Genomic DNA, 72089 nt, shown 5'->3' with positions numbered 1-72089 from the left:
GAAAAAATAATTATTTTTGCATCTCTTTATTCTGAGGACTGTAACTTTTTTATTTTTTCACTGATGAAGTCGTATGGCAGCTCATTTTTTGCAGGACAAGATAATGTTTTCAGTGGTACCATGGTTATTTATATCTGTCTTTTTGATCGCGTGTTATTCCACTTTTTGTTTGGTGGTATGATAATAAAGCGCTGTTTTTTGCCTCGTTTTTTTTTACGGCATTCACTGAAGGGGTTAACTAGTGGGATGGTTTTATAGGTGGGGTCATTACGGACGCGGCTATACTAAATATGTGTACTTTAACCCCTTCAAGTCGCGGCCCTTTTTCATTTTTGCGTTTTCGTTTTTCACTTCCCTCCTTCCCTGAGCCATAACTTTTTTATTTTTCCGTCAATATGGTCATGTGAGGGCTTATTTTTTGCGGGACAAGTTGTACTTTTGAACGACACCATTGGTTTTACCATGTCTTTTACTAGAAAACGGGAAAAAAATTCCAAGTGTGGTGAAATTGCAAAAAAAGTGCAATACCATTATGATTCTCTAGGTCATTACGAGTTCATAGACACCTAACATGACTAGGTTATTTTTTATCTAAGTGGTGAAAAAAAATTCCAAACTTTGCTAAAAAAAAAAAAAAGTGCCATTTTCCGATACCCGTAGCGTCTCCATTTTTTGTGATCTGGGGTCGGGTGAGAGCTTATTTTTTGCGTGCCGAGCTGATGTTTTTAATGATACCATTTTTGCGCAGATACGTTCTTTTGATCGCCCATTATTGCATTTTAATGCAATGTCGCGGCAACCAAAAAAACGTAATTCTGGCGTTTTGGATTTTTTTCTTGCTACGCCGTTTAGCGATCAGGTTAATGCTTTTTTTTAATTGATAGATCGGGCGATTCTGAACACGGCGATACCAAATACGTGTAGGTTTGGGTTTTTTTTATTGTTTTATTTAGGATGGGGCGAAAGGGGGGTGATTTAAACTTTTATATTTTTTATATTTTTTTCATATTTTTAAAAACATTTTTTTTTTACTTGTGCCATGCTTCAATAGCCTCCATGGGAGGCTAGAAGCTGGCATAGCCTGATCGGCTCTGCTACATAGCAGCGATCATCAGATCACTGCTATGTAGCAGAAATGCACGTGTGCTGTGAGCGCCGACCACAGGGGGGCGCTCACAGCAGACCTGCATCAGTAACCATAGAGGTCTCAAGGACCTCTATGGTTACCTTCCTGATGCATCGCCGACCCCCGATCATGTGACGGGGGTCGGCGATGACGTCATATCCGGCCACCCGGCCGGATGCGGTAGTTAAATGCCGCTGTCTGTGTTTGACAGCGGCATTTAACAGGTTAATAGCGGCGGGTGAATAGCGATTTCACCCGCCGCTATTGCGCGCACATGTCAGCTGTACAAAACAGCTGACATGTCGCGACTTTGATGTGGGCTCACCGCCGGAGCCCACATCAAAGGGGGATTCACGACATGTGCAGTACTAGTACGGCGCATGTCGTGAAGGGGTTAATTTGTTTTATTATTTAGATAAAGAAATGTATTTATGGTAGCAATATATTTTTTTATTTAGGATTTTTTTTTATTTTTTATTTTATTTTCTTTACACATATACATTTTTTTTTTAAACTTTATAATGTTGTTCCAGGGGGGGACATCACACTATAGGGTCAGATCACTGATCTGACACTTTGCACAGCACTGTGTCAGATCAGCAATCTGACAAGCAGGGCTGCAGGCTTACCAGCGCCTGCTCTGAGCAGGCGCTTGTAAGCCACCTCCCTGCAAGACCCGGAAGTAGCCCCGCGGCCATTTTAGATCCGGGGCCTGCAGGGAGGAGACGCTCGGTACAAGGTGAGCACATCGCCTTGTACCGAGGGTCTCAGGGAAGCACGCAGGGAGCCCCCTCCCTGCCCGATGCTTCCCTATGCCCCCGGAACGCTGCGATCATGTTTCATCACAGTGTTTCGGGGGTTAATGTGCCAGGAGCTGTCCGTGACGGCTCCTGGCACATAGTGCCGGATGTCAGCTGCGATAGTGAGCTGACACCCGGCCGCGATCGGCTGCGCTCCCCCCGGCCGATTGCATATGATGTACTATCCCGTCACTGGGAATTAAGTCCCAGGTCACCTCGACGGGATAGTACGTCATATGGGATTAAGGGGTTAATATGCTGTAAAAGGCTTTGTGTTGGAATACTGCTTATTATTTTATATATTGCAACAACTACTATTTACTACTGTTTAAAGGGAACCTGCCCCCCGACATTTTTAACTAAAAGATCCACCTTGTGCAGCACTAATGCTGCATTCTGTCAAGGTGGCTCTTTTATTTGGGGTCCCTTCCAACGCTGCAATATTAGTTTTCTTAATTTGCCCACCATACCTGTAGTCTGTCTGGGGGGCATGTCTTTTCCCCCCGGATAGAAATGCCACCCAGCCATCACTCAGGGCCTCCGTGCACCGCCTCCTGTGCCTTCATTAACATCCCCGGCACCAGCGCTGTGAGTTCCCATCATGTGATGTGAGTCGAAGGGCAGCGCAAACTACGCATGCCCGAAAAAGGAACTTACAGCGCAGGCACCGGGGACGTTAAAGGGAACCTGTCACCCCCAAAATAGATGGTGAGCTAAGCCCACCAGCATCAGGGGCTTATCTACAGCATTCTGTAATGCTGTAGATAAGCCCCCGATGTATCCTGAAAGGTAAGAAAAAGAGGTTAGATTATACTCACCCGGGGCTGTCCCGCTGCGGTCCGGTATGATGGGTGTCGCGGTCCGGTCCGGCGCCTTCCATCTTCATCAGATGACGTCCTCTTCTTGTCTTCATGCTGCGGCTCCTGTTGAGGGCAGAGCAAAGTACTGCATTGCGCAGGTGCCGCCAGGCCTCTCTGACCTTTCCCGGCGCCTGCGCACTGCAGTACTTTGCTCTGCCCTCAACAGGGTAGACAAAGTACGCCTGCGCCGCAGCTGCGGCATGAAGACAAGAAGAGGACGTGATCGTAAGAAGATGGGAGGCCCCGGACCAGACCGCGACGCCCATTGGATCGGACCACTCCCCCAGGTGAGTATAATCTAACCTCTTTTTTTTATCTTTCAGGTTACATCGGGGGCTTATCTACAGCATTACAGAATCCTGTAGATAAGCCCCTGATGCCGGAGGGCTTAGTTCACTTTCCATTTTGGGGGTGACAGGTTCCCTTTAATGAAGGCACAGGAGGCGGCTCCCGGTGCACAGAGGGGCCGAGTGATGGCTGGGAAGTGTTTGTGTCCGGGGGGAAAAGTACATATCTTGAAAATGTCTTTTTGATAGAACAAAAAAACTGTTGCTTGTTATATTCTTCTGGGGGGTAAAAAAAAGAGGTGAACAAGTGATAAGAGGGCACAAGTAGATGTACTGTATTCTTTTATGACCCCTCTTCCCTCTTGCTTCCATGTGTGTGGTACTTGTACTACTGGTTCTGGCATTTCAGCCATTCAGCTACTAGTACACGGCTCTGTTAACATCATGATAATATTCTACGTTCTATGTAAACTTCAGGAGAATGCCCCAAATTATAGCTCAGATGGAAGATTGCAAACTATGCCCCGTGTAGAGGCAGCATATCTTCTTTACTGCACTGGGCCTTTGTATGGGATAGCAAAATCCTTATTGCAAAGAAAAAAATCATACAGCCGTATTATGACCAGAATAAGGTGAATAGAGTCCTATATATATGCCTTCTATATACATGCCAATTATAGGCTCCTGACATGGTGTGAACAAAGTCTTACAACCAGGTACGGACTGGGGCTGAAATTCAGCCCTGGCATTTGAAATCACACAGGCCCATGCGGTCTTCGCCCCCAAGCACTAGATGGGAAACATTATTAATATTACTCTGAATAGAGGAAACCAAGATTTACTACAAGAAAAATGATTCTAATGATACCCGTGATCTGCTGGGTTAAGTGACTGAGTGAGCAACTTTGTGCTCCGTCACAACTCTTAACAGTATGGGTGTCTTGAGAACACCAATTTTGCAAACAATGTTGCAGACAAGGCAGCCACAACCAGACAGGCCCTTCTGGCATTTGCCAGAATTGCCAGATGGCCAGTCCGGCCCTGCGTACAACAACATCTATGTTTCACAACCACATCTCCACAACTCACATCACTATTAGCCTGACCGATCGCTCACCTCTAACTTGAACATTTATGGTTATTAATGGTATTGTTCATTTTTGGAGAATTGTTTTATTTCCATAAATGCATGTATTAAGAATTAACAAATGTTGTTGCAATTTTATTTTTTTTAAATATTGCACTATTTGGCTTTTACAAGCTGTTTGTTTACTGGCACATTCATATTTGTTGTGATCAGTGGTCATAAATCAGTAGAGTGGAGCTAAAAAAAAGTTAGAAACTCTCCCATTGGATTGTCAGAATGAGCTCACTGATGGAGTCACAGTTAACTCATTTGCAGCCAGCAATAGACAGCGTAAGGCTGAAGTCACACTTAACGTATGAAAAACCGGTCTGAGTCTCCCTGCCGAGAGTCGCATGAGTGTAGTGCGAGTGTCATGCAAGTACAATCCGATTTTTCACTCCTAGCATCCGATCCGAATGCAGTGCCATTGCTATCTGATTGCAATGCGATTTTAACATGAGCTTTTACATAGAGCAATTCTCTAAAAGTGAAACTCATATATTATATAGAGTCATTACAAACAGAATGGTCTATTTCAAGTGTTTATTTCTGTTAATGTTGATGATGATTATGGCTTACAGCTAGAGTTGAGCGACCTTGACCTTTTTAGAGTCGAGCCGGGTTTCGCGAAACCCGACTATCTCAAAAGTCGGGTCGAGTGAAATCGGCCGATTATGACGTAAAGTCGGGATCGACCGAAACACGAAACCCAATGCAAGTCAATGGGGCAGCATAGTCGGCAGTGAGTGGGGGCCAGGAAAACACCTAGAGTGCCCATTTTAATGTCAAAACCATCCATTCTTCTTAATGAAGCTTGTCAAGCGTAATTTACCTTATAATAATTGGAAGGCATTTGAAATTGGGGGTCATTTGGCTAAAGTTGTGTGAGGTAGGGCTGGTTCAAGTAATTAGTGGGCCCAGGAAATCTGGACCACGTCACGGCAGTGGAGCAGGGAGAGGTAAGTATTTCAACTTTGCAAGTGCTGTGATCCTGAGCAAGCAGGGGGGGCCCACTCGTTGGCATTGGCACTGGCACAGGGCCCCTCAAAGTACAGCGGTGTGTTTGCACGGCGGGGGCGCCTCCCACCGGCAGCAACACTTTTGCGTACTATGAGAGGCCCTGTGCCAGTGACGTCGCCAACTAGTATTCCTCCCCCCACCTGATGAAGGAACCTGCACTTTCATCTGCACCTTCCTCTTTGTCCCCGTGTAAGGTGGTATGGTATGCGGGAAGAGGAACCTGACTTTCAGCAGGGTCACAATCTTGCTGTGTAGCATGCACGGGGAATGTTGCGTTATGGGTCAATGTACCAGCAGACTCATCTATCACTGGCTGGGCAATGGGCACGATGAAGTGGAAACACAGATATAGGCCCAAAGAATAAAGTGGGCTAAATGCAGTTCAAAATTGGTAACACAGGAATAACCAGGGGGCATTGCAGTGGAGGACAACTGGAATGAGAGGCTGACACAGAGAGTAGGGCCAAATCAGTAAGTAGTCGAAATGCAGTTCAAAATTGGCAACCGTAGTAAACAGGCGGCACAGCTTTGTTCAGTGGAGGAGAACAGCAAGGAGTGGCAGACACCGATAGTAGGCCCCAACCAAACTAGTAGGCCAAATGCAGTCTAACATTAACAACTACTTAACGAGAGCCTGAAAATGGAATTTCAGGACAGGAAACCAGGAGAACAGCAAGGAGTGGCAGACACCGATAGTAGGCCCCAAACCAACTAGTACGCCAAATGCAGTTGTTCCATTTAACCACAATTTAATGAGAGCCTGAAGATAGAAGCTCAGGAAAGGCAACCTGGGGAACACCTTGGAGTGTAACACACCATCTCTCTCCACCCCATACCCATTTTGTAGGCCTAATGCAGTGTACTTTTCTACAACTACTAAACGAGAGTCGGAAGACCGAAGCAATGGCAAGGAAACCTGGGGAACACCTTGGAGTGTAACACACCATCTCTCTCCACCCCATACCCAATTTGTAGGCCTAATGCAGTGTAGTTTCCAAGAACTACTAAACGAGAGCCGGAAGATCGAAGCTCAGGAAAGGCAACCTGGGGAACACCTTGGAGTGTAACACACCCTCTCTCTACACCCCATACCCAATTTGAAGGCCTAATGCAGTGTAGTTTCCAAGAACTACTAAATGAGAGCCGGAAGATCGAAGCTCAGGAAAGGCAACCTGGGGAACACCTTGGAGTGTAACACACCCTCTCGCTACACCCCATACCCAATTTGAAGGCCTAATGCAGCGTAGTTTCCAACAACTACTAAACGAGAGCCGGAAGATCGAAGCTCAGGAAAGGCAACCTGGGGAACACCTTGGAGTGTAACAAACCCTCTCTCTACACCCCATACCCAATTTGTAGGCCTAATGCAGCGTAGTTTCCGACAACTACTAAACGAGAGCATGAAGATCGAAGCTCAGGAAAGGCAACCTGGGGAACACCTTGGAGTGTAACACACCCTCTCTCTACACCCCATACCCAATTTGAAGGCCTAATGCAGTGTAGTTTCCAAGAACTACTAAACGAGAGCTGGAAGATCGAAGCTCAGGAAAGGCAACCTGGGGAACACCTTGGAGTGTAACACACCCTCTCGCTACACCCCATACCCAATTTGAAGGCCTAATGCAGCGTAGTTTCCAACAACTACTAAACGAGAGCATGAAGATCGAAGCTCAGGAAAGGCAACCTGGGGAACACCTTGGAGTGTAACACACCCTCTCTCTACACCCCATACCCAATTTGAAGGCCTAATGCAGTGTAGTTTCCAAGAACTACTAAACGAGAGCCGGAAGATCGAAGCTCAGGAAAGGCAACCTGGGGAACACCTTGGAGTGTAACACACCCTCTCGCTACACCCCATACCCAATTTGAAGGCCTAATGCAGCGTAGTTTCCAACAACTACTAAACGAGAGCCGGAAGATCGAAGCTCAGGAAAGGCAACCTGGGGAACACCTTGGAGTGTAACAAACCCTCTCTCTACACCCCATACCCAATTTGAAGGCCTAATGCAGTGTAGTTTCCAAGAACTACTAAACGAGAGCCGGAAGATCGAAGCTCAGGAAAGGCAACCTGGGGAACACCTTGGAGTGGAACACACCATCTCTCTACACCCCATACCCAATTTGAAGGCCTAATGCAGCGTAGTTTCCAACAACTACTAAACGAGAGCCGGAAGATCGAAGCTCAGGAAAGGCAACCTGGGGAACACCTTGGAGTGTAACACACCCTCTCTCTACACCCCATACCCAATTTGAAGGCCTAATGCAGTGTAGTTTCCAAGAACTACTAAACGAGAGCCGGAAGATCGAAGCTCAGGAAAGGCAACCTGGGGAACACCTTGGAGTGGAACACACCATCTCTCTACACCCCATACCCAATTTGAAGGCCTAATGCAGCGTAGTTTCCAACAACTACTAAACGAGAGCCGGAAGATCGAAGCTCAGGAAAGGCAACCTGGGGAACACCTTGGAGTGTAACACAACGTCTCTCTACACCACGGAAGGGCTGATTCTTAGGAAGGAAGGCTGTTGGAAATAAGCATTGCGCGTCCGAGGGTGATTATATTCTTATTAGGTATATACTCACCCTCGGACGCGCCCTGCTTCTTTATTTGGAATGAATGTTTATTTGCAATGTGGTGTTGACTTTCTCTATTATTTTGGTAATTAATGATTTTATTATTTTCATTGTTTTGAATCTTCTCGGCAATAATATAAAGAAGACGCGACAGGACAACACTCGGTGGATGCCATATGTGTGTTTTCAATTTAAAAAACCTTTCAGTTAACTACTTGCAGGAGAAAGTAATTGTAGCTGGTGGCCATTTTTAGTACTGTACCAGATTTTAGTTGTGTGTTTGTTTTTAATGTTAAAATGTCTGCATTTGATATCTCTCCAGTATTTTCTTTTTTGTAAGCAAAATACTTATTTTTATATTTTCTGATGTTGGTTCCAGGGGTACACGGGCAGCAGTGACCTGGTCAGTGTAGTAGTAGTTGAAAGAATGGACCGCAGACAGGCATCGAAGGCCTAAAATAAAAAAATTGGGCTGGCTGTAGGCAATTTTAAATTGGTTCCAGGGGTACACGGGCAGCAGTGGTGTGGTCAGTGGAGGCCTAGTGGAAGGAGTGACCGCAGACAGGCATCGAAGGCCTAAAATAATAACACATGGCTGTAGGCAATTTTAAATTGGTTCCAGGGGTACACGGGCAGCAGTGGTGTGGTCAGTGGAGGCCTAGTGGAAGGAGTGACCGCAGACAGGCATCGAAGGCCTAAAATAATAACACATGGCTGTAGGCAATTTTAAATTGGTTCCAGGGGTACACGGGCAGCAGTGGTGTGGTCAGTGGAGGCCTAGTGGAAGGAGTGACCACAGACAGGCATCGAAGGCCTAACATAACAAAAATGTCAATACAATGGTATTGTCAGTGGCAGGCATTGAAGGATGTCAGCGCATAGACTAAACATTGGTGGAGCTGTGAGATAATTTTGCAAGTGGTAGAGCACTGTTTGAGCTGGGGTGGGGGGAAACTGTCTTGTGGCCGACGGTACAGGCCCAGGGCCCCTCATATTACAATGGTGTGTCTGACGTTGGGTGCGCACCACCACCGCCAGAGACACTTTATTGTACTAGGAGGGACCCAGTGGCAGTGCCGTCGACCAAAAGCGGGCTCACCCACCTCTTCAGACAAACTGCACTCTCACGGGTGCTGTCGCCAAGTGTCGATACCACGGCCCCGTGTGGGGAGTTTGGCCATTTAGTGAGGTGTAAACATGTCGTATGCTGGACAATCAGGTGCTGAAAATTACGAGATTGGAAAAGGCATTCAGAATAGTCCACAGGCAAGACCTTTTCATAGGAAAGCTAGGTGTCAGCCGGGCAAGGTGGGGCAAAAGATTTCGAAATCCAGTTGTGGTTCATTTTAATGAAGGTTAGATCATCTACATTTTGGGTAGCCAGACGAGTCCTTTTTTCTGTTAGTATTGAACCTGCAGCACTGAATACTCTTTCTGATAGGACACTAGCTGCCGGGCAAGCAAGCTCCTGCAATGCATATTCTGCCAATTCTGGCCAGGTGTCTAATTTTGATGCCCAGTAATCAAATGGGAATGACGGTTGAGGGAGAACATCGATAAGGGATGAAAAATAGTTTGTAACCATACTGGACAAATGTTGTCTCCTGTCACTTTGAATTGATGCTGCAGTACCTGTCCTGTCTGCGGTCATAGCAAAATCACTCCACAACCTGGTCAGAAAACCCCTCTGGCCAACGCCACTTCTGATTTCTGCCCCTCTAACTCCTCTGGTCTGCTGGCCCCTGCAGCTCGTGTGAGAACGATCACGGGCGCTGTGTGCAGGGAATGCCAGAAGCAAACGGTCAACAAGAGTTGATTGTTTGGTTGCTAATATTAGTTCCAAGTTCTCATGTGGCATTATATTTTGCAATTTGCCTTTATAGCGAGGATCAAGGAGGCAGGCCAACTAGTAATCGTCATCATTCATCATTTTAGTTATGCGTGTGTCCCTTTTGAGGATACGTAAGGCATAATCCGCCATGTGGGCCAAAGTTCCAGTTCTCAAATCTGCGGTTGTGCTTGGTTGAGGGGCAGTTTCAGGCAAATCCACGTCACTTGTGTCCCTCCAAAAACCAGAACCCGGCCTTGCCGCGCCACCAATTTCCAGTGGCCCCGGAAAAGCTTCCTCATTAAAAATATAATCATCCCCATCATCCTCCTCGTCCTCCTCCTCCTCTTCGCCCGCTACCTCGTCCTGTACACTGCCCTGGCCAGACAATGGCTGACTGTCATCAAGGCTTTCCTCTTCCTCAGCTGCAGACGCCTGATCCTTTATGTGCGTCAAACTTTGCATCAGCAGACGCATTAGGGTGATGCTCATGCTTATTATGGCGTTGTCTGCACTAACCAGCCGTGTGCATTCCTCAAAACACTGAAGGACTTGACACATGTCTTGAATCTTCGACCACTGCACACCTGACAACTCCATGTCTGCCATCCTACTGCCTGCCCGTGTATGTGTATCCTCCCACAAAAACATAACAGCCCGCCTCTGTTCACACAGTCTCTGAAGCATGTGCAGTGTTGAGTTCCACCTTGTTGCAACGTCTATGATTAGGCGATGCTGGGGAAGGTTCAAAGAACGCTGATAGGTCTGCATACGGCTGGAGTGTACGGGCGAACGGCGGATATGTGAGCAAAGTCCACGCACTTTGAGGAGCAGGTCGGATAACCCCGGATAACTTTTCAGGAAGCACTGCACCACCAGGTTTAAGGTGTGAGCCAGGCAAGGAATGTGTTTCAGTTGGGAAAGGGAGATGGCAGCCATGAAATTCCTTCCGTTATCACTCACTACCTTGCCTGCCTCAAGATCTACAGTGCCCAGCCACGACTGCGTTTCTTTCTGCAAGAACTCGGACAGAACTTCCGCGGTGTGTCTGTTGTCGTCCAAACACTTCATAGCCAATACAGCCTGCTGACGTTTGCCAGTAGCTGCCCCATAATGGGAGACCTGGTGTGCAACAGTGGCAGCTGCGGATGGAGTGGTTGTGCGACTGTGGTCTGTGGACGAGCTCTCGCTTCTGCAGGAGGACGAAGAGGAGGAGGAGGGGGTGCGAACGGCTACAGCCAATTGTTTCCTAGACCGTGGGCTAGGCAGAACTGTCCCAAACTTGCTGTCCCCTGTGGACCCTGCATCCACCACATTTAACCAGTGTGCCGTGATGGACACGTAACGTCCCTGGCCATGCCTACTGGTCCATGCATCTGTTGTCAGGTGCACCTTTGTGCTCACAGATTGCCTGAGTGCATGGACGATGCGCTCTTTAACATGCTGGTGGAGGGCTGGGATGGCTTTTCTGGAAAAAAAGTGTCGACTGGGTAGCTCGTAGCGTGGTACAGCGTAGTCCATCAGGGCTTTGAAAGCTTCGCTTTCAACTAACCGGTAGGGCATCATCTCTAACGAGATTAGTCTAGCTATGTGTGCGTTCAAACCCTGTGTATGCGGATGCGAGGCTAAGTACTTCCTTTTTCTAACCATAGTCTCATGTAGGGTGAGCTGGACTGGAGAGCTGGAGATCGTGGAACTAGCGGGGGTGCCGGTGGACATGGCAGACTGAGAGACGGTGGGAGATGGTATTGTTGCCACCGGTGCCCTAGATGCAGTGTTTCCTACTACGAAACTGGTGATTCCCTGACCCTGACGGCTTTGGCCTGGCAAAGAAACCTGCACAGATACTGCAGGTGGTGCGGAAAATGGTGGCCCTACACTGCCGGAAGGGATGTTGCGTTGCTGACTAGCTTCATTGGCCGAGGGTGCTACAACCTTAAGGGACGTTTGGTAGTTAGTCCAGGCTTGCAAATGCATGGTGGTTAAATGTCTATGCATGCAACTTGTATTGAGACTTTTCAGATTCTGTCCTCTGCTTAAGGTAGTTGAACATTTTTGACAGATGACTTTGCGCTGATCAATTGGATGTTGTTTAAAAAAATGCCAGACTGCACTCTTTCTAGCATCGGATACCTTTTCAGGCATTGCAGACTGAGCTTTAACCGGATGGCCACGCTGTCCTCCAACAGGTTTTAGCTTTGCCACGCGTTTTGGGCAAGATACGGGCCCGGCAGATGGAACCTGTTGCGATGTTGATGCCTGCTGCGGCCCCTCCTCCTCCGCTTCAGAACTGCTGCCGCCTGCACCCTGTTCCCCCAATGGCTGCCAATCGGGGTCAAGAACTGGGTCATCTATTACCTCTTCTTGTAGCTCGTGTGCAACTTCGTCTGTGTCACCGTGGCGGTCGGTGGTATAGCGTTCGTGATGGGGCAACATAGTCTCATCAGGGTCTGATTCTTGATCAGCACCCTGCGATGGCAATGTTGTGGTCTGAGTCAAAGGACCAGGATAGTAGTCTGGCTGTGGCTGTGCATCAGTGCACTCCATGTCAGATTCAACTTGTAATGGGCATGGACTGTTAACTGCTTCACTTTCTAAGCCAGGGACGGTATGTGTAAAGAGCTCCATGGAGTAACCCGTTGTGTCGCCTGCTGCATTCTTCTCTGTTGTTGTTTTTGCTGAAGAGGACAAGGAAGCGACTTGTCCCTGACCGTGAACATCCACTAACGACGCGCTGCTTTGACATTTACCAGTTTCACGAGAGGAGGCAAAAGAGCTAGAGGCTGAGTCAGCAAGATAAGCCAAAACTTGCTCTTGCTGCTCCGGCTTTAAAAGCGGTTTTCCTACTCCCAGAAAAGGGAGCGTTCGAGGCCTTGTGTAGCCAGACGACGAACCTGGCTCCACAGCTCCAGACTTAGGTGCAATATTTTTTTCCCCACGACCAGCTGATGCTCCACCACTACCACTACCATCATTACCAGCTGACAATGAACGCCCCCGGCCACGACCTCTTCCACCAGACTTCCTCATTGTTTTAAAAACGTTAACAAACGAACGGTATTTGTTGCTGTCATACAACTTACACAGTGAGCTATAACTTCAGTATGATTTAGCTACCCCTTTTCAGGTGGGTGAGACCACAACGAAAATCAGCCACAATGTTACACACTCTGTTGTTGTTGGCAACAAATGAGATGGCACACACGCAGGACTGTCACTGAAGCGCAAATGTAAATATTTATCTCCCACTGATTTGTGTTTGTTTTTTTTAAAAGGGAGACTTCAGAAAAAAAAAAATTTAAAAAAAAATTATTTTTTACAGAAGAATTTATAAAACAAATAAAATGAAATGATTGTTTCAGGGAGAATTTAGGAAAAAAAAAAAAGGCTTTGTAGGGCCCACTGAGTGAGAGATGACGCACACAGGAGTCAGGAGTGGCACACAAGCCCAGAGGCCAATATTAATCTCCCACCGATTGATTTAGTTATTTTTTTTGGTAGATTTTGGAACCCAAATCAAGCAAAAAAATTAATAGGCTTTCTATGGCCCACAATTGGGGAGAGAGAGAGAGATGGCACACCCAGGAGTCAAGACTGGCACACAAGCAGAAGGGGCAATATGAATCTCCCACAGATTTTTTTTTTTTTTTTTTTTTCAGGGAGACTTGAGAGAAAAAAAAATACCAAAATAATGATTTTTTTCAGGAATAATTTAGAAACCAAAGAAAATAAAATGATTGTTTCAGGGAGAATTTAGAAAACAAATAAAACAAAAAATAGGCTTTCTAGGGCCCACTGAGTGACAGATGACGCACACAGGAGTCAGGAGTGGCACACAAGCCCAGAGGCCAATGTTAATCTCCCACCGATTGATTTAGTTATTTTTTTTGGTAGATTTTGGAACCCAAATCAAGCAAAAAAATTAATAGGCTTTCTATGGCCCACAATTGGGGAGAGAGAGAGAGATGGCACACCCAGGAGTCAAGACTGGCACACAAGCAGAAGGGGCAATATGAATCTCCCACAGATTTTTTTTTTTTTTTTTTTTTCAGGGAGACTTGAGAGAAAAAAAAATACAAAAAAAATGATTTTTTTCAGGAATAATTTAGAAACCAAAGAAAATAAAATGATTGTTTCAGGGAGAATTTAGAAAACAAATAAAACCAAAAATAGGCTTTCTAGGGCCCACTGAGTGACAGATGACGCACACAGGAGTCAGGAGTGGCACACAAGCCCAGAGGCCAATATTAATCTCCCACTGATTGATTTAGTGATTTTTTTCAGGTAGATTTTGGAACCCAAATCAAGCAAAAAAATTAATAGGCTTTCTATGGCCCACAATTGGGGAGAGAGAGAGAGATGGCACACCCAGGAGTCAAGACTGGCACACAAGCAGAAGGGGCAATATGAATCTCCCACAGATTTTTTTTTTTTTTTTTTTTTCAGGGAGACTTGAGAGAAAAAAAAATACAAAAAAAATGATTTTTTTCAGGAATAATTTAGAAACCAAAGAAAAGAAAATGATTGTTTCAGGGAGAATTTAGAAAACAAATAAAACAAAAAATAGGCTTTCTAGGGCCCACTGAGTGACAGATGACGCACACAGGAGTCAGGAGTGGCACACAAGCCCAGAGGCCAATATTAATCTCCCACTGATTGATTTAGTGATTTGTTTCAGGTAGATTTTGGAACCCAAATCAAGCCAAAAAATTAATAGGCTTTCTATGGCCCACTGAGTGAGAGATGGCACACACAGGAGTAAGGAGTGGCACACAAGCCCTGAGGCCAATATTTTTCTCCCACTGATTGATTGATTGATTTTTTCAGGTAGAATTAGGAACCCAAATCAACCCAAAAAATAAATAGGCTTTCTATGGCCCACTTTTTGTGAGAGAGATGGCACGCTCAGGACTGGCACACAAGCCCAGAGGCCAATATTAATCTCCCACTTTTTTTTTTTTTCCAGGGAAAATTTATAAACCCAATAAAAAAAATAATAATAAATAGGCTTTCTATGGCCCACTATCTGAGAGAGAGAGATGGCACGCTTAGGACTGGCACACAAGCCCAAAGGCCAATATTAATCTCCCACTGATTGATTGATTGATTTTTTCAGGTAGAATTATGAACCCAAATCAACCAAAAAAATAAATAGGCTTTCTATGGCCCACTATTTGTGAGAGAGATGGCACGCTCAGGACTGGCACACAAGCCCAGAGGCCAATATTAATCTCCCACTTTTTTTTTTTTTCCAGGGAAAATTTATAAACCCAATAAAATAATAAAAAAATAGGCTTTCTATGGCCCACTATCTGAGAGAGAGAGAGATGGCACGCTTAGGACTGGCACACAAGCCCAAAGGCCAATATTAATCTCCCACTGATTGATTTATTGATTTTTTCAGGTAGAATTTAGAACCCAAATCAAGCAAAAAAATTAATAGGCTTTCTATGGCCCACTGACTGAGAGATGGCACACACAGGAGTAAGGAGTGGCACACAAGCCCTGAGGCCAATATTTTTCTCCCACTGATTGATGTTGTGATTTTTTCTGGTAGATTTTGGAACCCAAATCAAGCAAAAAAATAAATAGGCTTTCTATGGCCCACTGAGTGAGAGATGACACAGACAGAGATGCCACTCTAGCAGAAATGTCAATCTTAATCTCCCACAAAAAAAAAAAAAAAAAAAAAAAGGAACTGTCCTTCAATTACTATCTCCCTGCAGTAATCTCAGCCAGGTATGGCAGGCAGCAATAAGGAGTGGACTGATGCACAAATTAAATAAAAAGTGTGGACAAACAAACAAGATAGCTGTGCAGAAAGGAGGAACAAGAGAATTTGTGCTTTGAAAAAAGCAGTTGGTTTGCACAGCGGCGTACACACAGCAATGCAGCTATCAGGGAGCCTTCTAGGGCAGCCCAATGAGCTACAGCGCTGAGGGGGAAAAAAAAAAAAAGGAGCTTCCACTGTCCCTGCACACTGAAGGTGGTGTTGGGCAGTGGAAATCGCTACAGCACAAGCGGTTTTGTGGTTAATGGACCCTGCCTAACGCTATCCCTGCTTCTGACGAAGCGGCAGCAACCTCTCCCTAAGCTCAGATCAGCAGCAGTAACATGGCGGTCGGCGGGAACTCCCCTTTATAGCCCCTGTGACGCCGCAGACAGCAAGCCAATCACTGCAATGCCCTTCTCTAAGATGGTGGGGACCAGGACCTATGTCATCACGCTGCCCACACTCTGCGTTTACCTTCATTGGCTGAGAAATGGCGCTTTTCGCGTCATTGAAACGCGACTTTGGCGCGAAAGTCGCGTACCGCATGGCCGACCACGCATAGGGGTCGGATCGGGTTTCATGAAACTCGACTTCGCCAAAAGTCGGCGACTTTTGAAAATGTTCGACCCGTTTCGCTCAATCCTACTTACAGCCAATAAAAATCCAAAAGTCATTATGTCATTAATTAGAATAATTAACAAAATCACCTGCAAAGGCTTCCTAAGTGTTTAAAAAGGTCCCTTAGTCTGTTTCAGTAGGCTCCACAATCATGGGAAAGACTGCTGACTTGACAGATTCCCAGAAGGCAGTCATTGACACACTCCACAAGGGGGGTAAGCAACAAAAGGTCATTGCTAAAGAAGCTGGCTGTTCACAGAGTGCTGTATCCAAGCGTATTAATGGAAAGTTGAGTGGAAGGAAAAAGTGTGGTAGAAAAAGGTGAACAAGCAAGCGGGATAACGGCAGCCATGAAAGGATTGTGAAGAAAAGGCCATTCAAAAATTTGGGGGAGATTCACAAGGAGTGGACTGCTGCTGTAGTCATTGCTTCAAGAGCCACCACACACAGACTTATCAAGAACATGGGCTACAAGTGTCGCATTCCTTGTGTCAAGCCACTCATGACCAATAGGCAACACCAGAAGCATCTTACCTGGGCCAAGGAGAAAAAGAACTAGACTGTTGCTTAGAGGTCCAAGCAAGTATTATTTTCACATGAAAGTAAATTTTGTATTTCATTTGGAAATCAAGGTCCCAGAGTCTGGAGGAAGAGTGGAGAGGCCACAATCCAAGCTGCTTGAGGTCTAGTGTGAAGTTTCCACAATCAGTGATGGTTTGGGAGCCACGTCATCTGCTGGTGTAGGTCCACTGTGTTCTATCAAGACCAAAGTCAGCGCAGTCGTCTACCAGGAAATTTTAGAGCACTTCATGCTTCCCTCTGCCGACAAGCTTTTTGGAGATGGAAATTTCATTCTCCAGCAGGACTTGGCACCTGTCCACACTGCCAAAAGTACCAATACCTGGTTTAAAAATAACAGTATCAATGTGCTTGCTTGGCCAGCAAACTCGCCTGACTTTAAACCCATAGAGAATCTATAGGGAGATGAAGATGAGAGACACCAGACCCAACAATGCAGACGAACACCTCAGCAGTGCCACAGGCTGATCGCCTCCATGCCACATGGCATTGATGCAGTAATTGATGCAAAAGGAGCCCCGACCAAGTATTGAGTGCATTTACTGAACATACATCTCTGTAGGCCAACATTTCGCATTTTAAAATCATTTTTCAAGCTGGTGTTATAAAGTATTCTAATTTACTGAGATAATGACTTTGTATTGTCAGCTGAGGTTAGTAATGGAGAGGCGTCAATAATAGTAATGGTCGTGATAAAGGGAGCTTAGTCCCCAGAAACGTGTTGAGATTCACACCCACATGGTTTGTGCTGAAGTTTGTATCCTCTATGATACTAGTTTGTGAATATTGAAATTTTATCTTCACCGATTCGGTGTAGCTGGATATTCTTCTTTTTTTGGTCAATAAGACGCCCCCATTACTAACCCCATAGTCACATTGTATGAAAACACGGACACAGATATCCCACAGATATACAATAATGGATGAAAGTTGTCTGATGTTGTGTCTGAAAATCACCCGATTTTGAATACGCTCTTCTGAACTGGGCCTAAGCGGTACCTGTCTGCGGGAGTCCGGTTCTTGCTACCCATGAATCAGATGACGCCATTAGGCTCGGCTCACACACTGCACAATTGCTGGGAGCTTCATGAACGTAAAATTCGCAGCATTTTACAGTAAAATGGAGGAGGACGATTCATCACCCGCGTGTTTTTTTAAGTCCATTTCCTTTTTTTGTCTTGTGCTATTTGTTAGAGTTTTTCCGCCAATCTCCTCAGTGTGGCACATTTGGTTCATGAACTTTGCTCAAATTCAAAACTCGTCTTTTTTTTGTTCTTTAATTGTATTTGCTACTTTTTAGCGCAAAAATGTTGCATGTTTTGCAAAATGTGGCAATAATTGCTGCCGCACATAGAATCCCTACAGGAGAGGGCTGGCCTGGAGCACATTTACAACAAATTTTTTGACTTTTTCAAAAATTGACAAATTATCAGGTGAAAACATCTACAAAAAACAGACAAAACATCAAAAAAGGTGCAAATGGCCGACGCAAAACAAGAGAAACTACAAAAAAACAGAAGCGAGAAAGGATCGGGCCTCAAGAGATGTCACATAATCTAATCCACATGTTACAAAATCTGAAGGAGCGTTCAATATATATCATGTACATGTTGCTGAAAATCTGCGCATGGACAGTGACCTGCGGTGCGGAGTTTCAGATCTACACACTCTAGAACTATGGAAAAGGTAAGATCTGCCCCTTATCTGCAAGGAATCCGCAATGTGTGAACACATCCTAAACCCGCAGGTTGAATCGCTGGCCTGGTATTGTTTTGTTTCATGTTTTGTTATCTTTCTGTAGCAAAAAAAATGCACTTGAAAACACAAAGGTGCAGAAAATATTTATCAGGTTTTAGATTCAGAAATCACAATTTCCTGGACTTGTTTAGTTCCTACAGAAATTACACCCTGATCTGACTGGGAACTTCTCACTCAAGACTTCACACATTTAGAAAAGGAAATATAGAACAACCGTTAAACTGTGCAGGTGAGACGAACCACAAGTACACGAATGCTCAACCTTGGTGTCGCTCAGTTCAGGAGGGTCCCGGCAGAGGGCAGCACTGAGCAGAGCTGTGTGGAGCAGGAGGCCAGCCCTGCCCTGCTTCCTGTGTACAGGCTGGAGAGCAGCAGGAAGCGGCGGGAGACGAGCATTGTCCGGCCTGGTAAGCACGGACGGTCATAGTGTGACAGGGCCGCGGCCTCCTCACTGCCCAGCTGCCACCATGGCATGTATGTGTGGAGCGGGAAGCAGGTGGCTGTGGGCACAAGTGCCCGGGTTACAGGCGAGGTAAACAACATGTACATCTGCATCCTGTGCTGTGGTCAGACTACTACTCCCAACATGTCCTGGAGCTGCTGCCTCCTATAGGAGCTGTAGTCCATGTACAGAGCAGTAATGAGCATGATGACCAGTCTGCATCCTGTGCTGTGGTCAGACTACTACTCCCAACATGTCCTGGAGCTGCTGCCTCCTATAGGAGCTGTAGTCCATGTACAGAGCAGTAATGTGCATGATGACCAGTCTGCATCCTGTGCTGTGGTCAGACTACTACTCCCAACATGTCCTGGAGCTGCTGCCTCCTGTACGAGCTGTAGTCCATGTACAGAGCAGTAATGTGCATGATGACCAGTCTGCATCCTGTGCTGTGGTCAGACTACTACTCCCAACATGTCCTGGAGCTGCTGCCTCCTATAGGAGCTGTAGTCCATGTACAGAGCAGTAATGTGCATGATGACCAGGCTGCATCCTGTGCTGTGGTCAGACTACTACTCCCAACATGTCATGGAGCTGCTGCCTCCTATAGGAGCTGTAGTCCATGTACAGAGCAGTAATGTGCATGATGACCAGTCTGCATCCTGTGCTGTGGTCAGACTACTACTCCCAACATGTCCTGGAGCTGCTGCCTCCTATAGGAGCTATAGTCCATGTACAGAGCAGTAATGTGCATGATGACCAGTCTGCATCCTGTGCTGTGGTCAGACTACTACTCCCAACATGTCCTGGAGCTGCTGCCTCCTATAGGAGCTATAGTCCATGTACAGAGCAGTAATGTGCATGATGACCAGTCTGCATCCTGTGCTGTGGTCAGACTACTACTCCCAACATGTCCTGGAGCTGCTGCCTCCTATAGCAGCTGTAGTCCATGTACAGAGCAGTAATGAGCATGATGACCAGGCTGCATCCTGTGCTGTGGTCAGACTACTACTCCCAACATGTCCTGGAGCTGCTGCCTCCTATAGGAGCTGTAGTCCATGTACAGAGCAGTAATGAGCATGATGACCAGGCTGCATCCTGTGCTGTGGTCAGACTACTACTCCCAACATGTCCTGGAGCTGCTGCCTCCTATAGGAGCTGTAGTCCATGTACAGAGCAGTAATGAGCATGATGACCAGGCTGCATCCTGTGCTGTGGTCAGACTACTACTCCCAACATGTCCTGGAGCTGCTGCCTCCTATAGGAGCTATAGTCCATGTACAGAGCAGTAATGTGCATGATGACCAGTCTGCATCCTGTGCTGTGGTCAGACTACTACTCCCAACATGTCCTGGAGCTGCTGCCTCCTATAGCAGCTGTAGTCCATGTACAGAGCAGTAATGAGCATGATGACCAGGCTGCATCCTGTGCTGTGGTCAGACTACTACTCCCAACATGTCCTGGAGCTGCTGCCTCCTATAGGAGCTGTAGTCCATGTACAGAGCAGTAATGAGCATGATGACCAGGCTGCATCCTGTGCTGTGGTCAGACTACTACTCCCAACATGTCCTGGAGCTGCTGCCTCCTGTACGAGCTGTAGTCCATGTACAGAGCAGTAATGTGCATGATGACCAGTCTGCATCCTGTGCTGTGGTCAGACTACTACTCCCAACATGTCCTGGAGCTGCTGCCTCCTATAGCAGCTGTAGTCCATGTACAGAGCAGTAATGAGCATGATGACCAGGCTGCATCCTGTGCTGTGGTCAGACTACTACTCCCAACATGTCCTGGAGCTGCTGCCTCCTATAGGAGCTGTAGTCCATGTACAGAGCAGTAATGAGCATGATGACCAGGCTGCATCCTGTGCTGTGGTCAGACTACTACTCCCAACATGTCCTGGAGCTGCTGCCTCCTATAGGAGCTGTAGTCCATGTACAGAGCAGTAATGAGCATGATGACCAGGCTGCATCCTGTGCTGTGGTCAGACTACTACTCCCAACATGTCCTGGAGCTGCTGCCTCCTATAGGAGCTATAGTCCATGTACAGAGCAGTAATGTGCATGATGACCAGTCTGCATCCTGTGCTGTGGTCAGACTACTACTCCCAACATGTCCTGGAGCTGCTGCCTCCTATAGCAGCTGTAGTCCATGTACAGAGCAGTAATGAGCATGATGACCAGGCTGCATCCTGTGCTGTGGTCAGACTACTACTCCCAACATGTCCTGGAGCTGCTGCCTCCTATAGGAGCTGTAGTCCATGTACAGAGCAGTAATGAGCATGATGACCAGGCTGCATCCTGTGCTGTGGTCAGACTACTACTCCCAACATGTCCTGGAGCTGCTGCCTCCTGTACGAGCTGTAGTCCATGTACAGAGCAGTAATGTGCATGATGACCAGTCTGCATCCTGTGCTGTGGTCAGACTACTACTCCCAACATGTCCTGGAGCTGCTGCCTCCTATAGGAGCTGTAGTCCATGTACAGAGCAGTAATGTGCATGATGACCAGGCTGCATCCTGTGCTGTGGTCAGACTACTACTCCCAACATGTCATGGAGCTGCTGCCTCCTATAGGAGCTGTAGTCCATGTACAGAGCAGTAATGTGCATGATGACCAGTCTGCATCCTGTGCTGTGGTCAGACTACTACTCCCAACATGTCCTGGAGCTGCTGCCTCCTATAGGAGCTATAGTCCATGTACAGAGCAGTAATGTGCATGATGACCAGTCTGCATCCTGTGCTGTGGTCAGACTACTACTCCCAACATGTCCTGGAGCTGCTGCCTCCTATAGGAGCTATAGTCCATGTACAGAGCAGTAATGTGCATGATGACCAGTCTGCATCCTGTGCTGTGGTCAGACTACTACTCCCAACATGTCCTGGAGCTGCTGCCTCCTATAGCAGCTGTAGTCCATGTACAGAGCAGTAATGAGCATGATGACCAGGCTGCATCCTGTGCTGTGGTCAGACTACTACTCCCAACATGTCCTGGAGCTGCTGCCTCCTATAGGAGCTGTAGTCCATGTACAGAGCAGTAATGAGCATGATGACCAGTCTGCATCCTGTGCTGTGGTCAGACTACTACTCCCAACATGTCCTGGAGCTGCTGCCTCCTATAGGAGCTGTAGTCCATGTACAGAGCAGTAATGTGCATGATGACCAGTCTGCATCCTGTGCTGTGGTCAGACTACTACTCCCAACATGCCCTGGAGCTTCTGCCTCCTATAGGAGCTGTAGTCCATGTACAGAGCAGTAATGAGCATGATGACCAGGCTGCATCCTGTGCTGTGGTCAGACTACTACTCCCAACATGTCCTGGAGCTGCTGCCTCCTATAGGAGCTGTAGTCCATGTACAGAGCAGTAATGTGCATGATGACCAGGCTGCATCCTGTGCTGTGGTCAGACTACTACTCCCAACATGCCCTGGAGCTGCTGCCTCCTGTAGGAGCTGTAGTCCATGTACAGAGCAGTAATGTGCATGATGACCAGGCTGCATCCTGTGCTGTGGTCAGACTACTACTCCCAACATGTCCTGGAGCTGCTGCCTCCTATAGGAGCTGTAGTCCATGTACAGAGCAGTAATGTGCATGATGACCAGGCTGCATCCTGTGCTGTGGTCAGACTACTACTCCCAACATGTCCTGGAGCTGCTGCCTCCTATAGGAGCTGTAGTCCATGTACAGAGCAGTAATGTGCATGATGACCGGGCTGCATCCTGTGCTGTGGTCAGACTACTACTCCCAACATGTCCTGGAGCTGCTGCCTCCTGTACGAGCTGTAGTCCATGTACAGAGCAGTAATGTGCATGATGACCAGGCTGCATCCTGTGCTGTGGTCAGACTACTACTCCCAACATGTCCTGGAGCTGCTGCCTCCTATAGGAGCTGTAGTCCATGTACAGAGCAGTAATGTGCATGATGACCAGTCTGCATCCTGTGCTGTGGTCAGACTACTCCCAACATGTCCTGGAGCTGCTGCCTCCTATAGGAGCTGTAGTCCATGTACAGAGCAGTAATGTGCATGATGACCAGGCTGCATCCTGTGCTGTGGTCAGACTACTACTCCCAACATGTCCTGGAGCTGCTGCCTCCTATAGGAGCTATAGTCCATGTACAGAGCAGTAATGTGCATGATGACCAGTCTGCATCCTGTGCTGTGGTCAGACTACTACTCCCAACATGTCCTGGAGCTGCTGCCTCCTATAGGAGCTATAGTCCATGTACAGAGCAGTAATGTGCATGATGACCAGTCTGCATCCTGTGCTGTGGTCAGACTACTACTCCCAACATGTCCTGGAGCTGCTGCCTCCTATAGGAGCTGTAGTCCATGTACAGAGCAGTAATGAGCATGATGACCAGTCTGCATCCTGTGCTGTGGTCAGACTACTACTCCCAACATGTCCTGGAGCTGCTGCCTCCTATAGGAGCTGTAGTCCATGTACAGAGCAGTAATGAGCATGATGACCAGTCTGCATCCTGTGCTGTGGTCAGACTACTACTCCCAACATGTCCTGGAGCTGCTGCCTCCTATAGGAGCTATAGTCCATGTACAGAGCAGTAATGTGCATGATGACCAGGCTGCAGCCTGTGCTGTGGTCAGACTACTACTCCCAACATGTCCAGGAGCTGCTGCCTCCTATAGGAGCTGTAGTCCATGTACTGAGCAGTAATGAGCATGATGACCAGGCTGCATCCTGTGCTGTGGTCAGACTACTACTCCCAACATGTCCTGGAGCTGCTGCCTCCTATAGGAGCTATAGTCCATGTACAGAGCAGTAATGTGCATGATGACCAGTCTGCATCCTGTGCTGTGGTCAGACTACTACTCCCAACATGTCCTGGAGCTGCTGCCTCCTATAGGAGCTGTAGTCCATGTACAGAGCAGTAATGTGCATGATGACCAGGCTGCATCCTGTGCTGTGGTCAGACTACTACTCCCAACATGTCCTGGAGCTGCTGCCTCCTATAGGAGCTGTAGTCCATGTACAGAGCAGTAATGTGCATGATGACCAGTCTGCATCCTGTGCTGTGGTCAGACTACTACTCCCAACATGTCCTGGAGCTGCTGCCTCCTATAGGAGCTGTAGTCCATGTACAGAGCAGTAATGAGCATGATGACCAGGCTGCATCCTGTGCTGTGGTCAGACTACTACTCCCAACATGTCATGGAGCTTCTGCCTCCTATAGGAGCTGTAGTCCATGTACAGAGCAGTAATGTGCATGATGACCAGTCTGCATCCTGTGCTGTGGTCAGACTGCTACTCCCAACATGTCATGGAGCTGCTGCCTCCTATAGGAGCTGTAGTCCATGTACAGAGCAGTAATGAGCATGATGACCAGGCTGCATCCTGTGCTGTGGTCAGACTGCTACTCCCAACATGTCATGGAGCTGCTGCCTCCTATAGGAGCTGTAGTCCATGTACAGAGCAGTAATGAGCATGATGACCAGGCTGCATCCTGTGCTGTGGTCAGACTACTACTCCCAACATGTCCTGGAGCTTCTGCCTCCTATAGGAGCTGTAGTCCATGTACAGAGCAGTAATGTGCATGATGACCAGTCTGCATCCTGTGCTGTGGTCAGACTGCTACTCCCAACATGCCCTGGAGCTTCTGCCTCCTATAGGAGCTGTAGTCCATGTACAGAGCAGTAATGAGCATGATGACCAGGCTGCATCCTGTGCTGTGGTCAGACTGCTACTCCCAACATGTCCTGGAGCTGCTGCCTCCTATAGGAGCTGTAGTCCATGTACAGAGCAGTAATGTGCATGATGACCAGGCTGCATCCTGTGCTGTGGTCAGACTACTACTCCCAACATGTCCTGGAGCTGCTGCCTCCTATAGGAGCTGTAGTCCATGTACAGAGCAGTAATGAGCATGATGACCAGGCTGCATCCTGTGCTGTGGTCAGACTGCTACTCCCAACATGTCCTGGAGCTTCTGCCTCCTATAGGAGCTGTAGTCCATGTACAGAGCAGTAATGTGCATGATGACCAGTCTGCATCCTGTGCTGTGGTCAGACTGCTACTCCCAACATGTCCTGGAGCTGCTGCCTCCTGTAGGAGCTGTAGTCCATGTACAGAGCAGTAATGTGCATGATTACCGGGCTGCATCCTGTGCTGTGGTCAGACTACTACTCCCAACATGTCCTGGAGCTGCTGCCTCCTGTACGAGCTGTAGTCCATGTACAGAGCAGTAATGAGCATGATGACCAGGCTGCATCCTGTGCTGTGGTCAGACTACTACTCCCAACATGCCCTGGAGCTGCTGCCTCCTATAGGAGCTGTAGTCCATGTACAGAGCAGTAATGTGCATGATGACCAGGCTGCAGCCTGTGCTGTGGTCAGACTACTACTCCCAACATGTCCTGGAGCTGCTGCCTCCTATAGGAGCTGTAGTCCATGTACAGAGCAGTAATGTGCATGATGACCAGTCTGCATCCTGTGCTGTGGTCAGACTACTACTCCCAACATGCCCTGGAGCTGCTGCCTCCTATAGGAGCTGTAGTCCATGTACTGAGCAGTAATGAGCATGATGACGAGTCTGCAGCCTGTGCTGTGGTCAGACTACTACTCCCAACATGTCCTGGAGCTGCTGCCTCCTGTACGAGCTGTAGTCCATGTACAGAGCAGTAATGTGCATGATGACCAGGCTGCATCCTGTGCTGTGGTCAGACTACTACTCCCAACATGTCCTGGAGCTGCTGCCTCCTATAGGAGCTGTAGTCCATGTACAGAGCAGTAATGAGCATGATGACCAGGCTGCATCCTGTGCTGTGGTCAGACTACTACTCCCAACATGTCCTGGAGCTGCTGCCTCCTATAGCAGCTGTAGTCCATGTACAGAGCAGTAATGAGCATGATGACCAGGCTGCATCCTGTGCTGTGGTCAGACTACTACTCCCAACATGTCCTGGAGCTGCTGCCTCCTATAGGAGCTGTAGTCCATGTACTGAGCAGTAATGAGCATGATGACCAGTCTGCATCCTGTGCTGTGGTCAGACTACTACTCCCAACATGTCCTGGAGCTGCTGCCTCCTATAGGAGCTGTAGTCCATGTACAGAGCAGTAATGTGCATGATGACCAGGCTGCATCCTGTGCTGTGGTCAGACTACTACTCCCAACATGTCCTGGAGCTGCTGCCTCCTATAGGAGCTGTAGTCCATGTACAGAGCAGTAATGAGCATGATGACCAGTCTGCATCCTGTGCTGTGGTCAGACTACTACTCCCAACATGTCCTGGAACTGCTGCCTCCTATAGGAGCTGTAGTCCATGTACAGAGCAGTATTGAGCATGATTACCGGGCTGCAGCCTGTGCTGTGGTGAGACTACTACTCCCAACATGTCCTGACAGCTGCTGCCTCCTGTACGAGCTGTAGTCCATGTACAGAGCAGTAATGTGCATGATGACCAGGCTGCATCCTGTGCTGTGGTCAGACTACTACTCCCAACATGTCCTGGAGCTGCTGCCTCCTGTAGGAGCTATAGTCCATGTACAGAGCAGTAATGAGCATGATGACCAGGCTGCATCCTGTGCTGTGGTCAGACTACTACTCCCAACATGTCCTGGAGCTGCTGCCTCCTATAGGAGCTGTAGTCCATGTACAGAGCAGTAATGTGCATGATGACCAGTCTGCATCCTGTGCTGTGGTCAGACTACTACTCCCAACATGCCCTGGAGCTGCTGCCTCCTATAGGAGCTGTAGTCCATGTACAGAGCAGTAATGTGCATGATGACGAGTCTGCATCCTGTGCTGTGGTCAGACTACTACTCCCAACATGTCCTGGAGCTGCTGCCTCCTATAGGAGCTGTAGTCCATGTACAGAGCAGTAATGAGCATGATTACCGGGCTGCATCCTGTGCTGTGGTCAGACTACTACTCCCAACATGTCCTGGAGCTGCTGCCTCCTATAGGAGCTGTAGTCCATGTACAGAGCAGTAATGTGCATGATGACCAGGCTGCATCCTGTGCTGTGGTCAGACTACTACTCCCAACATGTCCTGGAGCTGCTGCCTCCTATAGGAGCTGTAGTCCATGTACAGAGCAGTAATGAGCATGATGACCAGTCTGCATCCTGTACTGTGGTCAGACTACTACTCCCAACATGTCCTGGAGCTTCTGCCTCCTATAGGAGCTGTAGTCCATGTACAGAGCAGTAATGTGCATGATGACCAGTCTGCATCCTGTGCTGTGGTCAGACTACTACTCCCAACATGCCCTGGAGCTGCTGCCTCCTATAGGAGCTGTAGTCCATGTACAGAGCAGTAATGTGCATGATGACCAGGCTGCAGCCTGTGCTGTGGTCAGACTACTACTCCCAACAAGTCCTGGAGCTGCTGCCTCCTGTAGGAGCTGTAGTCCATGTACAGAGCAGTAATGTGCATGATGACCAGGCTGCATCCTGTGCTGTGGTCAGACTACTACTCCCAACATGCCCTGGAGCTGCTGCCTCCTATAGGAGCTGTAGTCCATGTACAGAGCAGTAATGTGCATGATGACCAGGCTGCATCCTGTGCTGTGGTCAGACTACTACTCCCAACGTGCCCTGGAGCAGCTGCCTCCTATAGGAGCTGTAGTCCATGTACAGAGCAGTAATGTGCATGATGACCAGGCTGCAGCCTGTGCTGTGGTCAGACTACTACTCCCAACATGCCCTGGAGCTGCTGCCTCCTATAGGAGCTGTAGTCCATGTACAGAGCAGTAATGAGCATGATGACCAGGCTGCATCCTGTGCTGTGGTCAGACTACTACTCCCAACATGCCCTGGAGCTGCTGCCTCCTATAGGAGCTGTAGTCCATGTACAGAGCAGTAATGAGCATGATGATCAGGCTGCATCCTGTGCTGTGGTCAGACTACTACTCCCAACATGCCCTGGAGCTGCTGCCTCCTATAGGAGCTGTAGTCCATGTACAGAGCAGTAATGAGCATGATGACCAGGCTGCATCCTGTGTTGTGGTCTGACTACTACTCCCAACATGTCCTGGAGCTGCTGCCTCCTATAGGAGCTGTAGTCCATGTACAGAGCAGTAATGAGCATGATGACCAGGCTGCATCCTGTGCTGTGGTCAGACTACTACTCCCAACATGTCCTGGAGCTGCTGCCTCCTATAGGAGCTGTAGTCCATGTACAGAGCAGTAATGAGCATGATGACCAGGCTGCATCCTGTGCTGTGGTCAGACTACTACTCCCAACATGCCCTGGAGCTGCTGCCTCCTATAGGAGCTGTAGTCCATGTACAGAGCAGTAATGAGCATGATGACCAGGCTGCATCCTGTGTTGTGGTCTGACTACTACTCCCAACATGTCCTGGAGCTGCTGCCTCCTATAGGAGCTGTAGTCCATGTACAGAGCAGTAATGAGCATGATGACCAGGCTGCATCCTGTGCTGTGGTCAGACTACTACTCCCAACATGTCCTGGAGCTGCTGCCTCCTATAGGAGCTGTAGTCCATGTACAGAGCAGTAATGAGCATGATGACCCGGCTGCAGCCAGTGCTGTGGTCAGACTACTACTCCCAACATGTCCTGGAGCTGCTGCCTCCTATAGGAGCTGTAGTCCATGTACAGAGCAGTAATGAGCATGATGACCAGTTTGCATCCTGTGCTGTGGTCAGACTACTACTCCCAACATGTCCTGGAGCTGCTGCCTCCTATAGGAGCTGTAGTCCATGTACAGAGCAGTAATGAGCATGATGACCAGTCTGCATCCTGTGCTGTGGTCAGACTACTACTCCCAACATGTCCTGGAGCTGCTGCCTCCTATAGGAGCTGTAGTCCATGTACTGAGCAGTAATGAGCATGATGACCAGTCTGCATCCTGTGCTGTGGTCAGACTACTACTCCCAACATGTCCTGGAGCTGCTGCCTCCTATAGGAGCTGTAGTCCATGTACAGAGCAGTAATGTGCATGATGACCAGTCTGCATCCTGTGCTGTGGTCAGACTACTACTCCCAACATGCCCTGGAGCTGCTGCCTCCTATAGGAGCTGTAGTCCATGTACAGAGCAGTAATGAGCATGATGACCAGGCTGCATCCTGTGCTGTGGTCAGACTACTACTCCCAACATGTCCTGGAGCTGCTGCCTCCTATAGGAGCTGTAGTCCATGTACAGAGCAGTAATGTGCATGATGACCAGTCTGCATCCTGTGCTGTGGTCAGACTACTACTCCCAACATGCCCTGGAGCTGCTGCCTCCTATAGGAGCTGTAGTCCATGTACAGAGCAGTAATGAGCATGATGACCAGTCTGCATCCTGTGCTGTGGTCAGACTACTACTCCCAACATGTCCTGGAGCTGCTGCCTCCTATAGGAGCTGTAGTCCATGTACTGAGCAGTAATGTGCATGATGACCAGTTTGCATCCTGTGCTGTGGTCAGACTACTACTCCCAACATGCCCTGGAGCTGCTGCCTCCTATAGGAGCTGTAGTCCATGTACTGAGCAGTAATGTGCATGATGACCAGTTTGCATCCTGTGCTGTGGTCAGACTACTACTCCCAACATGTCCTGGAGCTGCTGCCTCCTATAGGAGCTGTAGTCCATGTACAGAGCAGTAATGAGCATGATGACCAGTCTGCATCCTGTGCTGTGGTCAGACTACTACTCCCAACATGTCCTGGAGCTGCTGCCTCCTATAGGAGCTGTAGTCCATGTACAGAGCAGTAATGTGCATGATGACCAGTCTGCATCCTGTGCTGTGGTCAGACTACTACTCCCAACATGCCCTGGAGCTGCTGCCTCCTATAGGAGCTGTAGTCCATGTACAGAGCAGTAATGAGCATGATGACCAGGCTGCATCCTGTGCTGTGGTCAGACTACTACTCCCAACATGTCCTGGAGCTGCTGCCTCCTATAGGAGCTGTAGTCCATGTACAGAGCAGTAATGTGCATGATGACCAGTCTGCATCCTGTGCTGTGGTCAGACTACTACTCCCAACATGTCCTGGAGCTGCTGCCTCCTATAGGAGCTGTAGTCCATGTACAGAGCAGTAATGAGCATGATGACCAGGCTGCATCCTGTGCTGTGGTCAGACTACTACTCCCAACATGTCCTGGAGCTGCTGCCTCCTATAGGAGCTGTAGTCCATGTACAGAGCAGTAATGTGCATGATTACCGGGCTGCAGCCTGTGCTGTGGTCAGACTACTACTCCCAACATGCCCTGGAGCTGCTGCCTCCTATAGGAGCTGTAGTCCATGTACAGAGCAGTAATGTGCATGATGACCAGTCTGCATCCTGTGCTGTGGTCAGACTACTACTCCCAACATGCCCTGGAGCTGCTGCCTCCTATAGGAGCTGTAGTCCATGTACAGAGCAGTAATGAGCATGATGACCAGGCTGCATCCTGTGCTGTGGTCAGACTACTACTCCCAACATGTCCTGGAGCTGCTGCCTCCTATAGGAGCTGTAGTCCATGTACAGAGCAGTAATGTGCATGATGACCAGTCTGCATCCTGTGCTGTGGTCAGACTACTACTCCCAACATGCCCTGGAGCTGCTGCCTCCTATAGGAGCTGTAGTCCATGTACAGAGCAGTAATGAGCATGATGACCAGTCTGCAGCCTGTGCTGTGGTCAGACTACTACTCCCAACATGTCCTGGAGCTGCTGCCTCCTATAGGAGCTGTAGTCCATGTACAGAGCAGTAATGTGCATGATGACCAGTCTGCATCCTGTGCTGTGGTCAGACTACTACTCCCAACATGCCCTGGAGCTGCTGCCTCCTATAGGAGCTGTAGTCCATGTACAGAGCAGTAATGAGCATGATGACCAGGCTGCATCCTGTGCTGTGGTCAGACTACTACTCCCAACATGTCCTGGAGCTGCTGCCTCCTATAGGAGCTGTAGTCCATGTACAGAGCAGTAATGTGCATGATGACCAGTCTGCATCCTGTGCTGTGGTCAGACTACTACTCCCAACATGCCCTGGAGCTGCTGCCTCCTATAGGAGCTGTAGTCCATGTACAGAGCAGTAATGAGCATGATGACCAGTCTGCATCCTGTGCTGTGGTCAGACTACTACTCCCAACATGTCCTGGAGCTGCTGCCTCCTATAGGAGCTGTAGTCCATGTACAGAGCAGTAATGAGCATGATGACCAGGCTGCATCCTGTGCTGTGGTCAGACTACTACTCCCAACATGTCCTGGAGCTGCTGCCTCCTATAGGAGCTGTAGTCCATGTACAGAGCAGTAATGTGCATGATTACCGGGCTGCAGCCTGTGCTGTGGTCAGACTACTACTCCCAACATGCCCTGGAGCTGCTGCCTCCTGTAGGAGCTGTGGTCCATGTACAGAGCAGTAATGTGCATGATGACCAGGCTGCATCCTGTGCTGTGGTCAGACTACTACTCCCAACATGCCCTGGAGCTGCTGCCTCCTGTAGGAGCTGTAGTCCATGTACAGAGCAGTAATGTGCATGATGACCAGTCTGCATCCTGTGCTGTGGTCAGACTACTACTCCCAACATGTCCTGGAGCTGCTGCCTCCTGTACGAGCTGTAGTCCATGTACAGAGCAGTAATGAGCATGATGACCGGGCTGCATCCTGTGCTGTGGTCAGACTACTACTCCCAACATGTCCTGGAGCTGCTGCCTCCTGTACGAGCTGTAGTCCATGTACAGAGCAGTAATGAGCATGATGACCAGGCTGCAGCCTGTGCTGTGGTCAGACTACTACTCCCAACATGTCCTGGAGCTGCTGCCTCCTATAGGAGCTGTAGTCCATGTACAGAGCAGTAATGAGCATGATGACCAGTCTGCATCCTGTACTGTGGTCAGACTACTACTCCCAACATGCCCTGGAGCTGCTGCCTCCTATAGGAGTTGTAGTCCATGTACTGAGCAGTAATGAGCATGATGACGAGTCTGCAGCCTGTGCTGTGGTCAGACTACTACTCCCAACATGTCCTGGAGCTGCTGCCTCCTGTACGAGCTGTAGTCCATGTACAGAGCAGTAATGTGCATGATGACCAGGCTGCATCCTGTGCTGTGGTCAGACTACTACTCCCAACATGTCCTGGAGCTGCTGCCTCCTATAGCAGCTGTAGTCCATGTACAGAGCAGTAATGTGCATGATGACCAGTCTGCATCCTGTGCTGTGGTCAGACTACTACTCCCAACATGTCCTGGAGCTGCTGCCTCCTATAGGAGCTGTAGTCCATGTACAGAGCAGTAATGAGCATGATGACCAGGCTGCAGCCTGTACTGTGGTCAGACTACTACTCCCAACATGTCCTGACAGCTGCTGCCTCCTATAGGAGCTGTAGTCCATGTACAGAGCAGTAATGTGCATGATGACCAGTCTGCATCCTGTGCTGTGGTCAGACTACTACTCCCAACATGTCCTGGAGCTGCTGCCTCCTATAGGAGCTGTAGTCCATGTACAGAGCAGTAATGTGCATGATGACCAGGCTGCATCCTGTGCTGTGGTCAGACTACTACTCCCAACATGTCCTGGAGCTGCTGCCTCCTATAGCAGCTGTAGTCCATGTACAGAGCAGTAATGTGCATGATGACCAGTCTGCATCCTGTGCTGTGGTCAGACTACTACTCCCAACATGTCCTGGAGCTGCTGCCTCCTATAGGAGCTGTAGTCCATGTACAGAGCAGTAATGAGCATGATGACCAGGCTGCAGCCTGTACTGTGGTCAGACTACTACTCCCAACATGTCCTGACAGCTGCTGCCTCCTATAGGAGCTGTAGTCCATGTACAGAGCAGTAATGTGCATGATGACCAGTCTGCATCCTGTGCTGTGGTCAGACTACTACTCCCAACATGTCCTGGAGCTGCTGCCTCCTATAGGAGCTGTAGTCCATGTACAGAGCAGTAATGTGCATGATGACCAGTCTGCATCCTGTGCTGTGGTCAGACTACTACTCCCAACATGTCCTTGAGCTGCTGCCTCCTATAGGAGCTGTAGTCCATGTACAGAGCAGTAATGTGCATGATGACCAGTCTGCATCCTGTGCTGTGGTCAGACTACTACTCCCAACATGTCCTGACAGCTGCTGCCTCCTATAGGAGCTGTAGTCCATGTACAGAGCAGTAATGTGCATGAGGACCAGTCTGCATCCTGTGTTGTGGTCAGACTACTACTCCCAACATGTCCTGACAGCTGCTGCCTCCTATAGGAGCTGTAGTCCATGTACAGAGCAGTAATGTGCATGAGGACCAGTCTGCATCCTGTGCTGTGGTCAGACTACTACTCCCAACATGTCCTGGAGCTGCTGCCTCCTATAGGAGCTATAGTCCATGTACTGAGCAGTAATGTGCATGATGACCAGTCTGCATCCTGTGCTGTGGTCAGACTACTACTCCCAACATGTCCTGGAGCTGCTGCCTCCTATAGGAGCTGTAGTCCATGTACAGAGCAGTAATGAGCATGATGACCAGTCTGCATCCTGTGCTGTGGTCAGACTACTACTCCCAACATGTCCTGGAGCTGCTGCCTCCTGTAGGAGCTGTAGTCCATGTACAGAGCAGTAATGTGCATGATGACGAGTCTGCAGCCTGTGCTGTGGTCAGACTACTACTCCCAACATGTCCTGGAGCTGCTGCCTCCTATAGGAGCTGTAGTCCATGTACAGAGCAGTATTGAGCATGATTACCGGGCTGCAGCCTGTGCTGTGGTCAGACTACTACTCCCAACATGTCCTGACAGCTGCTGCCTCCTGTACGAGCTGTAGTCCATGTACAGAGCAGTAATGTGCATGATGACCAGGCTGCATCCTGTGCTGTGGTCAGACTACTACTCCCAACATGTCCTGGAGCTGCTGCCTCCTATAGGAGCTGTAGTCCATGTACAGAGCAGTAATGTGCATGATGACCAGGCTGCATCCTGTGCTGTGGTCAGACTACTACTCCCAACAAGTCCTGGAGCTGCTGCCTCCTATAGGAGCTGTAGTCCATGTACAGAGCAGTAATGTGCATGATGACCAGGCTGCATCCTGTGCTGTGGTCAGACTACTACTCCCAACATGCCCTGGAGCTGCTGCCTCCTATAGGAGCTGTAGTCCATGTACAGAGCAGTAATGTGCATGATGACCAGGCTGCATCCTGTGCTGTGGTCAGACTACTACTCCCAACATGCCCTGGAGCTGCTGCCTCCTATAGGAGCTGTAGTCCATGTACAGAGCAGTAATGTGCATGATGACCAGTCTGCATCCTGTGCTGTGGTCAGACTACTACTCCCAACATGCCCTGGAGCTGCTGCCTCCTATAGGAGCTGTAGTCCATGTACAGAGCAGTAATGAGCATGATGACCAGGCTGCATCCTGTGCTGTGGTCAGACTACTACTCCCAACATGCCCTGGAGCTGCTGCCTCCTATAGGAGCTGTAGTCCATGTACAGAGCAGTAATGAGCATGATGACCAGGCTGCATCCTGTGCTGTGGTCAGACTACTACTCCCAACATGCCCTGGAGCTGCTGCCTCCTATAGGAGCTGTAGTCCATGTACAGAGCAGTAATGAGCATGATGACCAGGCTGCATCCTGTGTTGTGGTCTGACTACTACTCCCAACATGTCCTGGAGCTGCTGCCTCCTATAGGAGCTGTAGTCCATGTACAGAGCAGTAATGAGCATGATGACCAGGCTGCAGCCAGTGCTGTGGTCAGACTACTACTCCCAACATGTCCTGGAGCTGCTGCCTCCTATAGGAGCTGTAGTCCATGTACAGAGCAGTAATGAGCATGATGACCAGGCTGCATCCTGTGCTGTGGTCAGACTACTACTCCCAACATGTCCTGGAGCTGCTGCCTCCTATAGGAGCTGTAGTCCATGTACAGAGCAGTAATGAGCATGATGACCCGGCTGCAGCCAGTGCTGTGGTCAGACTACTACTCCCAACATGTCCTGGAGCTGCTGCCTCCTATAGGAGCTATAGTCCATGTACAGAGCAGTAATGTGCATGATGACCAGGCTGCATCCTGTGCTGTGGTCAGACTACTACTCCCAACATGTCCTGGAGCTGCTGCCTCCTATAGGAGCTGTAGTCCATGTACAGAGCAGTAATGAGCATGATGACCAGGCTGCATCCTGTGCTGTGGTCAGACTACTACTCCCAACATGTCCTGGAGCTGCTGCCTCCTATAGGAGCTGTAGTCCATGTACAGAGCAGTAATGTGCATGATGACCAGTCTGCATCCTGTGCTGTGGTCAGACTACTACTCCCAACATGTCCTGGAGCTGCTGCCTCCTATAGGAGCTGTAGTCCATGTACAGAGCAGTAATGTGCATGATGACCAGTCTGCATCCTGTGCTGTGGTCAGACTACTACTCCCAACATGTCCTGGAGCTGCTGCCTCCTATAGGAGCTGTAGTCCATGTACAGAGCAGTAATGAGCATGATGACCAGTCTGCATCCTGTGCTGTGGTCAGACTACTACTCCCAACATGCCCTGGAGCTGCTGCCTCCTATAGGAGCTGTAGTCCATGTACAGAGCAGTAATGAGCATGATGACCAGGCTGCATCCTGTGCTGTGGTCAGACTACTACTCCCAACATGTCCTGGAGCTGCTGCCTCCTATAGGAGCTGTAGTCCATGTACAGAGCAGTAATGTGCATGATTACCGGGCTGCAGCCTGTGCTGTGGTCAGACTACTACTCCCAACATGCCCTGGAGCTGCTGCCTCCTATAGGAGCTGTAGTCCATGTACAGAGCAGTAATGTGCATGATGACCAGTCTGCATCCTGTGCTGTGGTCAGACTACTACTCCCAACATGTCCTGGAGCTGCTGCCTCCTATAGGAGCTGTAGTCCATGTACAGAGCAGTAATGAGCATGATTACCGGGCTGCAGCCTGTGCTGTGGTCAGACTACTACTCCCAACATGCCCTGGAGCTGCTGCCTCCTGTAGGAGCTGTAGTCCATGTACAGAGCAGTAATGTGCATGATGACCAGTCTGCATCCTGTGCTGTGGTCAGACTACTACTCCCAACATGTCCTGGAGCTGCTGCCTCCTATAGGAGCTGTAGTCCATGTACAGAGCAGTAATGAGCATGATGACCGGGCTGCATCCTGTGCTGTGGTCAGACTACTACTCCCAACATGTCCTGGAGCTGCTGCCTCCTGTACGAGCTGTAGTCCATGTACAGAGCAGTAATGAGCATGATGACCAGGCTGCAGCCTGTGCTGTGGTCAGACTACTACTCCCAACATGTCCTGGAGCTGCTGCCTCCTATAGGAGCTGTAGTCCATGTACAGAGCAGTAATGAGCATGATGACCAGTCTGCATCCTGTACTGTGGTCAGACTACTACTCCCAACATGCCCTGGAGCTGCTGCCTCCTATAGGAGTTGTAGTCCATGTACTGAGCAGTAATGAGCATGATGACGAGTCTGCAGCCTGTGCTGTGGTCAGACTACTACTCCCAACATGTCCTGGAGCTGCTGCCTCCTGTACGAGCTGTAGTCCATGTACAGAGCAGTAATGTGCATGATGACCAGGCTGCATCCTGTGCTGTGGTCAGACTACTACTCCCAACATGTCCTGGAGCTGCTGCCTCCTATAGCAGCTGTAGTCCATGTACAGAGCAGTAATGTGCATGATGACCAGTCTGCATCCTGTGCTGTGGTCAGACTACTACTCCCAACATGTCCTGGAGCTGCTGCCTCCTATAGGAGCTGTAGTCCATGTACAGAGCAGTAATGAGCATGATGACCAGGCTGCAGCCTGTACTGTGGTCAGACTACTACTCCCAACATGTCCTGACAGCTGCTGCCTCCTATAGGAGCTGTAGTCCATGTACAGAGCAGTAATGTGCATGATGACCAGTCTGCATCCTGTGCTGTGGTCAGACTACTACTCCCAACATGTCCTGGAGCTGCTGCCTCCTATAGGAGCTGTAGTCCATGTACAGAGCAGTAATGTGCATGATGACCAGGCTGCATCCTGTGCTGTGGTCAGACTACTACTCCCAACATGTCCTGGAGCTGCTGCCTCCTATAGCAGCTGTAGTCCATGTACAGAGCAGTAATGTGCATGATGACCAGTCTGCATCCTGTGCTGTGGTCAGACTACTACTCCCAACATGTCCTGGAGCTGCTGCCTCCTATAGGAGCTGTAGTCCATGTACAGAGCAGTAATGAGCATGATGACCAGGCTGCAGCCTGTACTGTGGTCAGACTACTACTCCCAACATGTCCTGACAGCTGCTGCCTCCTATAGGAGCTGTAGTCCATGTACAGAGCAGTAATGTGCATGATGACCAGTCTGCATCCTGTGCTGTGGTCAGACTACTACTCCCAACATGTCCTGGAGCTGCTGCCTCCTATAGGAGCTGTAGTCCATGTACAGAGCAGTAATGTGCATGATGACCAGTCTGCATCCTGTGCTGTGGTCAGACTACTACTCCCAACATGTCCTTGAGCTGCTGCCTCCTATAGGAGCTGTAGTCCATGTACAGAGCAGTAATGTGCATGATGACCAGTCTGCATCCTGTGCTGTGGTCAGACTACTACTCCCAACATGTCCTGACAGCTGCTGCCTCCTATAGGAGCTGTAGTCCATGTACAGAGCAGTAATGTGCATGAGGACCAGTCTGCATCCTGTGTTGTGGTCAGACTACTACTCCCAACATGTCCTGACAGCTGCTGCCTCCTATAGGAGCTGTAGTCCATGTACAGAGCAGTAATGTGCATGAGGACCAGTCTGCATCCTGTGCTGTGGTCAGACTACTACTCCCAACATGTCCTGGAGCTGCTGCCTCCTATAGGAGCTATAGTCCATGTACTGAGCAGTAATGTGCATGATGACCAGTCTGCATCCTGTGCTGTGGTCAGACTACTACTCCCAACATGTCCTGGAGCTGCTGCCTCCTATAGGAGCTGTAGTCCATGTACAGAGCAGTAATGAGCATGATGACCAGTCTGCATCCTGTGCTGTGGTCAGACTACTACTCCCAACATGTCCTGGAGCTGCTGCCTCCTGTAGGAGCTGTAGTCCATGTACAGAGCAGTAATGTGCATGATGACGAGTCTGCAGCCTGTGCTGTGGTCAGACTACTACTCCCAACATGTCCTGGAGCTGCTGCCTCCTATAGGAGCTGTAGTCCATGTACAGAGCAGTATTGAGCATGATTACCGGGCTGCAGCCTGTGCTGTGGTCAGACTACTACTCCCAACATGTCCTGACAGCTGCTGCCTCCTGTACGAGCTGTAGTCCATGTACAGAGCAGTAATGTGCATGATGACCAGGCTGCATCCTGTGCTGTGGTCAGACTACTACTCCCAACATGTCCTGGAGCTGCTGCCTCCTATAGGAGCTGTAGTCCATGTACAGAGCAGTAATGTGCATGATGACCAGGCTGCATCCTGTGCTGTGGTCAGACTACTACTCCCAACAAGTCCTGGAGCTGCTGCCTCCTATAGGAGCTGTAGTCCATGTACAGAGCAGTAATGTGCATGATGACCAGGCTGCATCCTGTGCTGTGGTCAGACTACTACTCCCAACATGCCCTGGAGCTGCTGCCTCCTATAGGAGCTGTAGTCCATGTACAGAGCAGTAATGTGCATGATGACCAGGCTGCATCCTGTGCTGTGGTCAGACTACTACTCCCAACATGCCCTGGAGCTGCTGCCTCCTATAGGAGCTGTAGTCCATGTACAGAGCAGTAATGTGCATGATGACCAGTCTGCATCCTGTGCTGTGGTCAGACTACTACTCCCAACATGCCCTGGAGCTGCTGCCTCCTATAGGAGCTGTAGTCCATGTACAGAGCAGTAATGAGCATGATGACCAGGCTGCATCCTGTGCTGTGGTCAGACTACTACTCCCAACATGCCCTGGAGCTGCTGCCTCCTATAGGAGCTGTAGTCCATGTACAGAGCAGTAATGAGCATGATGACCAGGCTGCATCCTGTGCTGTGGTCAGACTACTACTCCCAACATGCCCTGGAGCTGCTGCCTCCTATAGGAGCTGTAGTCCATGTACAGAGCAGTAATGAGCATGATGACCAGGCTGCATCCTGTGTTGTGGTCTGACTACTACTCCCAACATGTCCTGGAGCTGCTGCCTCCTATAGGAGCTGTAGTCCATGTACAGAGCAGTAATGAGCATGATGACCAGGCTGCAGCCAGTGCTGTGGTCAGACTACTACTCCCAACATGTCCTGGAGCTGCTGCCTCCTATAGGAGCTGTAGTCCATGTACAGAGCAGTAATGAGCATGATGACCAGGCTGCATCCTGTGCTGTGGTCAGACTACTACTCCCAACATGTCCTGGAGCTGCTGCCTCCTATAGGAGCTGTAGTCCATGTACAGAGCAGTAATGAGCATGATGACCCGGCTGCAGCCAGTGCTGTGGTCAGACTACTACTCCCAACATGTCCTGGAGCTGCTGCCTCCTATAGGAGCTATAGTCCATGTACAGAGCAGTAATGTGCATGATGACCAGGCTGCATCCTGTGCTGTGGTCAGACTACTACTCCCAACATGTCCTGGAGCTGCTGCCTCCTATAGGAGCTGTAGTCCATGTACAGAGCAGTAATGAGCATGATGACCAGGCTGCATCCTGTGCTGTGGTCAGACTACTACTCCCAACATGTCCTGGAGCTGCTGCCTCCTATAGGAGCTGTAGTCCATGTACAGAGCAGTAATGTGCATGATGACCAGTCTGCATCCTGTGCTGTGGTCAGACTACTACTCCCAACATGTCCTGGAGCTGCTGCCTCCTATAGGAGCTGTAGTCCATGTACAGAGCAGTAATGTGCATGATGACCAGTCTGCATCCTGTGCTGTGGTCAGACTACTACTCCCAACATGTCCTGGAGCTGCTGCCTCCTATAGGAGCTGTAGTCCATGTACAGAGCAGTAATGAGCATGATGACCAGTCTGCATCCTGTGCTGTGGTCAGACTACTACTCCCAACATGCCCTGGAGCTGCTGCCTCCTATAGGAGCTGTAGTCCATGTACAGAGCAGTAATGAGCATGATGACCAGGCTGCATCCTGTGCTGTGGTCAGACTACTACTCCCAACATGTCCTGGAGCTGCTGCCTCCTATAGGAGCTGTAGTCCATGTACAGAGCAGTAATGTGCATGATTACCGGGCTGCAGCCTGTGCTGTGGTCAGACTACTACTCCCAACATGCCCTGGAGCTGCTGCCTCCTATAGGAGCTGTAGTCCATGTACAGAGCAGTAATGTGCATGATGACCAGTCTGCATCCTGTGCTGTGGTCAGACTACTACTCCCAACATGTCCTGGAGCTGCTGCCTCCTATAGGAGCTGTAGTCCATGTACAGAGCAGTAATGAGCATGATTACCGGGCTGCAGCCTGTGCTGTGGTCAGACTACTACTCCCAACATGCCCTGGAGCTGCTGCCTCCTGTAGGAGCTGTAGTCCATGTACAGAGCAGTAATGTGCATGATGACCAGTCTGCATCCTGTGCTGTGGTCAGACTACTACTCCCAACATGTCCTGGAGCTGCTGCCTCCTATAGGAGCTGTAGTCCATGTACAGAGCAGTAATGAGCATGATGACCGGGCTGCATCCTGTGCTGTGGTCAGACTACTACTCCCAACATGTCCTGGAGCTGCTGCCTCCTGTACGAGCTGTAGTCCATGTACAGAGCAGTAATGAGCATGATGACCAGGCTGCAGCCTGTGCTGTGGTCAGACTACTACTCCCAACATGTCCTGGAGCTGCTGCCTCCTATAGGAGCTGTAGTCCATGTACAGAGCAGTGATGTGCATGATGACCAGTCTGCATCCTGTACTGTGGTCAGACTACTACTCCCAACATGCCCTGGAGCTGCTGCCTCCTATAGGAGTTGTAGTCCATGTACTGAGCAGTAATGAGCATGATGACGAGTCTGCAGCCTGTGCTGTGGTCAGACTACTACTCCCAACATGTCCTGGAGCTGCTGCCTCCTGTACGAGCTGTAGTCCATGTACAGAGCAGTAATGTGCATGATGACCAGGCTGCATCCTGTGCTGTGGTCAGACTACTACTCCCAACATGTCCTGGAGCTGCTGCCTCCTATAGCAGCTGTAGTCCATGTACAGAGCAGTAATGTGCATGATGACCGGGCTGCATCCTGTGCTGTGGTCAGACTACTACTCCCAACATGTCCTGGAGCTGCTGCCTCCTATAGGAGCTGTAGTCCATGTACTGAGCAGTAATGAGCATGATGACCAGTCTGCATCCTGTGCTGTGGTCAGACTACTACTCCCAACATGTCCTGGAGCTGCTGCCTCCTATAGGAGCTGTAGTCCATGTACAGAGCAGTAATGAGCATGATGACCAGGCTGCAGCCTGTACTGTGGTCAGACTACTACTCCCAACATGTCCTGACAGCTGCTGCCTCCTATAGGAGCTGTAGTCCATGTACAGAGCAGTAATGTGCATGATGACCAGTCTGCATCCTGTGCTGTGGTCAGACTACTACTCCCAACATGTCCTTGAGCTGCTGCCTCCTATAGGAGCTGTAGTCCATGTACAGAGCAGTAATGTGCATGATGACCAGTCTGCATCCTGTGCTGTGGTCAGACTACTACTCCCAACATGTCCTGACAGCTGCTGCCTCCTATAGGAGCTGTAGTCCATGTACAGAGCAGTAATGTGCATGAGGACCAGTCTGCATCCTGTGTTGTGGTCAGACTACTACTCCCAACATGTCCTGACAGCTGCTGCCTCCTGTAGGAGCTGTAGTCCATGTACTGAGCAGTAATGAGCATGATGACCAGTCTGCATCCTGTGCTGTGGTCAGACTACTACTCCCAACATGTCCTGGAGCTGCTGCCTCCTATAGGAGCTGTAGTCCATGTACAGAGCAGTAATGTGCATGATGACCAGGCTGCATCCTGTGCTGTGGTCAGACTACTACTCCCAACATGTCCTGGAGCTGCTGCCTCCTATAGGAGCTATAGTCCATGTACTGAGCAGTAATGTGCATGATGACCAGTTTGCATCCTGTGCTGTGGTCAGACTACTACTCCCAACATGTCCTGGAGCTGCTGCCTCCTATAGGAGCTGTAGTCCATGTACAGAGCAGTAATGTGCATGATGACCAGGCTGCATCCTGTGCTGTGGTCAGACTACTACTCCCAACATGTCCTGGAGCTGCTGCCTCCTGTAGGAGCTGTAGTCCATGTACAGAGCAGTAATGAGCATGATGACCAGTCTGCATCCTGTGCTGTGGTCAGACTACTACTCCCAACATGTCCTGGAGCTGCTGCCTCCTATAGGAGCTGTAGTCCATGTACAGAGCAGTAATGTGCATGATGACGAGTCTGCAGCCTGTGCTGTGGTCAGACTACTACTCCCAACATGTCCTGGAGCTGCTGCCTCCTATAGGAGCTGTAGTCCATGTACAGAGCAGTATTGAGCATGATTACCGGGCTGCAGCCTGTGCTGTGGTGAGACTACTACTCCCAACATGTCCTGACAGCTGCTGCCTCCTATAGGAGCTGTAGTCCATGTACAGAGCAGTAATGTGCATGATGACCAGTCTGCATCCTGTGCTGTGGTCAGACTACTACTCCCAACATGTCCTGGAGCTGCTGCCTCCTGTAGGAGCTGTAGTCCATGTACAGAGCAGTAATGTGCATGATGACCAGTCTGCATCCTGTGCTGTGGTCAGACTACTACTCCCAACATGTCCTGGAGCTGCTGCCTCCTATAGGAGCTGTAGTCCATGTACAGAGCAGTAATGAGCATGATGACCAGTCTGCATCCTGTACTGTGGTCAGACTACTACTCCCAACATGTCCTGGAGCTTCTGCCTCCTGTAGGAGCTGTAGTCCATGTACAGAGCAGTAATGTGCATGATGACCAGGCTGCATCCTGTGCTGTGGTCAGACTACTACTCCCAACATGTCCTGGAGCTGCTGCCTCCTGTAGGAGCTGTAGTCCATGTACAGAGCAGTAATGTGCATGATGACGAGTCTGCACCCTGTGCTGTGGTCAGACTACTACTCCCAACATGTCCTGGAGCTGCTGCCTCCTATAGGAGCTGTAGTCCATGTACAGAGCAGTATTGAGCATGATTACCGGGCTGCAGCCTGTGCTGTGGTCAGACTACTACTCCCAACATGTCCTGGAGCTGCTGCCTCCTATAGGAGCTGTAGTCCATGTACAGAGCAGTAATGTGCATGATGACCAGTCTGCATCCTGTGCTGTGGTCAGACTACTACTCCCAACATGTCCTGGAGCTGCTGCCTCCTATAGGAGCTGTAGTCCATGTACAGAGCAGTAATGAGCATGATGACCAGTCTGCATCCTGTACTGTGGTCAGACTACTACTCCCAACATGTCCTGGAGCTTCTGCCTCCTATAGGAGCTGTAGTCCATGTACAGAGCAGTAATGTGCATGATGACCAGTCTGCATCCTGTGCTGTGGTCAGACTACTACTCCCAACATGTCCTGGAGCTGCTGCCTCCTATAGGAACTGTAGTCCATGTACAGAGCAGTAATGTGCATGATGACCAGTCTGCATCCTGTGCTGTGGTCAGACTACTACTCCCAACATGTCCTGGAGCTGCTGCCTCCTATAGGAGCTGTAGTCCATGTACTGAGCAGTAATGAGCATGATGACCAGGCTGCATCCTGTGCTGTGGTCAGACTACTACTCCCAACGTGCCCTGGAGCTGCTGCCTCCTATAGGAGCTGTAGTCCATGTACAGAGCAGTAATGTGCATGATGACCAGGCTGCAGCCTGTGCTGTGGTCAGACTACTACTCCCAACATGCCCTGGAGCTGCTGCCTCCTATAGGAGCTGTAGTCCATGTACAGAGCAGTAATGAGCATGATGACCAGGCTGCATCCTGTGCTGTGGTCAGACTACTACTCCCAACATGCCCTGGAGCTGCTGCCTCCTATAGGAGCTGTAGTCCATGTACAGAGCAGTAATGAGCATGATGACCAGGCTGCATCCTGTGCTGTGGTCAGACTACTACTCCCAACATGCCCTGGAGCTGCTGCCTCCTATAGGAGCTGTAGTCCATGTACAGAGCAGTAATGAGCATGATGACCAGGCTGCATCCTGTGTTGTGGTCTGACTACTACTCCCAACATGTCCTGGAGCTGCTGCCTCCTATAGGAGCTGTAGTCCATGTACAGAGCAGTAATGAGCATGATGACCAGGCTGCAGCCAGTGCTGTGGTCAGACTACTACTCCCAACATGTCCTGGAGCTGCTGCCTCCTATAGGAGCTGTAGTCCATGTACAGAGCAGTAATGAGCATGATGACCAGGCTGCATCCTGTGCTGTGGTCAGACTACTACTCCCAACATGTCCTGGAGCTGCTGCCTCCTATAGGAGCTGTAGTCCATGTACAGAGCAGTAATGAGCATGATGACCCGGCTGCAGCCAGTGCTGTGGTCAGACTACTACTCCCAACATGTCCTGGAGCTGCTGCCTCCTATAGGAGCTATAGTCCATGTACAGAGCAGTAATGTGCATGATGACCAGGCTGCATCCTGTGCTGTGGTCAGACTACTACTCCCAACATGCCCTGGAGCTGCTGCCTCCTATAGGAGCTGTAGTCCATGTACAGAGCAGTAATGAGCATGATGACCAGTCTGCATCCTGTGCTGTGGTCAGACTACTACTCCCAACATGTCCTGGAGCTGCTGCCTCCTATAGGAGCTGTAGTCCATGTACAGAGCAGTAATGTGCATGATGACCAGTCTGCATCCTGTGCTGTGGTCAGACTACTACTCCCAACATGTCCTGGAGCTGCTGCCTCCTATAGGAACTGTAGTCCATGTACAGAGCAGTAATGAGCATGATGACCAGTCTGCATCCTGTGCTGTGGTCAGACTACTACTCCCAACATGCCCTGGAGCTGCTGCCTCCTATAGGAGCTGTAGTCCATGTACAGAGCAGTAATGAGCATGATGACCAGGCTGCATCCTGTGCTGTGGTCAGACTACTACTCCCAACATGTCCTGGAACTGCTGCCTCCTATAGGAGCTGTAGTCCATGTACAGAGCAGTAATGAGCATGATGACCAGTCTGCATCCTGTGCTGTGGTCAGACTACTACTCCCAACATGTCCTGGAGCTGCTGCCTCCTATAGGAACTGTAGTCCATGTACAGAGCAGTAATGAGCATGATGACCAGTCTGCATCCTGTGCTGTGGTCAGACTACTACTCCCAACATGCCCTGGAGCTGCTGCCTCCTATAGGAGCTGTAGTCCATGTACAGAGCAGTAATGAGCATGATGACCAGGCTGCATCCTGTGCTGTGGTCAGACTACTACTCCCAACATGTCCTGGAGCTGCTGCCTCCTATAGGAGCTGTAGTCCATGTACAGAGCAGTAATGTGCATGATGACCAGTCTGCATCCTGTGCTGTGGTCAGACTACTACTCCCAACATGTCCTGGAGCTGCTGCCTCCTATAGGAGCTGTAGTCCATGTACAGAGCAGTAATGTGCATGATTACCGGGCTGCAGCCTGTGCTGTGGTCAGACTACTACTCCCAACATGCCCTGGAGCTGCTGCCTCCTATAGGAGCTGTAGTCCATGTACAGAGCAGTAATGTGCATGATGACCAGTCTGCATCCTGTGCTGTGGTCAGACTACTACTCCCAACAAGTCCTGGAGCTGCTGCCTCCTGTAGGAGCTGTAGTCCATGTACAGAGCAGTAATGTGCATGAGGACCAGTCTGCATCCTGTGTTGTGGTCAGACTACTACTCCCAACATGTCCTGGAGCTGCTGCCTCCTATAGGAGCTGTAGTCCATGTACAGAGCAGTAATGTGCATGATGACCAGTCTGCATCCTGTGCTGTGGTCAGACTACTACTCCTGACAGCTGCTGCCTCCTATTGACAGAAGCTTCTAAGAGGTTTATGTTTTGTGATCGGATCTAGCTCTGAGCAGTTATACGCGGGTGACTTGGTTGATGAAAAACATGTATAAGTATAGTGAGTCTTTGTCGTAAATAATATAGCAAATTTTATGTATATCCGACACCACGAAACACAGATAATGTCCAATGTTTTGACCAACCAGGCTACTCACCTATGCCTTAATACCCAGCGATATCTTACTAAATGTTGAATATTATTTACGATAAATACTCTATACCTTTATCTCCGTCAGTGCTGAGGTTTTTGTCAAATATATTATAGGATCATTATCCTTTCCTCAAGCACAACCAACTGCACAGCAGTAGTGGGGTCTTCGACCCACCTGTGTCTATACTCGGGTGACAACAATAACACAGGCCGCACCGCTTGGTACATGGAGCGGATTCAACCCCAGAGCACACTACATATCTGCAATGGTACCTCTGTCATACATGAGCGGTGGAAGTCGTCAATTGAAACCTGGACATAATGAGCCTCGGCAGCCTCCCGTGTGTGACCAGTCCTGACCTCAGCTCTAATCTCCACAACTACAGGACAATACAATGCATGAAGAACAATCATCCTTGAATATTATGGTCAGATAGAGTAATCTGTGAAGTTAAGGAGATAAGCCTCCAGACACCACCAACCACACATCCCGTTTACACCAAGGATCAGACAAGAGGAGATGATAGCTGATATGATATGACCCCCGTGGCCAGATCAGAGAGCCTCTGGATATGAGAGTGAGGGAGTACTCAAGACTTTTAGATTTCTAATTGTCCATAGATCGTCAAAGTCTAGCACCATTTGTCTGCGTGCTGGGTGAAGCTTACTTGTTTTGGGCATTATAAGCTCGGTTTCTGCTATGGGTAAGAGCCTGTTGAGCTCAAAATACCGGAGTCTCACGCAGTATGCTGATGCTATTTTTAATTTGATTACATGGAGGAGTGGTTTTAACATATGGTGATGGACTTTGTTGAACTCATGAAATGTTTGCAAAACGATCTGAATAAGATGTCTGAATGGGCAAACACTTGGCAAATGAGGTTTAATGTAGATAAATGTAGAGTAATTCACCTGGGATTGAGTAATCCTATGGCTGCATATACATTAAATGGGAGTGTACTCTGGACTACAGAACAGGAGAAGGATTTGGGTATTCTCGTTACAAGTAAGCTGAGCAGCATTAATCAATGTCAGGCAGCAGTTGCAAAAGCGAACAAGATTTTAGGATGTATAAAAAGATAAAGTCCCACAATCCCAACGTATTATTACCACTTTATAAATCACTTGTGAGGCCACATCTAGTATATGATTTCCAGTTTTGGGCTCCACACCTTAAAAAGGATATTCAGAAATTAGAGTCAATTCAACGACGTGCAACTAGATTATTACGAGGGATGGAAGACCTCTCATAAGATGAATGGTTGGAAAAGTTGGGCTTGTTTAGCTTACAAAAAAAGACGCCTTAGAGGAGATCTCATTTACATGTATAAATACAGGTTCTTCTCACAGAATTAAAATATCATCAAAAAGTTAATTTTTCAGTTTTTCAAAACAAAAAGTGAAACTCGTGTGTTAAACTTCTCAAAAAAATAAAAGGACCACTTAAATCCCACATCCTAGATATCACTGAATGAAACATTCCAGTTGTAAATCTTTATTCGTTACATAGTGGAATGTGTTGAGTGTATTGAATGGAAACGGAGGCACAGAAGTTGAAGTTCACAGTCGTTTTTATTAGGATTTAACGTGGAACATTGGGACCACGCTCCGGGGGATCTCCGAAGGGGGCGTAACTACGTGAGCCCCAGACACCTGGGGTAAGTCCCCTCGAACAGGGTCAGAATGGAATGCCTGGGGACACGGGTGCTACCTCCAGTTAGACCCCGAACTCGTAGCAGCTGTCCCAGTGGGATAAACAGACAAACAGGGTTAGCAGGAGACGTGGCGCTAACCAGGTGATACCAGGTGGACAGGTAGAAGCAGGTTCCAGCGGTACTGGCTTTGTCCGGAGATGAGGATGGCAGATTGGCGGAACAAGACGGATCTGGCGTAGACAGAGCGAACGTCGTCCCAGATAGCCGGGTAACCGGTAGCTGATGATCTCTGGAGACAGAGAGTATAAGCAGAACACTGGCAGAGAACTTCAGAAGCACATGCTGACAGGAACTGGAAGAAGCAACAGTGGATACTTGTTGCTCCGGCACCCTCCCTATGGTGGAGGAGCTAGAAATAGCAATGAACAACATGCCATTGGCCAGAAGCATCTTTTCTAAAAATGCGCGCTGTCTCTTTAAAGGGAACCTGTCACCCCGTTTTTTGAGATATAAATACTGTTAAATAGGGCCTGCGCTGTGTGTTACTATAGTGTATGTAGTGTACCCCGATTCCCCACCTATGCTGAGAAATACATTACCAAAGTCGCCGTTTTCGCCTGTCAATCAGGCTGGTCAGGTCGGGTGGGCGTGGTGACATCGCTCTTTTCTTCCCCAGCTTTCCGTTGGTGGCGTAGTGGTGTGCGCATGTCCAGAGTTCCGAATCCCCTGCGCGCACGTGAAGCAAAAGCGCGCGTTCTGCGCTATTGCCCCTGTCATCGGTGGGGGCGGCCATCTTCCTGGGGCCGCGCGTGCGCAGATCGAGTGCTCTGCTGCACGGGGCTTCAGGAAAATGGCCGCGGGATGCCGCGCGTGCGCATTAGAGATCGCGGCGGCCATTTTCCCAAAGCCGGGTTTGCATCTCGGCTTTGGGAAAATGGCCGCCGCGATCTCTAATGCGCACGCGCGGCATCCCGCGGCCATTTTCCTGAAGCCCCGTGCAGCAGAGCACTCGATCTGCGCACGCGCGGCCCCAGGAAGATGGCCGCCCCCACCGATGACAGGGGCAATAGCGCAGAATGCGCGCTTTTGCTTCACGTGCGCGCAGGGGATTCGGAACTCTGGACATGCGCACACCACTACGCCACCAACGGAAAGCTGGGGAAGAAAAGAGCGATGTCACCACGCCCACCCGACCTGACCAGCCTGATTGACAGGCGAAAACGGCGACTTTGGTAATGTATTTCTCAGCATAGGTGGGGAATCGGGGTACACTACATACACTATAGTAACACACAGCGCAGGCCCTATTTAACAGTATTTATATCTCAATCTCAAAAAACAGGGTGACAGGTTCCCTTTAAGAGACCGGGACTGAGCGCGCGCGTGATCTAAGCACTCTGCCTGAGAACCTGCTGGCAGTGCGCCAGGAAGCAGGAGAGCAGAGAGAGGCAAAGGCTGCATCCTCACAGCGTGAAGCCAGCACAGAGCGGGAGTTCCGACGGGGACCCTGCAAAGGTACAGAAACCGAACCGGGTGTAACATTGAGAACAATAAAACCTAAAAATGATCAACGTAAATCACAACTAATATCCCACTGAGGTCTGGAGTTGGAATGATGCTCAAAATCAAAGTGGAAAATGAAGTTACAGGCTGATCCAACTTCAGTAGAAATGCCTCAAGACAAGGAAATGATGCTCAGTAGTATGTGTGGCCTCCACTTGCCTGTATGACCTCCCTACAATGCCTGGGCATGCTCCTGATGAGGCGGCGGATGGTCTCCTGACGGACCTCCTTTCAGACCTGGACTAAAACGTCCGCAAACTCCTGGACAGTCTGTGGTGCAACGTGACATTGGTGGATGGTGCGAGACATGATGTCCCAGATGTGTTCAATCGGATTCAGGTCTGGGGAATCTTGCAGGAACTGCTGACATATTCCAGCCACATGAGGTCTGGCATTGTCCTGCATTAGGAGGAATCCAGGTCCAACTGCACCAGCATATGGTCTCACAAGGGGTCTGAGGATCTCATCTCGGTACCCAATGGCAGTCAGGCTACCTCTGGCGAGCACATGGAGGGCTGTGCGTCCCTCAAAAGAAATGGCACCCCACACCATTAATGGCCCACTGCCAATCCGGTCATGCTGAAGGATGTTGCAGGCAGCAGATCACTCTCCACGGCGTCTCCAGACTCTGTCACATGTGCTCAGTGTGAACCTGCTTTCATCCGTGAAGAGCACAGGGCGCCAGTGGTGAATTTGCCAAACCTGGTGTTCTGTGGCAAATGCCAAGCATCCTGCACAGTGTTAGCCTGTGAGCACAACCCCATCTGTGGACGTCGGGTACTCTGGACACTACGCTGACAGACACAGCAAACCTTCTTGCCACAGCAAACCTTCTTGCCACAGCTCGCATTGATGTGCTATCCTGGATGAGCTGCACTACCTGAGCCACTTGTGTGAGTTGTAGAGTCTGTCTCATGCTACCACGAGTGTGAAAGCACAACCAATATTCAAAAGTGACCAAAACATCAGCCAGAAAGCATTGATACTGAGATGTGGTCTGTTGTCCCCATTTGCAGAACCACTCCTTTATTGAGTGTGTCTTGATAATTGCCAATAATTTCCATCTGTTGTCTATTCCATTTGCACAACAGCATGTGAAATTGATTGTCAGTGTTGCTTCCTAAGTGGACAGTTTGATTTCACAGAAGTTTGATTTACTTGAATATCTATTCTGTTGTTTAAGAGTATGTGTCCACGTTAAGGATTGCATCAGGATTTGCTCAGGATTTGACGCAGGTAAAATCTGCACCAAATCTGCACCTGAGGTCACTGGAATGCCTGACATCCAGACATAGCAGAGCTTTTAGATGATCGCTGGAGATAACTCTCCAGCGATCACCTACATTCTAGCACTCACGGTCAGCTGACCTTGAGAACCAGCCTAGTGTGACCGGAGATAACCCCCGGTTACGTGCACGGCAGTTCTTGGTAAGCTGTTATCGCAAGAACTTAACTTACCGTGAGAACTGCAGTGGACGCGGGGCTCCCGGCGGCGGGACAGGTAAGCCGGCATGTGACATGCATAGTAAGCTGCATTAACCCAGTTTCTACGCATTTGACTAATCATTAGATGCGGTTTTACCGCATCTAATGATTATGGGAAATTTACGGCGCCGCGACGGAGCGTTGCTGCACTGTAAACAGACATGCTGCATTCTGAAAAGACACGCCGCGTGTGTTTACGCAGGTCTGCCGCCTGCGTGTTTTACTGCATAGTGGAGACGGGATTTCATGAAATCCCCTCCACAATGCTGTAACATCTGGACGCTGCGTGTTTGACGCTGTGGCTCTACGCAGCGTCAAACACGCAGCGTTTCCTGAACGTGGACACAATACCCTAAGTGTTCCCTTTATTTTTTTGAGCAGTGTAATAGTCAATACAAACAGAATGATCTATTTCAAGTGTTTATTTCTGTTAATTGGTACTGACTAGTGTTGAGCATTCCGATACCGCAAGTATCGGGTATCGGCCGATACTTGCGGTATCGGAATTCCGATACCGAGATCCGATATTTTTGTGATATCGGGTATCGGTATCGGAAGTGTAAAATAAAGAATTAAAATAAAAAATATTGTTATATTCACCTCTCCGGCGGCCCCTGGACATCAGCGGGAGGATCCGGCGTCCGGCACGGCTTCTTTCTTCAAAATGCGCGCCTTCAGGACCTGTGGAATGACGTCCCGGCTTCTGATTGGTCGCGTGCCGCCCATGTGACCGCCACGCGACCAATCAGAAGCCGCGACGTCATTCCTCAGCTAAAGTCCTAGAATGAGCGCCTTCTAGGACCTGAGGAATGACGTCGCGGCTTCTGATTGGTCGCGTGGCGGTCACATGGGCGGCACGCGACCAATCAGAAGCCGGGACGTCATTCCACAGGTCCTGAAGGCGCGCATTTTGAAGAAAGAAGCCGTGCCGGACGCCGGATCCTCCCGCTGATGTCCAGGGGCCGCCGGAGAGGTGAATATAACAATATTTTTTATTTTAATTCTTTATTTTACACTTTAATATGGATCCCAGGGCCTGAAGGAGAGTTTCCTCTCCTTCAGACCCTGGGATCCATGAGGATACCTTCCGATACTTGGTGTCCCATTGACTTGTATTGGTATCGGATATCGGTATCGGCGATATCCGATATTTTTCGGGTATCGGCCGATACTATCCGATACCGATACTTTCAAGTATCGGACGGTATCGCTCAACACTAGTACTGACAACCAGGGCATTCACATTGGGGTAACACGGAAAATGACAGGTATTTGTTTGCTTTTTAAAACTTTGTACAGGTAGTTTAATTGCTTCAACATTTATAATATATAATGAAATTACCAACCAAAAATTTTTGCTGGTATTTATGGTCAATAATAGTGCTAAACTATACAATTAATTCTTGGGGCCAACAATTAGTGAACAAGGCTTTGGGTCTCATTCAGACGTCAGTGTATCATGGCCCAATTCTGTAATTCTGATGTGTGCACACAGACCCGCTGCCTGTGTGTACACATCAGTCCGTATGTGGACAGTGTTTTCTATGTCTGAACTTGGCCTTAATGTTAATGAACTTTTTATAAGAATTGTCCCATGAGGAGAACATTTCCATATGCTTTTTTTAGCCATGTGATCTGATCCTAGTAGTTGGTGGGAGCTTACAGAACATAGGGGATATTATTGCTGGAAAGGTGCCAGATACGATTAATTTACTTATCAGAATCCATCTATAGAATATATATACCTATCTTATAGTGTCTTCTATAATATGTGCCTTCTGATGTCTTATTGTCTTATACCTACCGTACCTGTTTTTCCATTAGATTCTGTTACTTTTAAAGAACATGGTGCGAATTTTAGCAAATGGTGATATTGTTCAAGATGATGACCCTCGAATCAGAGCAAACAGCCAGCGCAGCAGTTCTCGCCAGGTAAGAGCTTGTTAGATCACCATTTTGGCTAAGGCTACATTCACACAACCGTACTTTGGTCCAAGTGCTGTCCATGCAAATAACTGACCTCACACGGACCACTATGACCAATGTAGGGTTGTTCAGATGAGGTTTTTTTACATGGACTGTTGAGATAAAAAATTATCTTTTTTTTCTGGATGAAAAACAGAATAATTTTTTAGACTCTTAATTGAACTTAGCCTAATATACAGTGCGTTCCATTAGGCAATTTTTTTTCTGAATTTCCAAAATGGTCGATGCAGATAAGTCAGTATAATGTTCAAATCATCAACCATTTGAGTATAAATCAAATTGTATTGGACACACCTCCCAGTGATAGCAGTATTTTTTTTTCTTCTGAAAACCGAGAAAATACGTCAAAATGCACTCTTCCAAATTATTATGCACAACAGAGTTTTCAAACATTGCTTAGGTTGAAAAGAATTAAAATAGTCATTTGTTGAATTTGCAGCAATAAGAGGTGACATTTACTGAAATCAAAAGCTATTTCAATCAAAAACATCTTAACAGTCCAAGTTACGGGATCTGTCACTGTGAAAATGCAGTCTAATCTACAGGCATCATCTTATAAATCAGGAGGAGCTGATCAGATTGATATTTAGTTTTCTGAAAAAATGGTCAGTATAACTTGTGCTTTATCATTTTAGTCTTCTTCTTTTTCTGAGATTTCCATGACCTGGATTTGAGCAATATTGCCTTAGTGATATTTATGCATATGTGTATAGATCACATGCGACTCCAGTCACTATGATTAAATGGCTTAGTGGCCCTATTAATGAAACTAATCACCCTATACCCACTGTCCAGTTATATTGATGTGCACTTTATATGGTAACTTGTGCCCCTGCAATCTAGTGCTCAGCAGCCTTTTTATGTTCTACTATATCTATTTTATGTAATATATTTGAATACAATTTTGATTTTATGGATTATACTCTGTGGTGGTGGTTTATCCTCTCCTTTAAATGTTCACACTTGTAGGCGTGTTCTTTACATGAACTGATGCAAACCCTCAAATACAAAACCATGAAATTCCAGGTTCGGAGGTAGCAAAAGACCCGAAAAATGCTGGGGTGGGGTGCTGAATACTTTTGCAAGCCACTGTGGGACCTCTTTGATATCACCTTCACAATTCTTGTATCCATTGAATTTGTTAGTTTTTGGATTGTTTCTGCTTGATTTTTTTTTTGCATTATGTCAGAATAGCCTCCCATAGCTGCTGTTTTGATGTGCACTACCTCCCACCCTCATAGATCTTTTTCTTGAGGATACTCCAGAGGTTCTCAGTAGGGTTGAGGTCATGGTAGGTTGGTGGAAACGCCATGTGTTTTTCCTCCTTATATCCCAATAGCAGCCAATGACTCAAAGGTATTCTTTGCAACATGAAATGCTGCTTTGCCATGCATGAATATAGCTTTGCTATAGATGTTACAGTTCTTCCATTTTTTTTTGTTACCATGGAAGAAAGTGGTATAGTCAGAAACTTGGTATACTTCGCCGAGGTAATTTTAACAAATTCAGGGACCTTAAAGGAGTTTATCAGCTCTCTCCCCATGATTCTGGCCCAAAACATGACTCCGCCAACTCCTTGTTGATGTTGCAGCCTTCTTGTGACATGATCGCCCTCCACTACTCCATCCATCTGGACCATCCAGGGTTGTACGGCACTCATCAGTAAGTAAGACTGTTTTACAAATAGTCTTTATGTATGTCTGGGCCCTCTGCAACAGTTTCATATAATGAGCACTGTGTAGGGGTGGCCAACTAGTAGGTTTATGCACAACTGCAAGCCTCTCTAGGATCCTGAGGTTCACAGGATTCCAAACACACCAAAAGCTTCAAATCCCCGTTTTCTGCTTTGTTAATGGTATTTTAATCTAATGAATTTGTCTTGCAGAAACCTTCCTCATCCTTAACCTGTCTGTGCTGTCCAAGCCATTGCACTATTTGAGATTTTTCAGCAGCCAAGAGATCCTTTTTATTTCCCATATTGCTTGAAACGTGTGGATGCTTAATAATGTTGAATGTCCTTAAGGGTATGTTCAAAAGGTCAGTAAACGCTGCGGGTTGGACGCTGCGTACATCTGTAGCGTCAAACCCGCAGCGTCCAGATGTTACAGCATAGTGGATGGGATTTCAGGAAATCCCATGCCCACTATGCGTGTGTAAGGGTCAGACAGGGTGGTAGCCGTGGCTGAGGTAAAAGTCCCTTGCACACCCTGACCTCCCCTCACGTACACTCCACGACTTTCAGTCAGCATACCTGCTGCTCCTTTATTTCTGGGGCTTTCTGTAGTGCACTGCACGTTCTCCTCAGCCGAAGCAGAGTAAACAGTGTCACAGTCCCATTGAACGCTTGAACAATCAACTTTACTAAAGACGGGCGCATAACGGTTCTTTTCAGCATTTACAGCAGGCTTTACATTACACAATTTCCTTGCTGTCCCTGTCTCTTCTCTGACTTTGTCAGCATTTATATCTGGCTTCGTTTTACACAGCGTCTACGCTTTCTCTGCCTTTCCTTCATCTTTACTAAGCTTGCTTCCGGAACGGACCGTGCCTATCTGTTCTCCAACATCCTCTGTGCCCAGTTTTACTTTAGCAGGGATTCCTCTGAACCATTTCACCCTGTTCCGAGTACATCCATCCACTTAGCAAGCCGCCACATTGCGAGTGACCTGTCTGTACTGCCTAGTTCTTTTCTCCCTGTCAGCCACAGTCCCACTTATACTGCACTGTCAGTGGCTCTATCACTGCCCTTCTTCTCTCTCGTGGCCTTCCTGGCCCTGATGCTGCCTGACTGGACCTTGGACTTCTGCAGAGCTGACTGCTCTGACAGAGCGCTCCCACCCAACTGATTCAAATTCTCAGCTGTTCTGAACCCTGTCACTAGCTCCTCCCACATTAACAATCTACAGGTTAAGTCTCTTTATCCCCATCTAGTGGGCAAACTGGAGAACTACGCTCTCCCGAATATCTGGAAACAATACACCATTTAAGAGAATAAATAAACATCATACATAACATGTTCATGGCAACCCCCTTATATGTGCACAGACGCCTCCGGCTTCCCTGCGGAGACAGACATGTGGCGCGTCTTTCCTGACCGCTGCATGTCAATTTATGTAGCGGAGACGCTCAGTCTTCGCTGCGCAAATTACCCATTCACTATCATTAGATGCGGTAAAACTGCATTATCTTCCTAGTCACATGCGTATTAAGTACGAGAACGTCTGGAAAGATGCGCAGCATGTCCGTCTCTGGGTGAGCCACGCATCGGTGCATGCATAGTGTGCATGGGATTTCTTGAAATCCCATCAACTATGCTGTAACATCTGGCCGCTGCAGATTGGAAGCTGCGGATATACGTAAAAAAAACAAAAAAAAACATCAAAAACGCAGGTGACCTCAGACGCAGATTTCACCTGCATCAAATCCTGACCAAATACTGAACCATTCCTGATTGTGTGCACATACCCTAAGTAGTTTTCCTTTAATTGGTCTCACCTGAAAAACTAATTATCAGAGATGTTTGACATTGATTTCAGTGATCTAAAGAGCCATGAAACCATCCATGAGTTTATTTGAAAAGCAAACAATTAAATCTTTGACAATTTGCATAATAATTTGGAACACTGTGTATGAGTTGCAAGTCATAGAAGTTCATTTATCTACTCCTAGTCGTGTTTTGTTTTCTAATTTGGCACCAAAATTTACTTTAGGGTTGGTTCATATGACCATATGAAAAATCATTCAGAGTTTCATCTAGAAATATATGACCATTTTTTTATCACTTGTCATTCATGTGCAGTCTGTATTTAATTTTTTTTTTCTCTAAGGAACAGGACAATAGACCAACCACGGGCAGCATGATTCAGAACCTGGCTACATGATTCAGAGGAAACCTAGTTTGAAGAGACGTACTGCTCTAGGCGGGTATTCCCTGCATGTGTTGCTATCGAACAGCTGCGAGACTTGCAGCCGCAGGGACTCGAACATATTTTTCGAGTACTCTGAAGACACTCTGCACTCGAGCATGCTTGGATAGCACCTTATCTGAGCACATTCGCTCATCACTTGTCTCTACCTATGTACACATGTGAGAGAGATCTGTCAATAATCTGGAGCGGGACAGGAAGACGCCAGCCACAGAAGTGGGCCACACATCTCTCCCTATGGTCACCGGCTGGCTTTTCAAACTCTGAAATGCTTCGGTGTTTCGGAGAAAACAAAGTAAAACAAAGCGGTCTGTTATCGTGTAGTCATCCTCTGATTCATGCTGCCGTGGTTCTGACAGCATGAATCCGATGACATTTTCCTTTTAATTCTCCATACAAATGTCAGCTACTTGTAGCAATAGGTTGCAAAAACTTACATTGTCAGTGCCATGTTCCGTAACTAATAACACACAAAACGATATACAAATACAGATGAGATTATATCTGACTGGATCAAATGATATTAACGATTTATACTCTTGTATCTGATCTGTCTCTCAATATGCTGTCGGCTCAATTCTTCCTCTCTCACTATTCTACTGTCACTTGGGTTTCTCCTCTTCTCGTTATGCTGTCAGCACCATCTCTTCTCTCTTATTATAATGCTGTTGCCTCGATCTCTCCTCTATATCTCACTTTGTTGCTGTCTGTTATTTCTATCTCTTTTTTTTTCCTATACAACACATAAAAGTATAGACAAAAGGAGGGTTTCTGTGTAAGGCTGGCTTTTCATGGGGCATGGAAGTTTTAGTATGCCTACTTCTGGCACGCTGCTCAGGATAGGTAAACTAGAGAGAGCGAGAGGATGGTTATGTAGCCTAGGGATTTTCTGCATGAAAATAACTCGGGTATGTGCTCCAAAACCAGTCAAAAAACAAGAAGCATAAGCACTACAAACCTAAATATTCAATTCACAATTTGATTAACCCCTTCGCGCCGCAGCGCTTTTTCATTTTCGCGTTTCAGATTTTCGCTCCCCTTCTTTCCAGAGCCATAACCTTTTTACATTTTCTGTCACTATGGCCATGTGAGGGCTTGTTTTTTGCGGGACGAGTTGTACTTTTGAGAAAAATGATTGGTTTTACCATATCATGTACTCAAAAATGGGAACAAAAATTCCAAGTGTGGTGAAATTGCAAAAAAAAGTGCAGTTCTACAACGGTTTTTGGGATTTTTTTTTTACCATGTTCACCAAATGCTAAAACTGACCTGCCAATAGGATTCTCCAGGTCGTTACAAGTTCACAGACACCAAACATGTCTAAGTTTTTTTATTTTTTTATTTAAGTGGTAAAAAAGTGTCATTTTCAGAGACCAGTAGCGTCTCCATTTTTCATGATCTCTGGTTGGGTGAGGGCTTATTTTTTTGGGTGCTGAGCTGATGTTTTTACTGATACCATTTTGGTGCAGATGCGTTCTTTTGATCACCCGTTATTGCATTTTAATGCAATATTGCAACAACCGAAAAACATAATTCAGGTGCTTTGAATTTTTTTCTCGTTATGCCATTTAGCGATAGGGTTAATTATTTTTTATATTGATAGATCGGGCGATTCTGAACACGGCGATACCAAATATGTGTATGTTTGAATTTTTTTTTATTGTTTTATTTTGAATGAAGCGAAAGGGGGGTGATTTGAACCTTTTATATTTTTTTTTTATTTTTTTCATATTTTTCAAAAAAAATTTTTTTTTTACTTTGATGTGCTTCAATAATCTCCTTTGCAGACTAGAAGGTGCCATAACATGATCAACTCTGTTACATGCAGATGATGATCAGATCACCTTTATGTAGCAGAATTGCTGACCACCGAGCGGCGCTTATAGAAATCCGACATTGACAACCATAGAGGTTTTCAATAGCCCTCTGGTTGTCATGCCAACCCTTCGGTGACTGGAGTCACACAATAGCCGCCAATGGAAACGCGATCCACCTGCGGCTATTAACTAGTTAAATGCCGCTGTCAAATTCTGACCGGCATTTAAATGGCGCTTCAGGCAATCGCGCCGGAAATACGCACACTGGTGACCTGCGTCACGTGATCGCGGGTCACCGGTGTGTCAGCATGAAAACCCGAGGTCTCCTGGAGACCTCTATGGTTGTCAGTGTCAGATTGCTGTGAGCGCCACCCAGTGGTCGGCGCTCATAGCAAGTCAGCAATTCTACTACATAGAGGCGATCTGATCTGTAGCAGAGCCGATCGGGCTATGGCAGCTTCTAGTCTCCTATGGAAACTATTGAAATATGGCAAAAGTAAAAAAAAATATATATATATGTTTAGGATTATAAAAAAAAAAAAATTAAAGTTCAAATCGCCCCAATCAAACTAACACAATAACAATAAAATCAAACATACACATGTTTGGTATCGCCGCTTTCAGAATCGCCCTATCAATAAAAAAAAGAAAAAAGGATTAACCTGATCGTTAAATGGCATAGCGAGAAAGTCAAAACACCAGAATTACGTTTGTTTGGTCACCGCGACATTGCAGTAAAATGCAACAACGGGCGATCAAAAGATCGTATCTGCACCAAAATGGTGTAATTAAAAATGTCAGCTCGGCACGCAAAAAATAAGTCCTCACCCAACCCGAGATCGTGAAAAATGGAGACGCTACGGGTATCGGAAAATTTCGCAATTTATTTAACTTTTTTTTAACAAAGTTTGGAATTTTTTTTCACAACTTAGATAAAAAAAAAAACCTAGGCCTATTTGGTGTCTATGAACTCGTAATGACCTGGAGAATCAGAATGACAGGTCAGTTTTAGCATTCAGTGAACCTAGCAAAAAAGAAAACAAAAAACCAAATGTGGGTTTGCACTTTTTTTTGCAATTTCACTGCACTTGGAATTTTTTTTCCCCCGTTTTCTAGTACACGACATGGTAAAACCAATGGTGTCGCTCAAAAGTACAACTCGGCCCGCAAGAAATAAGCCCTCACATGGCCATATTGTTAAAAAAGTTATGGCTCTGCAATGAAGGGGAACGAAAATGCAAAACCAAAAAAAGCTCCAGTCATGAAGGGTTTAAATAACAGGTGCTTAAATATAATTATGTAACCAAACTAGCTCTATTTAGTATTCAGAAGCAAGAAGATATATTATGACATACAAGAAAAAGTAGTGCTCAGGTTTTCTACATGATGTTCAGGTATTGTAGCCATAATGTGCATGGTATATATTGATAGAGTTGCTTCCTTCTAATCCCCCACTAGTTCTTTTCAGAAATTCTTGTAGTTGCTTTTGGACATACTATCGATGAGATGTCAGAAGTGACATAAGCTAATCAGCCTTAAAGTGTGTATACGCGTGTTGGATATGCACAAATTTTCTGTCTAGAATTTGGAAAATCCAAAACGTATTATGGTAAACTCATCAAAATGGTGTTACTGTACTGTATCTCGCCCACATCTCTGTAATAAAAATCTGGAGTGTATATTGACCTGGAATTCGGATTTTCAATCCACAACATGTCGATTCATGCCCTGAATTGATGCTAAAGTATACATTTCTTGTAGTGCAAAAGGTGAAATCTCCCACAAGTCTAAAACTGTAGCAAAACTGATGCATTTTGGTGCAGTTTTCTCTGCTGTGGATTATCTGCCTCTTGCGTATCCGTCTGCAGTGATAAATCCCCTACTTCAATACTGTTTGAAAACTAGGTGGACCTGTTCGTGGTGCTCTAAGGCTGTGTGCACACGTTGCGTTTTTTTTGCGTTTTTTTCCCGATAAAAACGCTATAAAACCACAAAAAGAACGCATACAATAAGCATCCCATCATTTAGAATGAATTCCGCATGTTTTGTGCACATGATGCGAAAAAAACGCATCGTGGAAAAAACTGCAGCATGTTTATTAATTTTGCGGTTTTTTTTTGCGGATTTCCCACTACAAAATGCATTGGGAAGTGTCCAGAAAAAAACACGTCAAAACCGCGGCAAAAACGCATGCGGATTTCTTGCAGAAAATGTCCGTTTTTTCTCAGGAATTTTCTGCGAGAAATCCTGAACGTGTGCACATAGCCTAATGGTGGATTTATTGGTTATTGTGAAGATTTTTCCATAAACTGCTATCATGACTGGCAAAGTTTCCCAAATTCTGTGAAAAGTGCCCCAGATAATCATTTACAGATATTCATTGTAGAAAACAAAAATTGTTTATCTTCTTTTTTGTTTTGCTTGTGCAGGGATTTTTCAACACTGTTGGAAATGCTGGAGCCGGACCACAGCAGGTTCCCCAAGATGGTGCGAGGCAGGAGGGTCGCTCTCCCTTCACCGACATTAACCAGCAGCTGGTGAACATGGGTTTTCCACGCTGGAACCTGGGAAACCAGGTGGTAGAGCCCGTCATGTCTATTCTCTTTCTTTTTCTCATTCTAATGATGGGTGTCCGTGGCTTGCTTTTAGTTGGTCTAATATATGTTGTATCGCATCTCAGTCAGCGGTAAATGGAAGCACAGGACACTGGATATGAAGAATGGAGAACAAAGCAGTGGTGTCTGTTTCTGGAAAACTCAGTGGTTAAAACCTCCAGTGGACCAGAGCATATTAAGGACAGTACACCTGTCATTCATGACTAACAGATGGATTGCTCTCAAAACCTAGTGGAAGGAAGTGTTGGTTCCATGGAGGGATTTTTGGCATTTTCCAGCCCTTGAGTTTGATTCCTAATCACATTCCTACTTGTATGTTGATCTAATTGAATATCTGTAACAACTACTTGATATGAAATGAGATTTATATTCTCTTCATTCCACAGAAACGATAACTTTTTTAATTATGTAGGTGAATCTATGAAAAGTTATAAATAACCCCAATGTGTACATATTTCATGAATCAGTTAAAGAATTAATGTATGAAACTGCTGTCTATTTTTGATAGAATAGTTGCTTTGGAGTATCTTTTAAGAGGGGATGTCATGACTGTCGTAATTGAAAATGACCGCCATCCAATTTATTTATTATGATGTGTGTTGTTCTTTTTCAGTGTTCTTTTCTAAGAGAAGTTCTTTTAGGAGAACATAAACTTTTTAAAAAAATTTTATCCAGCGTGGGAAAATTTTGAAACTTTGCAAATCACTATATTAAGGGAAATGAAATGGCATCAACTCGCCCGATCCTTAGTGGTTAAAAGTCCTTTATTTCCTTTGAACAGACATAATCATAAAGTGCGGTTGTGCAGGTGTAGGGGAAGTTTCAGCGAGGGGGGAGAAGAGACATAACGGCCTTCGGCCGTTTTGCGCCTAACTTGCTCTTCTACTTGTCTATTCTGTAAGCCTTTATTCTCTTGACCAAGTTTATTGACACAAAAAAAGGCTTAAAATTGGTGCACTTACACCTTTTGCTGTACACTATATTAAGGGATTTGCTTCATTCATGTAGAAAAAAAATAGCATGTTAGGAGCTTCAAAATCCTTGCTATTTTCCAGTCTGTTTGCCTAAGGTTACTACATACTGACATCACTGCAGCTGTTTAGAAGTACAGATGATGGCAGTGCTAGGGTCAGCACCTGTCTCCTCCTCTGAGGGTTGTGCTGATCAGACTGATTGCCTGCAGCAGCTTGTTCCCAGAGTTAGGCCGGCGTCACACTACCGTGTTTTACGGACGTAAGAGGGGTGCTGAAAATACGGATTGCATACGGTACAATGCTTCGCTATGCCCCTGCTCCTATCAGCCGTATTTTACTGATCCGTATTATACGGTCTTCTACGGTCGTAGAAGACACCCCCCCCCCCCCCCGGCTAAGAACATCTGCCCCCAGCCATCCCAGAAAAGGCACATCTGGAAGATGCGCCTATTCTGGCACTTGGCCACTCTCTTCCCATTCCCGTGTAGCGGTGGGATATGGGGTAATGAAGGGTTAATATCACCTTGCTATTGTAAGGTGACATTAAGCCAGATTAATAATGGAGAAGCGTCAGTTCTGACACCTATCCATTATTAATCCAATAGCATGAAATGGTTAATAAAAACACATTAATAAAAATTATTTTAATAAAATGAACCCAGTTTGTTTGAATATTTTATTGTTCTCTCAATCCACCTGAAGACCCTCGCTCTGTAACAAAGGCAAAATAATAAACCAACAATATACATACCTTCGGATGATCTGTAACGTCCCATGATGTAAATCCATCTGAAGGGGTTAAAATATTTTACAGCCAGGAGCTCTGCTATAATGCAGCTGTGCTCGTGGCTGTAAACCCCCGTGGAATGAAGGTAATGTAGGTCAATGACCTGTAGTTGCCTTCATTCGCGGTGATGCGCCCTCTGCTGGTTGTCCTCATATGAACTCGAGCCTGGGAACTTGTCTGATTTTTTTTCCCACGCTCGAAGGACATCCAGCAGAGGGCGCATCACCGCGAATGAAGGTAACTACAGGTCATTGACCTACATTACCTTCATTCCCCGGGGTTTTACAGCCACGAGCACAGCTGCATTATAGCAGAGCTCCTGGCTGTAAAATATTTTAACCCCTTCAGATGGATTTACATCGTGGGACGTTACAGATCATCGGAAGGTATGTATATTGTTGGTTTATTATGTTTCCTTTGTTACAGAGCGAGGGTCTTCAGGTGGATTGAGAGAACAATAAAATATTCAAACAAACTGTGTTCATTTCATTAAAATAATTTTTAATAATGTGTGTGTTTTTTTTTTAACCATTTCATGCTATTGGATTAATAATGGAAATGCGTGGGAGCCCACGCCAATTTTTTCCGGCATTTAACCCTTAAATTTAATAGCTAGAGCGCCCAAATTTTGCACATACACACTACTAACAGTAGTGTGGAATATGCAAAAAAAAATGGGAATATGAGATGGTTTACTGTATGTAAACCATGTCTCATATCATGTCTGGTTTAGGAAGGAGATAGCATAAGCCGGCAATTGAATTACCGGCTTTCTGCTATATCGCGCTGAAGTAAATATTAATAAATAAATATATATATATATATATAGGATTACATACGGAGGATGCCAAGCGCAAAATACGCTGACACACCCTGCCTACGGATGAGATACGGACCACTATTTTGGGGACTTTTCTGCGTATTACGGCCGTAAATTACGGACCGTATTTTTATACGCTGAGTGTGACGCCGGCCTTAGTGAGACACAGGTGCTGACCCGACCCTTCACTGCCAGCATCTGTACTCCAAAGGCTACTTTCACGTTAGCATTGTGTGACGTACATCGCAATGCGTCGTTTTGGAGAAAAAACGCATCCTGTAGAGGTCCTCCCCGGACCTTACAATGGGGCAGCGGATGCATTGTAAAACTGCATCCGCTGCCCCCGTTGTTCATTTTTTTCGCAGTTTTTTTCGCTAGTGTGAAAGTAGCCTAAAGAGTACATTGTGACATCAATGCAGCAAATATGCTGGGGAAAAGCAGTGATTTGGAATACACTTGCAGACATATTTTTTTTCACAGCAATAAAGGCAAATTGCATTAATAAAATGACTTGCATAGTTATATACTGGACAAAGTGATATGGAAAAGTATATAAAAGTATAACTACTTTTTAAGAGACTTCAATTACTCCTCAGCTTTGGCCATACATTTGGGCTGCTGCTTTCATCACAATCCGCACAGCAAAGGCTAGGTTCACACGTGCGTTGTGCAGTCCGTTCAACAAATCCGTTAAACGGACTGCACTAACGCAAGTGACGACTTTGGCACTGCGCTAGCGCAGATGGATCATCTGCCAGCTCCATCTGCGCTAGTAGTGCGCTAGCAGTGACGGACCCGGAAACGCTGCAGCCCGCGTCTCGGGTCCGTCACTCAATGATGGCACATCGCTAGCGCACGCCCATTGTGGGCGTGCGCTAGTGATACGTCCGCCATTGAAAGTAATGGCGGCGTTAACGGACTACGTTACACCGCGTTATGCCGCGGTGTAACGTAGTCCGTTAAACGGGTTCACAACGCAGTGTGAACCCATCCTAAGAATGCTTGGAGTGGTACCGATTTGCCAAAAACTAGTGACAGGTAGGGATTTTTCCATAATACTCTCTCTGGCTGATGCATTCTGCTGGAAAGCAGACATTATAACATTTGTAGATTCCATGGATGCCCCGGTGACCAGGTTCTGTGTACTCACCTGCGGGGGCACGGCGTTATTTGACGTGAACCCCCTGACTGGCCGGCCAGGTTAGATAATAGGTACACCTCCTGCCTTTTTGCTGGTGCACAGGTAAGGAGTTAATGCTGGCACCTTTTCCTGTTTGTAATAGGCACAACGTCACTTCCGGTTGGGAATTAGGTACTTCCGGTTGGTGGATATGAAAAGCGGTGCCTGAGGTGTTTTTGGCCTCTTTGAACGTGGAGTCATTGAGCTGCCCACCCTCCCTCTTGTCTGGCTTTCAATTTTAATAAATGGTTAATGGTTTGGGTATGGTATTTGGTTGTAAAGGTTAATGAAAGTTGCAGCGGTTGGCGGAAGAACAAGACCGGTAACATGTTCCGGGAGTCCGGCGGCATATCCCCACAACTTCCAAGTGGTTAACTGAAAGAGAGCTGCGACCTTACCCCTCCAAAAAAAGAAGGGTTGCTAGAAAATATGAGAATTGTTGTTATATATTCCCCAATAAAGTTATATGTTAAATATAAGATTGTTTTGTTCTTTGGGTCGGGGAAAAGGCATGGGAGGTTAGTGTTTATGGTCTGGGCAGTCTGTGTGCCCATTTCCCTCTAACAACTGGATGTCCTCTCATTCTGTCTTCTCTCAATGAAATGGTACATTTTATTTTGCAATTTTATATTCTGCTGCTTTAATCTTCGATTTCTTTCAATATTCCTGTAAGACATGGAATACAATGCTATATGTGGAAATTTACTTTATATGAATATAAAAGTTATTTGTAGTAAAAACACTAATTAATTAACCCCTTTTTACAATTCTGACCACTGTCCCTTTATGAGGTTATAACTCTGGAACGCTTTAACGGATCCCGGTGATTCTGACATTTTCTCATGACATATTGTACTTCATGATAGTGGTAAAATTTCTTTGATATTACCTGCGTTTATTTGTGAAAAAAAACGGAAATATGGCGAAAATTTTGAAAATTTCGCAATTTTCCAACTTTGAATTTTTATGTAATTAAATCACAGAGATATGTGACACAAAATACTTAATAAGTAACATTTCCCACATGTCTACTTTACATCAGCACAATTTTGGAACCAAAATTTTTTTTTGTTAGGGAGTTATAAGGGTTAAAAGTTGACCAGCAATTTCTCATTTTTACAACACCATTTTATTTTAGGGACCACATCTCATTTGAAGTCATTTTGAGGGGTCTATATGATAGAAAATACCCAAGTGTGACACCATTCTAAAAACTGCACCCCTCAAGGTTCTCAAAACCACATTCAAAAAGTTTATTAACCCTTCAGGTGTTTCACAGGAATTTTTGGAATGTTTAAATAAAAATGAACATTTAACTTTTTTTCACAAAAAATTTACTTCAGCTCCAATTTTTTATTTTACCAAGGGTTACAGGAGAAAATGGACCCCAAACCTTGTACAATTTGTCCTGAGTACGCCGATACCCCATAAGTGGAGGTAAACCACTGTTTGGGCGCATGACAGAGCTTGGAAGCGAAGGAGCGCCATTTGACTTTTTAATGCAAAATTGACTGTAATTGAGATGGGACGCCATGTTGCGTTTGGAGAGCCACTGATGTGCCTAAACATTGAAACCCCCCACAAGTGACACCATTTTGGAAAGTAGACCCCCTAAGGAACTTATCTAGATGTGTGGTGAGCACTTTGACCCACCAAGTGCTTCACAGAAGTTTATAATGCAGAACCGTAAAAATAAAAAATCATTTTTTTTCACAAAAATTATCTTTTCGCCCCCAATTTTTTATTTTCCCAATGGTAAGAGAAGAAATTGGAACCAAAAAGTTGTTGCACAATTTGTCCTGAGTACTCTGATACCCCATATGTGGGGGTAAACCACTGTTTGGGCGCATGGGAGAGCTCGGAAGGGAAGGAGCGCCGTTTGACCGTTCAATGCAAAATTGACAGGAATTGAGATGGGACGCCATGTTGCGTTTGAAGGGCCACTGATGTACCTAAACATTGAAACCCCCCACAAGTGACACCATTTTGGAAAGTAGACCCCCTAAGGAACTTATCTAGATGTGTGGTGAGCACTTTGTCCCACCAAGAGCTTCACAGAAGTTTATAATGCAGAGCCGTAAAAATAAAACAAAATTTTTTTCCCACAAAAATTATTTTTTAGCCCCCAGTTTTGTATTTTCCCGAGGGTAACAGGAGAAATTGGACCCCAAAAGTTGTTGTGCAATTTGTCCTGAGTGCGCTGATACCCCATATGTGGGGGGGAACCACCGTTTGGGCGCATGGGAGGGCTCGGAAGGGAAGGAGCGCCATTTGGAATACAGACTTAGATGGAATGGTCTGCAGGCGTCACATTGCGTTTGCAGAGCCCCTAATGTACCTAAACAGTAGAAACCCCACACAAGTGACCCCATATTGGAAACTAGACCCCCCAAGGAACTTATCTAGATGTGTTGTGAGAACTTTGAGCCCCCAAGTGTTTCACTACAGTTTCTAACGCAGAGCCATGAAAATAAAAAATCTTTTTTTTTTCCCACAAAAATTATTTTTTAGCCCCCAGTTTTGTATTTTTCCAAGGGTAACAGGAGAAATTGGACCCCAAAAGTTGTTGTCCAATTTGTCCTGAGTACGCTGATACCCCATATGTTGGGGTAAACTCCTGTTTGGGCACACGGGAGAGCTCGGAAGGGAAGGAGCACTGTTTTACTTTTTCAACGCAGAATTGGCTGGAATTGAGATCGGACGCCATGTCGCGTTTGGAGAGCCCCTGATGTGTCTAAACAGTGGAAACCCCCCAATTATAACTGAAACCCTAATCCAAACATACCCCTAACCCTAATTTCAACGGTAACCCTAACCACACCTCTAACCCAGACACACCCCTAACCCTAATCCCAACCCTATTCCCAACTGTAAATGTAATCTAAACCCTAACACTAACTTTAGCCCCAACCCTAACTGTAGCCTTAACCCTAACTGTAGCCTTAACCCTAGCCCTAACCATAACCCTAACCCTAACCCTATTCCTAGCCCTAACCCTAATGGGAAAATGGAAATAAATACATTTTTTTATTTTTTCTATTTTTCCCTAACTAAGGGGGGATGAAGGGGGGTTTGATTTACTTTTATAGCGGGTTATTTAGCGGATTTTTATGATTGGCAGCCGTCACACACTGAAAGACGCTTTTTATTGCAAAAAATATTTTTTGCGTTACCACATTTTGAGAGCTATAATTTTTCCATATTTGAGTCCACAGAGTCATGTGAGGTCTTGTTTTTTGCGGGATGAGTTGACATTTTTATTGGTAACATTTTCGGGCACGTGACATTTTTTGATCGCTTTTTATTCCGATTTTTGTGAGGCAGAATTACCAAAAACCAGCTATTCATGAATTTCTTTTGGGGGAGGCGTTTATACCGTTCCGCGTTTGGTAAAATTGATAAAGCAGTTTTATTGTTCGGGTCAGCACGATTACAGCGACACCTCATTCATATAATTTTTTTTATGTTTATACGATAAAAACTATTTTATAGAAAAAATAATTTTTGCATCGCTTTATTCTGAGGACTATAACTTTTTTATTTTTTTGCTGATGTTGCTGTATGGCGGCTTGTTTTTTGCGGGACAAGATGACGCTTTCAGCGGTACCATGGTTATTTATATCCGTCTTTTTGATTGCGTGTTATTCCACTTTTTGTTCGGCGGTATGATAATAAAGCGTTGTTTTTTTGTCTCGTTTTTTTTTTTTTCTTACGATGTTTACTGAAGGGGTTAACTAGTGGGACAGTTTTATAGGTCGGGTCGTTACGGACGCGACGATACTAAATATGTGTACTTTATTGTTTTTTTTTTTTATTTAGATAAATGTATTTATGGGAATAATATATTTTTTTTTTTTTCATTATTTAGGATTTTTTTTTTTTTTTTTTTTTTACACACTTTTTAAACTTTTTTACTTTGTCCCAGGGGGGACAGTACAGATCGGTGATCTGCCAGTTTGCACAGCACTCTGACAGATCACCGATCTGTCTCAGAGCGCTGCAGCCACCTCCCTCCCTGCAGGACCCGGATCCGCGGCCATCTTGGATCCGGGACTTGCTGCAGGGAGGAAGGTAGGAGACCCCCGGAGCAACGCGATCACATCGCGTTGCTGCGGGGGTCTCAGGGAAGCCCGCAGGGAGCCCCCTCCCTGCACGATTCTTCCCTGTACCGCCGGCACATCGCGATCATGTTTGATCGCGGTGTGCCGGGGGTTAATGTGCCGGGGGCGGTCCGTGACCTCTCCTGGCACATAGTGCCGGATGTCAGCTGCGATAAGCCGCGCTCCCCCCGTGAGCGCGGCCGATCGCCTATGACGTACTGTTCCGTCCTTGGGAAGTAGGGCCCACCCCACATGGACGGAATAGTACGTCTAATGGCAGAAAGGGGTTAAAGCTTTTTATTTAAATAATGGTTTTCTCAGTGACCTAAGCAACAATCATCAGTCTAAATTCACAATCATGTTTTTGTTTAGCATCCATGTTCTCAAAATTAGTAAGATCTTTTTTGGTATAATACCCTTATGTTTATGTAGTTTCCTGCTGGCTGCACGTATATCACCATTTTTGCCTTTTTTATTTAGCCTTTTATTAAAAATACTGCAAAAAACAAACAAACAAACAGGATAATTATGAGAAGTCAGTCGCCTCACATTTACTTCGAGTAGGAGATTAAAGGGAACCTGTTACCCCCAAAATCGATGGTGAGGTAAGCTTACCGTCATCAGGGGCTTATCTATTGCATTCTGTAATGCTGTAGATAAGCCGCCGATGTTACCTGAAATAGGAGAAAAAGACATTAGATTATACTCACCCAGGGGCGGTCCCGCTGCTGTGTGGTCAAATGGGTGTCTCAAGTCCGCTCCAGGGTTGTAAGCTTTATCTCCCCCAGATACTGCATGGGACCCTCGTTATATTGAAGTGCGACAGATCAGGGAGTATTTATGTTGGTTTATTTTTTAGTTTTTTAATTTCAGAAGATCGATGGCTTCACTTGGAATGGCAGAACAATAAAAAGATGACAACTGTGTGGTGTTTTATTTAATTAAAATACTTTTTTCTGCATGTGTGTGTTTATTTAACCCTTTAATTACTCCTCTAGGATTAGTAATGGGTAGGTGTCTTATTGACACCTCTCCATTACTAAGCTGGCTAAATGTCACCTTACAGTAGTTTGCCGCTACAGGGCAAGTGGGAAGAGTCGGGCAAAGCGCCTTTTCTGGGCAGCTGCGGGCTACTATTTTTAGGCTGGGGGGCCTATATCAATGGCCCCTTACCAGCCTGAGAATACCAGCCCCGAGCTGTGAGCTTTAGCAAGGCTGGTTGTCAAAAATGTGTGTGTGTGGGGGGGAGGCCTTTTTTAAAACTAATTTTTTTAAAAAAAAAGCGTGAGGACCCCTCTATTCTTGATAACTAACCTTGCTGAAGCTGACAGCTGGGGGTTGCAGCCCCCAGCTGTGAGTTTTGTCTGTCTATCAAAAGTAGGGGGGAGGCCACGCCTTTTTTTTTTAATTATAGCGCAAGAGCGGCAGATGAAGAAAACTCACATCCGCCGCTCCTGCTGTCACTGTAATTAGCGGCTGTAGGTGTCGGATGATGGGATCCGTAGTCCCATCACCTGACACCAGTGATTGGAGGTAAAGTTTATACCTCCGATCACAGCTGAGCGCTCCCGCTGTCTTCTGACAGCGTGGGAACTGCAGCTCTCTGATCGGCAAGGATGATTTCCCTGCCAATCAAAATCTGTTTGCCGAGCTGTCATGCATATGACAGTGTGTCAAACACTGTACTGTCGGACCCCCAATTCAAGTGAATGGGGTTTGGGTCTACTCTGCTGGATGACAGGCTGCATGGACGCATGCAGCCTGCCATCAAGATGTAGCAGAGCCGAGGGTGACGTCACATCCGGCTTGTCCTTGACTTTTCTACAGCAAATATGCTGCAAGAAAAGTCTGCCTGCGTATTTGCAGTGTTTTTTCACCATCCATTCAAGTCAAGGGGTGAAAAACGCTGAAAGAAGTGACATGCTCTATGTCCAAAAAATGCAGCAAAGCATAAAATACTGATCACACAAAAAAACAATGTGTGAGCATGAGATTGCTGAAATCTCATAGGCTTTGCTGGTACTGTAAAAAACAGCTGAAAATTTGCATTAAAAAAAGCAAAAAAAAACGCAGTTTGCATTCCTTAGGCTACGTTCACACTAGCGTTCTGCTAGTGTGCGTCGCCTTAGCGTCGGGCGACGCAGCGGCGACGTACGCGTCATGCGCCCCTATGTTTAACATGGGGGACGCATGCGTTTTTGTGTGTTGCGTTTTGCAACACTTGCGTCTTTTTTGCCGCTAGCGTCGGACCAAGAAAACGCAGCAAGTTGCATTTTTCTTGCGTCCGATTTTCGGCAAAAAACGACGCACGCGTTGCAAAACGCAGCGTTTTTGCGTGCGTTTTGCTGCGTTTTTGTGTGCGTCGTGCGTTGCGTCGCCGACGCAGCGGCGCGCAACGCTAGTCTGAACGTAGCCTTATCCGCATACTCTTCACTGCTCTCCCATGTTTACATAGAGACCTGTCAAATCATCTGGAGTGGGAAGATGGTATGGTCGCTGACCTGATATTCAAACTGTCTCCACTCAAATTCTAGAGTTAGGGCTGCACTTTTTTATTTAATAAGAGTTGGAATCCCCAGATTGGGGATTTTTCGAAATATGTTTTGTGAAAAGTACGCAGAAGGAGGAAAAGTTCATTTCAAACGTCTGGGTTATGGGAACTCTGCTGAGCAGGAACTTAAAAAGGCGGTGTGGAGACCACAAAATATGACAAGATCCAAAATGTGTATATAGAAAAATATTAGACATATAGGACAAAAACTGGGATTTCATGGGGAACGTGTGCAAAGCAGAGCAAAAGTGCAACCACGCAAGAAAGACGCCATGACCTGACCTCACCACAGTATGTATAGATATATAACAAGGTATTCAAAACAAAGATGGTGTTATAATAAATATGAGGTCACAATATCTAGTATCAGAAAACACTAAGCCATCATAACACTATGATCTGCACCTAGTGTCCATAAGTATAATCATTATACTTTAATCATAGCCTAACATTAAAACATTTGTGTGTGTGTAGCCCATTCACTATCCCCATCTATTCCCCAACCCCTGAAGATGGCTGGACCATGATTGTAAATACATCATTGTAAATACACACCTGCACTTTGTATCTCCCCCACCTCATTGTAGATTATAAGCTCTCACGAGCAGGGTCGTCTTATTTTGCTTTAATTATTGTATTGTTAACGTTGTTACTTATGACTTTTGTGTTTGAAACTGTTAAACTGTAAAGCACTGCGGAATATGTTGGCGCTATATAAATAAAGATTATTATTATTAAAACAGACCTCACATAGTGAGATCACCTAGACCTATGCCAGAGGGTCACTTAGGTCAGTGCCCTAAAGGCATTACCTCACGGCTAATAATACTATATATATCGGCTTCTATCCTGTATGGAGAGCACAACATACCGATATTT

The 72089-nt window shown here is 47.1% G+C and overlaps 1 protein-coding gene across 2 annotated transcripts; it reads left to right on the top strand.

Moving 5' to 3' along the window:
• The first annotated feature begins 18663 nt into the window (after positions 1-18663).
• Positions 18664-65038, top strand: FAM241B (family with sequence similarity 241 member B). Of its 2 annotated transcripts, none has more exons than XM_069753233.1 (3): positions 18664-18757; positions 52279-52386; positions 60613-65038. In XM_069753233.1, the coding sequence occupies exons 2-3, from the start codon at positions 52300-52302 to the stop codon at positions 60871-60873; spliced, it is 348 nt and encodes a 115-aa protein (XP_069609334.1). In that variant the 5' UTR covers positions 18664-18757; positions 52279-52299; the 3' UTR covers positions 60874-65038. The 2 variants fall into 2 exon arrangements, with proteins under 2 accessions (XP_069609334.1, XP_069609333.1); XM_069753232.1 differs by having other exon boundaries at positions 18750-18882; positions 60613-62428.
• Positions 65039-72089: the final 7051 nt, after the last annotated feature.

This window comes from Ranitomeya imitator, chromosome 2 (assembly GCF_032444005.1).
Source record: "Ranitomeya imitator isolate aRanImi1 chromosome 2, aRanImi1.pri, whole genome shotgun sequence".
NCBI classification, from domain to species: Eukaryota; Metazoa; Chordata; class Amphibia; order Anura; family Dendrobatidae; genus Ranitomeya; species Ranitomeya imitator.
This window is presented reverse-complemented; position numbering and strand designations above follow the sequence as displayed.

Bases quoted from the DNA above. Each gene is read 5' to 3' on its own strand.
- FAM241B (XM_069753232.1), top strand. From the start codon at position 18,823: ATGTATGTGTGGAGCGGGAAGCAGGTGGCTGTGGGCACAAGTGCCCGG. The intron at 18,883-52,278 runs GTAAACAACATG...TTTTTCCATTAG, and splicing joins GTGCCCGGGTTACAGGCGAG to ATTCTGTTACTTTTAAAGAA. The intron at 52,387-60,612 runs GTAAGAGCTTGT...TTGCTTGTGCAG, and splicing joins AGCGCAGCAGTTCTCGCCAG to GGATTTTTCAACACTGTTGG.